Source organism: Oncorhynchus gorbuscha, linkage group LG03 (assembly GCF_021184085.1).
Source record: "Oncorhynchus gorbuscha isolate QuinsamMale2020 ecotype Even-year linkage group LG03, OgorEven_v1.0, whole genome shotgun sequence".
NCBI classification, from domain to species: Eukaryota; Metazoa; Chordata; class Actinopteri; order Salmoniformes; family Salmonidae; genus Oncorhynchus; species Oncorhynchus gorbuscha.
The window spans coordinates 47,990,895-48,062,983 of NC_060175.1; the positions used below are offsets into that span (position 1 = coordinate 47,990,895).

The 72,089-nt window shown below is 43.5% G+C and overlaps 2 protein-coding genes and 1 pseudogene across 9 annotated transcripts; 1 reads left to right on the forward strand and 2 right to left on the reverse strand.

Moving 5' to 3' along the window:
- The first annotated feature begins 15,051 nt into the window (after window positions 1-15,051).
- On the forward strand, window positions 15,052-43,992 carry LOC124031459 (death-inducer obliterator 1-like). Of its 8 annotated transcripts, none has more exons than XM_046342701.1 (16): window positions 15,052-15,288; window positions 19,389-19,501; window positions 20,371-20,486; window positions 20,765-21,950; window positions 22,208-22,526; window positions 23,000-23,206; window positions 27,853-28,069; window positions 31,083-31,605; window positions 33,576-33,735; window positions 34,464-34,580; window positions 34,800-34,955; window positions 35,365-35,518; window positions 35,685-36,358; window positions 37,554-37,643; window positions 37,750-37,945; window positions 39,523-43,992. In XM_046342701.1, exons 3-16 carry the CDS (start codon window positions 20,405-20,407, stop codon window positions 43,311-43,313), a joined length of 7,872 nt encoding a protein of 2,623 aa, XP_046198657.1. In that variant the 5' UTR covers window positions 15,052-15,288; window positions 19,389-19,501; window positions 20,371-20,404; the 3' UTR covers window positions 43,314-43,992. The 8 variants fall into 8 exon arrangements, with proteins under 8 accessions (XP_046198657.1, XP_046198661.1, XP_046198655.1 ...); XM_046342699.1 differs by lacking the exon at window positions 15,052-15,288 and adding an exon at window positions 16,703-16,859; XM_046342703.1 differs by lacking the exon at window positions 15,052-15,288 and adding an exon at window positions 16,703-16,859 and having other exon boundaries at window positions 34,800-34,907.
- Window positions 43,986-49,879, reverse strand: LOC124031461 (opioid growth factor receptor-like protein 1). Its single transcript, XM_046342707.1, has 8 exons — window positions 49,238-49,879; window positions 46,419-46,484; window positions 46,236-46,274; window positions 46,028-46,082; window positions 45,866-45,944; window positions 45,729-45,795; window positions 45,441-45,589; window positions 43,986-45,277 (listed from the first exon to the last, which is right to left on the reverse strand). The coding sequence occupies exons 1-8, from the start codon at window positions 49,664-49,666 to the stop codon at window positions 44,656-44,658; spliced, it is 1,506 nt and encodes a 501-aa protein (XP_046198663.1). The 5' UTR covers window positions 49,667-49,879; the 3' UTR covers window positions 43,986-44,655.
- A 9,775-nt stretch (window positions 49,880-59,654) lies between these two features.
- Window positions 59,655-61,326, reverse strand: LOC124017066 (annotated as a pseudogene).
- Between the last annotated feature and the right edge of the window lie 10,763 nt (window positions 61,327-72,089).

Here is a 72,089-nt window from a genome sequence, read left to right on the forward strand (position 1 = left end):
ACACATTCTCATTTACAGCAATGACCTAGGGAATAGTTACAGGGGAGAGGAGGGGGATGATTAAGTGACCATGATCGCATGAAGGACAGCTTGGGAATTTAGCCAGGATACCAGGGTTAACACCCCTACTCTTACGATAAGTGCCATGGGATCTTTAATGACCTCAGAGAGTCAGGACACCCATTTAACTTCCCATCAGAAAGACGGCACCCTTCACAGGGCAGTGTCCCCTGGGGCATTTTTTAGACCAGAGGAAAGAGTGCCTCCTACTGGCCCTTCAACACTACTTCCAGCAGCATCTGGTCTCCCATCCAGGGACTGACCAGGACCAACCCTGCTTAGCTTCAGAAGCAAGCCAGCAGTGGGATGCTAGTGGACTAACAAAAGCATGACCATTTGGTTATAAAATATGGCGGGATGGAAATAGAGGGAGAGGGAGAGACAAAGAGAGTGAACTATCGTTGTTACATTTGGAAGCTACACTCATGGAAATATGAATACGTAGCACCCTAATCACCGCTCATTCGGATTAGAAATGCAATATATATTTACACGTAGCTGTCTTTCTCTTGAACTCGATGGGTCCTATGGTGAAGTTGTCGAGGGATGTAAGACTCTGATTTGTTCACCAGAGTTCACAATGTTCTTTGTAGAGCTTCTCTGGTAGTGGAGTGGTTGTTAGACAGATACTTCAGATGTACCAATGGTTGTCTGAGAGGGATCTGTTCTTCCCCTCATGCCTTTGGTCAAATGTCCTAGACTACTTTACATGCCAGCTGCAGACTGGTAAATGCTGCAGTCTAGTGAGTTTCTTCTTCTTGTGTCGAGATTTAGAGTTTCGGAGTTTCACCTTTTCAAACATATGGACTAACGTCTCACGTTTTCTGGTCTGTAGAGTTTAAACCATTTGTCACATTCAGCTCGCGCTGTACGTTCCCTGGTCTCGTAGTGGTCTCAAGGTTGAGATTCAGGCTCCTGACCACTTTACACGCCAGCAGCAACCTGGTATGTTTTGGTCTCATTGTGGGGGTTATCTCCTCATCTAGTGTTGGTTTTCAGAAGTTCCAACAATTTCGTAACGTTCAGCTCACGTGTGTCTTTTTAAGCACTCTGGTCAAAGGAGGCATTCCGTCATGCTTACACAAACACTTGGACATGGCTACTGACTGTGCATAGCTTATGTGAAAAACAATTATCTCATTAGAATACTAAAATCACTTTCTATCTTTTCAAAAATACTCTCATACTTAATAAGGATTCCCTTAATTCCCTTAATTTATTCAGAGCACTTTGAATAGCTGGTAGTTAGAACGCAAAAATACGTATTTTTGTGAGAATGACCTTGAGGGAGAGGGAGAGACGTAGCGCGGCCTTGTTGAAGACCTCCCGGAGGACCATGTACTCGCCGGGAATGGATGAGAGATCCAAGGCTTATCCCAAGCCTGCAAGAATATCTCCCGAGGCAGGCTATGCCGACTTAAGACACTGCTCATGGCAGAACACAGTCCAACCCACGATATAACCAGTAACCCAGTCGATCAGAGGATTGTGCTTCTGGCCATGAATACCCCATAACCGGGGTGGTATGGAGAGGGGTACGAGTAATGGGAGATTGGAAAATCCCCGAAAAGGCTCACCAGAGTACTCGCACCTACACGTGAGCCTGGTCTTTTTAATGGACAGGTAGAAATAAAATGTTGTGTAGTCCCGCAATACAGACAGCTCCTGGTGCTCAACCTGTATAAACATTAATCCGGAGACAATCTAGCCCTTCCCAGTAGCTTGGGTTCTGGAGGAGGCGAGTCGACCACCCTCTGTGATTCCTGTGGGCACTGGGGTGACCTCGGATTCTCTCAGGAAGGTAGACATCAGGAACTTCCGGGATTCCTCGGAGGGGAGGTGGGAGCAGTGGACGGGTGAGTGTGACCGGGAACAGACCTCCTCTCCCTCCTACGTTCCTGTAGCCGCCAATCGATCCATATGGTCAAGGCATTGAGGTCCTTGGGAAGCTCCCGGGCTGCGAGCTCATCTAATCCGTGAAGGAACATGTTGAAAAGGGCTTCTGGGTGTCAGGTACTCTCAGCCGCCAACGTGCGAAAATCCACTGCGTAGTCTGCCACACTATGGGAGTATTGATGTAGTTGGAGCAGTTTACGAGCAGCCTCTCTCCCGGACAAAGAAGAATCTAACACTTTCCGTACCTGTGCCTCCAGACTGAGGCAAACGGTGGACTGTTACTCCCACATCGCCATAGCCCAGGCATGTGCCCTCCCAGACATCATCATTATGAGGTACGCTATCTTCGAGTGGTACGAGGGGAATGAAGAAGGCTGCAGCTCGAAGATGAGGGAGCACTGGGAGAGAATTGCCCGGCAGGTTCCAGAATCCCCAGCGTAGCTCTCTGGAGGAAGTAAACGAGGTTCTTGGGACACCGGGGTAGGCTGGGAAGAAGCACTGCTTGTTTGGCGGGGTTGCTGAGAGTCTGGGGGATTACTGTTGTGGCTTGCTGCCTAGTAGGGAGTCCACAGAATTGCTCAAGCAATGTATTGAATGCATGGTCATGGAGTTCTGCCAGGGTATGGAGTCCCTCCATAAGGCTTTACAATAACTCCTCGTCTTCCAATGATGGCTCCTTGGGAGGAGACAGCGTTGTGGAGCTGGTCGAGTCTGCTGGGCCAGTTCATACTGGTAGTCTCAGAGTTTATTATAGTACACGGGGCAGGAAAAAGGTAAGTCAAGCCAAGAAAAGAGTGATCGTTTTTTCTTAAGTACACAATCTGGATCCCTGCACATTGAAGATCTTGATCACTTTTCTAGCCTCTTTGGACTAAAACCTAATTATGACAAGTATACCATATTACGTATTGAATGATTAAAAAACAGTGTTTACACTACCTTGTAGTTTACCAATAAAATGGGCGGATGGTGAAGTAGACATGATTCCAAATCAAATCAGACTTTATTTGTCACATGTGCAGAATACAACAAGTGTAGACCTTACCTTGAAATACTTACTTGCAAGCCCTTAACCAAGAAGGGTTAAGAAGATATTTAACAAATAAACTAAAGTAAAAAATAAGAAGAAGTAACACAATAAAATAACAATAACAAGGCTATATACAGGGGGTACCGGTACCGAGTCAGTGTGCAGGGTACAGGTTAGTTAAGGTAATTTGTACATGTAGGTAGGAGTGAAGTGACTCTACATAGATAATAAACAGCGAGTAGCAACAGTGCACAAAACAAATGGAGGGGGGTGTCAATGTAAATAGGTGGCCATTTGATGAATTGTTCAGCAGTCTTATGGCTTGGGGGTAGTAGCTGTTATGGTACCTTTTGTTCCTAGACTTGGCGCTCCGGTACCATTTGCCGTGCGGTAGCAAAGAAAACAGTCTATGACTTGGGTGACTGGAGTCTCTGACAGTTTTGAGGGCTTTCCTCTGTCACCGCCTATTATATAGGTCCTGGAAGGCAGGAAGCTTGGTCCCAGTGATGTACTGGGCTGTACACACTACCCTCTGTAGCAACTTATGGTCAGATGCCGAGCATTTGCCATACCAGGCGGTGATGCAACCGGTCAGGATGCTCTCGATGGTGCAGCTGTATAACTTTTTGAGGATCTAGGGATCCATGCCAAATCTTTTCAGTCTCCTAAGGGGGAAAAGGTTTTGTCGTGCTCTCTTTACGAATGTCTTGGTTGGTGTGTTTGGACCATGATAGTACCTTGGTGATGTGGACACCAAGGAACTTGAAACTCTCAACCCGTTCCACTACAGCCCCGTCGATGTTAATGAGGGCTTGTTCGGCCCGCAGTTTCATGTAGTCCACGATCAGCTCCTTTGTCTTGCTCACATTGAGGGAGAGGTTGTTGTCCTGGCACCACACTGCCAGTTCTCTGACCTCCTTGTAGGCTGTCTCATCGTTGTTGGTGATCAGTCCTACCACTGTTGTGTCGTCAGCAATGTTAATGATGGTGTTGGAGTCGTGTTTGGCCATGCAGTCATGGGTGAACAGGGAGTACAGAAGGGGACTAAGTGCCCACCCCTGAGGGGCCAATGCTTGGTGTTCACATCTCAAAAAATATAAATGAACTTACCACAATCAATTTCAAAAGAAACTTAGCAAAAATACATAAGATTCTGCAACCATGGAGAGGTAAAATCTTGTCTATTTATAGAAAAAACACATTGATTAACTTTTTGATCCTATTACAGTTGATTTACTTTCTAATGGCACTGCCTACTCAAGACGACTCATTTAAATAAATAATATGAGCAAAAAATATTTCATTCAATATTTGGAATGCTAACCAGTAAAAATTAAATGTGTCTATTTATATAATGAATATGAGTTTGGGGGGCAAAAATGATCAAATATTAAAGCATTAAACCTCTCACTAAAAGCTTCACTCATACATAAATTATAGTTAAACCCGAAATGGCTCTCCAAGTAGATTATTAATAAAGGTTCATCCTTTGTTCAAAAATTGCATTTTTGCCTTTATACAGATTACAACTTCTCATTTCCGACTAATTGAAAAATAAATGTTGTTTAAAGTATCGCCCTTTCTTAAACAAGCCATACAAAGCTGGATACAATTTCAGTTTTATCCTCCAGAAAAGATAGAACAAATATTACAACAAATGTTATGGTTAAACTCAAATATACTGATTAATTAAAAAAACATTCTTTATGTATTAAAAAAATGGTATTATATGTATTAATGATATTATGAATAGAAACGTAGGAGCAACTTGTCATGTTTTGTCATAGATTGTCATGTCTTGTCCCTGTGCTTTCTCTTCTATTCGTTTCCCCCTGCTGGTCTTATTAGGTTCTTTCCCTCTCTCTATCTCTCTCTCTCTCTCTCTATCGTTCCGTTCCTGCTCCCAGCTGTTCCTCATTCTCCTAACTACCTTGTTTACTCTTTCACACCTGTTCCCTATTTTGCCCTCTGATTAGAGTCCCTATTTCTCCCTCTGTTTCCGCTTCTGTCCTTGTCGGATCCTTGTTTGATGTTTGCTGTTCGCTGTGTACTTGTTCCGTTCTGTCGTGTTTTTGCCTTCATCAGATGCTGCGTGTGAGCAGGTGTCTCTATCAGCTACGGCCTGCGCCAACCCGAAGCGACCTGCAGTCTGTGGCCGCTTCTCCTGTTGTTCCCCTCTACAGACTAGAGGATTTCTGTTATTCCTGTTTGGACATTACCTGTGAAAGATTTCAGGATTAGTCGTTTTCTGTTAAGACTGGAATAAACTCTGTTTCTGTTAAGTCGCTTTTGGGTCCTCATTCACCTGCATAACACAACTATTGAAAATATATGTGAATATCTGCTCAATCCAAACTTACAACCAACTGATTGCAGCATTACCACGAAATTGGAGGAGGCAAGCGGAAAAAAGGAGAAGGTATGGATCTTGTTTTCCTGCCACATAATAAAGATACAAATTGGCTGTAAGGAATTGGCAAATATACCAGTTTCATTTGAGGACAAAAATGTTGACAGCTGCGCCATAGAGGTTGCAAAATAAATGGGAAGAGATTTTCGATGTACCGATTCCATGGCACATGGTTTATGAACTGGTACAGAAAAACAACACTTGATTCAATACATATAGTTTTTTTATTTAAATTATTATATACAATTCTTGCCACCAACAGAATTCTATATATATGAGGCATACAACAAAATCAGTTCTGTATATTTTACTGTGGAGACAGGATCAACAGATAATATATTCTGGTATTGCCCCTATGTAGCTTGTTTCTAGTCACAGGTTCAGGAAAGGTTAAAAAAATCACAACTTACGCTTAAAATTAACCTTACAAATAGCAATATTGGGCGAATTGGAAAGCCATAGTCAGTCAATGAATACTATAATAATAATGGTAGGAAATGTTTTCATCTTTAATCAAATCAAATTGAAATCACATTTTATTGGTCACATACACATGGTTAACAGATGTTAATGCGAGTGTAGCGAAATGCTTGTGCTTCTAATCCGTCAGTGCAGTAATATCTAAGAAGTAAACTAACAAATTCACAATGACTACCTTATACACACAAAATAAGTGGATGGAATAAGAATTTGTACATATAAATATATGGATGCGTGATGGCCGTGCAGCATAGGCAAGATGCAATAGATGGTATAAAATACAGTATATACTTATGAGATGAGTAATGTAGGATGTGTAAACATTTTTAAAGTGCCATTATTTAAAGTGACTAGGGATACCATTATTAAATCCATTAATTAAAGTGGCCAGTGATTTGCGTCTGTATGTTGTCAGCAGCCTCTCTGTGTTAGTGATTGCTGTTTAACAGTCTGATGGCTGTTTTTCAGTCTCTCAGTCCCAGCTTTGATGCACCTGTACTAACCTCGCCTTCTGGATGATAGCGGGGTGAACAGGCAGTGGCTCGGGTGGTTGTTGTCCTTGATGATCTTTTTGGCCTTCATGTGATATCGAGTGCTGTACGTGTCCTGGAGGGCAGGTACTTTGCCCCCGGTGATACGTTGTGCAGACCGCACTACCCTCTGGTTGCCGTACCAGGCGGTTATACAGCCCGACAGGATGCTCTCGGTTGTGCATCTGTAGAAGTTTGTGAGGGTTATAGGTGACAAGCAACATTTCTTCAGCCTCCTGAGGTTGAGTAGGAACTGTTGTGCCTTCTTCACCATGATGTCTGTGTGGTTGGACCATTTCAGTTTGTCCGTGATGTGTACACCGAGGAACTTAAAACTTTCCACCTTCTCCTCTACTGTCCTGTCAATGTGGATAGGGGGGTGCTCCCTCTGCTATTTCCTGAAGTCCACAATCATCTCCTTTGTTCTGTTGATGAGAGGTTATTTTCCTGACACCACACTCCGAGGGCCCTCACCTCCTCCCTGTAGGCTGTCTCGTCGTTGTTGGTAATCAAGCCTACCACTGTAGTGTTGTCTGCAAACTTGATGATTGAGTTTGGATGAACAGGGAGTACAGGAGAGGGCTGAGAATGCACCCTTGTGGGGCCCCATTGTTGAGGATCAGTGGGTGGGGATGTTGTTTCCTACCTTCTCCACCTGGGGGTGGCCCGTCAGAAAGTCCAGGATCCAGTTGCACAGGGCGGGGTAGAGACCCAGGGTCTCAAGCTTAATGATGAGTTTGGAGGGTACTATGATGTTGAATGCTGTTGTCAATGAACAGCATTCTTACATAGGGATTCCTCTTATCCAGATGGGATAGGGCAGTGTGCAGTGTGATGGCAATTGCATCGTCTGTGGACCTATTTGGGCGGTAAGCAAATTGGAGTGGGTCTAGGGTGTCAGGTAGGGTGGAGGTGATATGGTCCTTGACTAGTCTCTCAAAGCACTTCATGATGACAGAAGTGAGTGCTACGGGGCGATAGTCATTTAGTTCAGTTACCTTAGCTTTCTTGGGAACAGGAACAATGGTGGCCATCTTGAAGTATGTGGGGACAGCAGACTGGGATATGGATTGATTCAATATGTCCGTAAACACACCAGCCAGCTGGTAAGCGCATGCTCTGAGGACGCGGTTAGGGATGCCTTGAGAGGGTATAAATTGTCTAGGAGCGAGACTTCGATGTCCGCGACAGGGCTGGTTTTCTTTTTGTAATCTGTGATTGTCTGTAGACCCTGCCACATACGTCTCGTGTTTGAGCCATTGAATTGTGACTCTACTTTATCTCTATACTGACACTTTGCTTGTTTGATTGCCTTGCAGAGGGAACAGCTACACTTTTTGTATTCGGTCATGTTTCCAGTCGCCTTGCCATGGTTAAATGCGGTGGTTAAATGCGGTGGTTCGCATTTTCAGTTTTGCAAGAGTGCTGCCATCAATCCACAGTTTCTGTTTAGGGAAGGTTTTAATAGTCACAGTAGGTGCAATATCTCCAATGGACTTCCTAATAAACTCACTCACCAAGTCAATGTATACGTCAATGTTATTGTCTGAGGCTACCCGGAACATATCCCAGTTCAAGTGATCAAAGCAATCTTGAAGCATGGAATCTGATTGGTCAGACCAGTGTTGGATAGACCTAAGCATTGTTTTTGGTTTAATGGTCACAGTGGGTGTAACATCTCCAATGCACTTCCTAATAAACTCACTCACTGAGTCAATGTATACGTCGATGTTATTGTCTGAGGCTACCCGGAACATATCCCAGTTCACGTGATCGAAGCAATCTTGAAGCATGGAATCCGATTGGTCAGACCAGCGTTGGATACACCTAAGCAGGGTTTTTGATTCTGCCTATAGGAGGGGAGCAACAAGATGGAGTCATGGTCAGATTTGCCGAAGGGAGGGCGGGGGAGGACCTTGTATGCATTGTGGAAGTTAGAGTAGCAGTGGTCCAATGTTTTGCCAGAGCGGGTGCAACAATAAATGTGCTGGTAGAATTTGGGTAACCTTGTTCTCAAATTAGCTTTGTTAAAATCCCCAGCTACAATAAATGCAGCCTCAGGATCTATGGTTTCCAGTTTGCATAAAGTCCAGTGAAGTTCTTTGAGGGCCGTCATGGTATAACCGAAGAGAATTACAACTACAAGTCCACTCCAAATATCTCTTCTCCGCCGGCGGTGTTTTGGATCAGCCTCTGGAATCAATTCAATTGCCCTGGGGGGTACGAACAAAGGATCCAATTCAGGAAAGTCGTATTCCCGGTCGTAATGCTGGTGAGTTACCACAGCTCTGATATCCAAAACTTTCCGGCTGTATGTAATAACACAAAAAAAATCCTGGGCTAATAATGTAATAAATAACACAGAAAAAAATACTACAAAGTTGCTTAGAAGCAGAGCTGCCATATCTGTCAGCGCCATCTTGCTTTGTGACAACAGTTTGGGGAAGGCCATTGCCTGTTTCAGTTTGACAATGCCCGCGTGCACAAAGCAAAGTCCATACAGAAATGGTTTGTTGAGGTTGGTGTGGAATAACTTGACAGGCCTGCACAGAGCCTGGACCTCAACCCCATCGAAACACCTTCGGGATGAATTGGAACGCCTACTGCGAGCCAGGCCTAATCACCTAACATCAGTGCCTGACCTCACTAATTCTCTAGTGTCTGAATGGAATCAAGTCCCCGAAGCAATGTTCCAAGATATATTGGAAAGCCGTGCCAGAAGAGTGGGGTTGTTATAGCACCAACTCCATATTAATGCCCATGATTTTGGAATGAGATGTTTGACAAACAGGTTTCCACATTCTCATATATGGCCATATATTACTTTTCCGTATAGGTGGCAAAAAACCAAATTGGTCTTAATTTAAGTTTAGAGTTAGCAGTGTGGTTAAGTTTAGGGATAGGTTTAAGTTTCAAATAAAATGTATGAGTAACTTTCATGAAAAATAAAAGTTCATTAAAAAATGGTGTTTTAAGATTAGTTATACTGAAACATGTAAATTCTGGTCTTAATTTTGACAGTCCGTTGCAAAAGTGATATACACTGAGTGTACGAAACATTAGGAACACCTTCCTAATATTTAGTTGCACCCCTTTTGCCTTAAAAACAGCCTACATTTGTCGGGGCATGGACTCTTCAAGGTGTCGAAAGCGTTCCACAGGGATGCTGGTCCATGTTGACTCCAATGCTTCTCACAGTTGTGTCAAGTTGGCTGGATGTCCTTTGGGCAGTGGACCATTCTTGATACACACGGGAAACTGTTGAGTGTCTTGCCCATTCACCTTCTGAATGGCACACATACACAATTAATGTCTCAATTGTCTCAAGGCATAAAAATCCTTCTTTAACCTGTTTCCTTCCTTTCCTCTAAACCAGTGGTTCCCAAACGTTTTATATTCCGTACCCCTTCAAACATTCAACCTCCAGCTGCGTAACCCCTCTAACACCAGGGTCAGCGCACTCTCAAATGTTTTTTCCCCACCCTTGTAAGACTGCCACGCACACACTATACAATACATTTATTGAACATAAGAATTAGTGTGAGTTTTTGTCACAACCCGACCTGTGGGAAGTGACAAAGAGCTCTTATAGGACCAGGGCACAAATAATAAAACTGAAGGACTTCTGCATTACTCTGGACCCTGATCTCTCTTTTGAAGAACATATCAAGACTGTTTCAATGACAGCTTTTTTCCATCTACGTAACATTGCAAAAATCAGAAATGTTCTGTGCAAAAATGATGCAGAAAAATTCATCCATACTATTGTCACTTCTAGGTTAGACTACTGCAATGCTCTACTTTCCGGCTACCTGGATAAAGCACTAAATAAACTTCAGTTTCTGCTAAATACGGCTGCTAGAATCCTGACTAGAACCAAAAACTTTGATCATATTACTCCAGTGCTAGCCTCCCTACACTGGCTTCCTGTCAAGGCTAGGGCTGATTTCAAGGTTTTACTGCTAACCTACAAAGCATTACATGGGCTTGCTCCTACCTATCTCTCTGATTTGGTCCTGCCGTAAATACCTACACATACGCTACGGTCACAAGACGCAGGCCTCCTAATTGTCCCTAGAATTTCTAAGCAAATAGCTGGAGGCAGGGGCTTTCTCCTATAGAGCTCCATTTTTATGGAATGGTCTGCCTACCAATGTGAGAGACGCAAACTCGGTCTCAACCTTTAAGTCTTTACTGAAGACTAATCTCTTCAGTGGGTCATATGATTGAGTGTAGTCTGGCCCAGGAGTGTGAAGGTGAACGGAAAGGCTCTGGAGCAACAAACCGCCCTTGCTGTCTCTGCCTGGCCGGTTCCCCTCTTTCCACTGGGATTCTCTGCCTCTAACCCTTTTACAGGGGCTGAGTCACTGGCTTACTAGGGCTCTTTCATACCGTCCCTAGGAGGGGTGCGTCACTTGAGTGGGTTGAGTCACTGATGTGATCTTCCTGTCTGGGTTGGCGGCCCCCCTTGGGTTGTGGCGGAGATCTTTGTGGGCTATACTCGGCCTTGTCTCAGGATGGTAAGATGGTGGTTGAAGATATCCCTCTAGTGGTGTGGGGGCTGTACTTTGGCAAAGTGGGTTGGGTTATATCCTTCCTGTTTGGCCCTGTCCGGGGGTGTCCTCGGATGGGGCCACAGTGTCTCCTGACCCCTCCTGTCTCAGCCTCCAGTATTTATGCTGCAGTAGTTTATGTGTCGGGGGGCTAGGGTCAGTTTGTTATATCTGGAATACTTCTCCTGTCCTATTCGGTGTCCTGTGTGAATTTAAGTGTGCTCTCTCTAATTCTCTCTTTCTTTCTCTCTCTGAGGACCTGAGCCCTAGGACCATGCCTCAGGACTACCTGACATGATGACTCCTTGCTGTCCCCAGTCCACCTGGCCGTGCTGCTGCTCCAGATTCAACTGTTCTGCCTCATTATTATTGGACCATGCTGGTCATTTATGAACATTTGAACATCTTGCCCATGTTCTGTTATAATCTCCACCCGGCACAGCCAGAAGAGGACTTGCCACCCCAAGTAGCCTGGTTCCTCTCTAGGTTTCTTCCTAGGTTTTGGCCTTTCTAGGGAGTTTTTCCTAGCCACCGTGCTTCTACACCTGCATTGCTTGCTGTTTGGGGTTTAGGCTGGGTTTCTGTACAGCACTTTGAGATATCAGCTTATGTACGAAGGGCTATATAAATACATTTGATTTGATTTGATTTTGATGAGCAGCAGCAACTTTTGGCTCCAATACGGACCGCCAGTGGTATTCCCGTGAGAGAGTAACGGTTAATGTGATTGGATGTTAATTATTTGACTAGGTTACCTTTATTTGACATTGCGTTGTTATTTCGCTGAACACTATTATTATTATTATTATATTAGATTCATTTTAGGCGGTGAAACGAGGCTACTCAGACGAGAAAAAAAACTCACCCAAATGTATAGCCCCATTGGAAAATATAAATGGACTGTTTGAAAATATGAAGAAAAGTTCATTTGGCGTACCCCCGACGGCATTGTGTGTACCCCTGGGGGAATTACGTACCCCAGTTTGGGAATACCTGCTCTACACTGATTGAAGTGGATTTAACAGGTGACATCAATAAGGGATCATAGCTTTCACCTGGATTTACCTGGGCAGTTTATGTATGTCATGGAAAGAGCAGATGTTCTCAGTGTATTTTGGTCTTTTAGTAGTAAATCTAGCTCTTTTTGCCACTAACGGTTCAACACTACCATTGAAATTGTGATGGAGAAGCACCTTGAAAAAGTGCCTCTATGTCATCTCAAGAGAGGGGTTCTGTATGAAATACACTACCTTCTAGATGTGCTAAATGGTAACACCTCAATGCCTTATCACGGAGTTTGTTAACCCAGAGGTGCAACACAAGACTTCTGGGAATTTTTGTGAAACAGACCAGACCGGGGTTTGGGTTTGAGAAGTCAACGGGAGAAGTGAAAAATGCATCCCTAAATGTTCCTTTTCTCGAAATCCAAAGGCACAACCTAGATTTGAAGCGAATGTCTTAAGTAGTTGAACATGTTATTACTCCAATCTCGTGAAAGTGGATAAGCTGACACATTTTCATTTTACTAAAAAACAACACAGTGCATTCGGAAAGTATTCAGAACCGTTGAATTTTTCCACATTTTGTTACGTTACAACCTTATTCTAAAATGGATTAAATAGATTTCTTCCCTCATCAATCTACACACAATTTCCCATAATGACTAAACAAAAACAGGTTTGTAGAATTTTTAGCTAATTTATTTTAAAAAATGTAAAAATGAAACCACATTCACTTACGTATTCAGACCCTTTACTCAAGACTTTGATGAAACATCTTTGACAGCGATAACAGCCTCAAGTCTTCTTGGGTATGACGCTACAAGTTTGGCACACCTGTATTTGGGGAGTTTCTCCCATTCTTCTCTGCAGATCCGTTCAAGCTCTGTCAGGATTGAATGGGGAGCGTCGCTGCACAGCTATTTTCAGGTATCTCCAGAGATGTCCGATCGGGTTCAAGTCTGGGCTCTGGCTGGGCCACTCAAGGACATTCAGAGATTTGTCCCGAAGCCACTCCTGTGTTGTCCTGGCTGTGTGCTTATGGTTGATTGACAGGTTACTGATCCAATCAGAGGGCCAAGTGTGCGTTTCACTAGCCCAATCTGTTGCACGTTTTTTTACAAGTTGATTCTGCATCTAGTGTCTGGCTGCGTGGAGAATAATCATGGAGACTGTTCCACAAAATGAGTGACAATGTTACAAAACCTAGCCAGATCATTTAAAGTAATCTTAAATCTTAAGTTAAAGTCGAGTCCCAAGTTTTGAGGCTCCAATTTCAAGTCAAGTCTCAAGTTATTTAATTTTCTATCAAGTTAAGTCTTCATGAATATACATAGACATCTTTTTTTATTTAACTAGGCAAGTCAGTTAAGAACGAATTCTTACTTACAATGACGGCCTACCCCCGGGCAAAAATCTCGAGACAACTCCTTTATTTTTTTCTCAAAGTTACCTGGATAGACAGTATATCCATACATGAATAACAACTAAGGTATTACAAAACTTCTATTTGATCAATAACCCATTTTTGGTTGACCACTTTCATTGACCTCCATACAAAAAGTGCAAAACAAGGAAAACACTTCTTCCTGCTGGAAGGAGACAGATTTTCCTGCGAGTTGGGCTTCTCTCTTCCTCTTTGTCCACACCTCTGCCATTCAGTGCTTTCAGAGTGTTCATTGTCATAATGACAACTGCAAATAATACTTAAATGTAGGCTACATGTAGGCCTAATGAAAAATAATATAATAACTGATATTTAAAGGTAGCAATTAAACAACAAACACTGTTTAGTCTGCGCATCTATTACAACATGTCATTGTCTCCTTGCTCAAGTGGTTAACAAGTGATTTCCATTTTTGTAATGGTTGCCAATTCCTATGGGTATTTTTTTCACTGTGCTCATCTTTCTGTCTGTCCTGTGCAACTATTTGCAATGCATCAGTGCAATAATGTGATCATAACCGGCCAAAAGTGATTACACCAATGCACTTTTTTCTCCACAACATTACCGGACATGCATTTTCTATGCTTCTTTCCTTGAATAGGCTATTAGGCCTACATTTTTAGACAAGAAAATGATTATCCATCAGCTACAACAATGCAGTGCAATGAGGAATGTATTATTGTTATCAAGTGAGGTCACCATTATTGTTCATTGGCTGTAAACTGTAATGATGTAGGGTAATTTGAACATGGGTGCAACTTTCTATTTATTTTTTGTCCTCCCCGTCCCCAGTATTATCATTGTACTGTGATACAAAATGTGGCATCTGGGGGCCGAGGGGTTCGCACTGATTGTATGGAGATTGTGCAGCAGTGTGTAAGAGGAAGGTTACTAGGTGTGAGAAGTGTGCAGAATGGCATGAGACAAAATAATGTGTAGCATTGGGGAAAGAAGTGGTATGTGTTAATTGTAGGGGTGCTCATGGGGCTGGGGATCAGAAATGTCCCGTAAGAGAGTGGCAGGTTGAGGTTTCCTGGGTTAGAGTAGTGCAGTAGTTGTTATATGCTGAGGCAGTGAAGAAAGTAGAGGAAGATGGGTCAAGGGGGAGGAATCCTGAGGGGAATGGTGTGAGTAGTAGATCTGTACCAGTACAGAGATAAAACAGCAAGTGATATATGTTTCAGTAAGATTGGACTGTACTGCAGGGATGGAACGTAAAGTCACAAAAAATGAGATTGTGGATGGCAGTTGCAGAGAGGTATTTGGGTGTGAGACTTTATGTCAGAAGAGTAGCAGGGTGTGTTAAGTGGTGGTGTCCCATCCTTTCAAGTTGTTGGCCTGCGGTAGGACTAAATAGAGGAGTAGGGTGATGTTTATTTATTATTATATATATAATATATATATATATATTATATATATATATATAATATATATATATATTGTGAGTGTAGTGTTAAATGGTAGGGTATTTGTATATTTATTTTTCAAGCAAAGTATAAGGAAGTTATACTCCAGTCTAGTAGGTGGCGGTAATGCAAAATGTATTGGATGTCAATAGCCGATAACTCATCGAATAATACAATTTAGCGTCGGTGTGTTTTAGGACCATGCAGACCCCTCGGGTAGGCTGTTTGGTGGTTTCAGCAGGCTGAATTACAGTGCACTCGGAATCATGAGCCCCACCGTCTGCACAGTTGAAACATGGACACGTATTTTACATTTCTTACAGTGGTTTGCGGACAAACGCGCTTAAAGTGTATCTTACATAACCAAGTTTCACATGCGTAGGTAGTTTCTTTAAAACAGGACAGACATACTTGTATTTTTCTCCATTCACCCTGCGGGTCAGACGCCGGCCACAAACACACCAGGAATTCTCTTCAGGTAGGCTACTCAACCTGAACATACATTTTACATTACATTTAAGTCATTTAGCAGACGCTCTTATCCATAGCGACTTACAAATTGAACATCCGTCTTCACCTTGGAGATGACTCCTTTGACGACTGCTCTACTCCTAGATGCAAAGCACGAAACTTGACTACACTTTTCCCAGCTCATCGGCAGCTTCACAATTTGACAACTCAAAATGGGTCTCCCAAATATGCATGCATACTCAGCCAACACATCCCAACACAAAACAATTATCATTCATACACGTATCCTCCATTCAAGTTTTAGGCAACTTCCTTTTTGATCCAGTTTTTGACAATACTGTTATCCATTCAGGACGTTCATCTAAACCAACTTTGCTCGACGCACTGCTTAATTCGAACTCATCATCCACTTCCACCATCTCTCCCCCGGAAAATGTTGCTATTGCTGCTTTCAAAACAAACTGGCAACTCGGAAAGATACAGGTCAAATCATTACGTCAGCGACCTTCAGGTCGGCGCTCTAAAAAGAGGCCCGATTCAGAACAAACTCGTATTTACAATGACTGCCAAAACCGGACGACGCTGAGCCAATTGTGCGCCGCCCTATGGGACTCTCAATCATGGCCGGATGTCATACCGCCTGGATTCGAACCAGGGGCTGCAGTTACGCCTCTTGCAATGAAATTCAGTGCCTTTGACCGCTGCTCCACTCAGTTCTCGAGTTGTAATGACCGTTCAAATAGATTATTCCCAGTCACCTCGTTTTATTTCGAGTTCCAAATTGTTTGTACTTGTGTTTTTAACGAGGATGAGTCGGTTAGTTGACAACTACTTGTACACTTTTTTTAGTTATAAAACCAAGACTGTCATGCTGATATTGGCTACCTAGAGGTAGCTACTTCCCACGCCATTGCTGGACAGTTGTCAACATATTTTGGTATTACTTGTCAAGCGGGAGCTAAGGGCACTTTGTCCTCGTTGTTGCCGTTCATGCTCTCTCCATTGAGTGGTAGACACCTGAAACCCCACCTCTTTAAGGAATACCTAGGATAGGATAAGTAATCCTTCTCACCCCCCCCCCCTTTAAGATTTAGATGCACTATTGTAAAGTGACTGTTCCACTGGATGTCATAAGGTGAATGCACCAATTTATAAGTCGCTCTGGATAAGAGCGTCTGCTAAATGACTTAAATGTAATGTGTAGGCTGCTATCTTGAAATAAAGTAATGTGAGAGGAAAATGGCCACGTAACTACCATCGCCGACACCACCATGATACACAGTACGAAGCACTTCAAATCCGTAGGCACAACACCAGAGGTAATGGTCGTTTTACTATCGACCAATAGTGAAGCCCAATCAGTCAAGCGAAACGGTCTTGAGTGGCAAGAAACATACCCAATTAGCGGATTCACTTTACATACACCCATTCTTTTCGACACACCCACTCCCCGGTCGCCATTGGGCTGCAGTTACCCATACTTGAACTAGCGCGAGTCAACCAACACTACATGAAAATGGAGGACTGAACGTGGACCGTGCAAGAATATAACGTCGAGGTTTACAAGTGGGTCGAATTGTACGTTATTTATCCAAACGATACTTGATTAGCATTATTTGTAAATTACAAGCTATGTTTCAATAATGTTTGTTTGAAAGTATTGGATAGCAAACTAGTTGAAAGCTAGCGTCAGTTATCTAGGCGAAGCGCATGGTTGTGGCCTAGCTTGTTCGCGTACGTTACGCGTTTTGTAGTGACGTCAGTTACGGGTGATACAGCACGCTAATTAGTAAACTATATGTTCGTAAATTATTTAGCTTTAAACGAGACCTTGTCTGTGTGTATTAATAACGCATGTTGTCTTGTTGCACGAGTTAATGTTGAGGTCACTGTGGTGATAGTTAGCTAATCCCAGCAAATGTCTACTAACGCTAACGTTAGGTTAATTTACCGTGTGACTGACTAGTTGCGCCATCCAACACGAATCTCGTCGTTAGCTAACATGGTAGCATGCCGTTTGATTTACCCACCGCGACCTAGCTATAGTAGCTCGCAATGTATGGTTTCGGAGTTCTCAGTGCACGCAGACTCCTTGCGACGTGTTGGTGTTTCTTCCGTGTGGCAGCCACATTACGACGATCAGGATTCTGTGCGGCCTGAGGAGCTATCCGGCATCTAGTTAGCACAGTCGGAATGAAATGACGTTGGGTATTTGTTTAAATAACAATTCCCTACGCTTTAGAATAACATTGGTCACCGAACGTTAACTAGTTAATTAACAATGTTGCATTGACCACCCCTCCCCCACACGACAACTGGGGTGGGTCTGGGAGTGTTTCCCCTCTTTCTCACGTGGCTGCGTGCGGTGACCATAGTCGGGGAACAATCTGTGGTGAACCTCTCTTTCTCTCACCCCAACATCGTAGTTCTTAAATAGTTTATGTTGAGTCACTGCTTCTTCAAATCCAGACCTTTCAAATTCCATCTTGTTTTTTTTTATGACGATGTTTCCAAATGGTATGGACGGTAGGAATGATAAAAAGGCCTGAAGTTACCACTCTGCCTTTTGTTTGCGCCCCATCTATTGGTGAGTTGTAATAATGTGGTGGGCCATTTTGCATTGCGTTTGCAAACCATCAATGTAGTGCTTTGGAGAAAAAGATACCGTTTCAGAGATGAGCAGTGAATATGAAAAAGATCAGACCAATTATTGAATGTTCAGTGAAAGTAAATGTCAATGTTTCCCTGCATGTGTGTTTGTCTGTCATTGAAACATGGATCAGGGTACACATTTAAAACTGAAGAACTCTTGTGTATTGGGCTACTTCGATAGAATCAAAAGCCATCCCCAGAGCTGTACTAATGTAATCAAGTGGATTTTGACTTGACGTTTTTGGTGTGAAGTGTTTATTTGGTGTGGAAAGCGTTCACTGTGTCATTGTGCACATTATGGTGCAATGTTTCTTAATGTACCAATTCACACAATAAAAATATGACCTACTTGTATTCCAAACAACCCCAACAAAAACGGCATAAATGGTGTCTCCATTTCTTGCTATATTTGTATATCCCCAATCCCCCTTTTTCATTGGGATATTATCATGCTGCATTGATTTATTTGAATCACTCTTGCTGTAGAAGGATAGTACCCATGTTTTGATTATGTTTGTAAAAATCCATGCTCTTACCACAATTCTACAATTGCAACATAGTTGGTTCTATTTATTCTTAGACATGTTTTCAAGATTGTGGTGTTGTCAGTGGGATTCAGGCCAGACTGCTCTTCTGAAAGTTGTACATGTATAGCAAGCTGCTTTGATCATGGGGACCATGTTCCACTTTGTTGATTTGAATAGGTAAAAAACAAAACAAATGTTACTTTAGATACACTACTAGGAATGTTATATTGAGCTGTGGATTGATACTTTAGCTAATTGTTTATCATGCTACAGAGTTATTGCTCAATATAATGATTGAAATACTACCGTTCGCTGTTTTCATTTCAACTGCTCTGATTTTTAAGCAGGCCAGAATTATATTAATTTTGGGCAACATTTGTCACATACTGCATTCTGTTGCTCAGGGGAAAGAGCATGCATGGTTTGTAACATGTAGGTCTACTTGTGTTTTGTGTGATTTGATAGTGTAAACTACAATGTGGGATTTATGTTAGTTGGGATTGGGACACATTTTTTGCTACTCTGAATGAAGTTAAGTGGGGCTGATAATGATTACCTAGCCTCTTTCTTGAGTACTCCCAAAATCTTTTCTGACAAGTTGACTTTGTCTACCTTACATTGAACATAATTTGCAGTTGCAACTATTATTTTGCAACCCATTTATTTAAATATATCTGATTGAAGTGAACTATCATGAGACTAAAGGAAGTCAATCTGATAATGGCAAATTGTCAGTGATGACATACTGTTTCAGCAGCGTCTTGAATTTTTAATCGGTGAACTATGATCTGAAGTCTCTGACATTGAACAAAGTTAGGAGTTGGCTGGGTGCCAATATGTTGTGATGTATTGTGCTTTTCAAGGCTGCATACTGTTGCGATTTCCAAACCCTCAAATACTTAACAGTTTTATTCTGACTTGTCTACAGGTCCAAGATCCCACTACCAGGCCTGTGATGATTACTGATCAGAACCTGCTGTGTGTGGAATCTGAAATCATCAGATAAGCCCTGTTCAGTGTCCCACCACTACAGATCAGCAGGTTGGCTCTTTTTTTATTCTGTGAAAGGACAACTGCCATGTACTCATTTGACTTTTGTAAACAGTATTTCTAGTGTAGATGTTTCAACAGACTTGTCCCAGTAGGTGTTCTATTTTGTTTTTGTAATAATTTGATGACATTTGAGTACTTTGTCTAATTAGTGAACTTCCTCAGATTTTCTGAGCTTCCAAAATTATTTCCAATAGTAGATATCTTTTGTTTGTGAGTTAAGATGTATCATTGAGCAGCAAAGTCCCAAAATATGGCTTTGTAAAACCTGTGCATTTACAAATATTGTTCTGTGGAGGGGTTTTAGAACATTCATAACTTTGTTACATGAAAATGCTCCTGCTGTGGTTTGGTCATCTGGGGTGGGCAAACTACGGGCCATATCCTGCCCACCAGCTGATTTGAAATGTGTCTTGCGGGGGATTGAATTTTTTTTTTTTTATGTGGAAATGGTAATGACCCCATTTATAAAGAACTGCCCTTCTCTGACCCGCAAATCGATTTTGACGAACAAATCGATTTAAAAAAAATCTAAATGTCAAAATCCAGATGTGGCCCCAAGCCAAAATGTATTGCCCACCCTGATATAGACTAACAACTGGAGCGTTATCATAACTACAGCAACCAGCCTGCTGTAGCTTGTTTGTGGAAAGGAAGAAATTTGGTATGAGAGGACTGCACTCGCTGTCACAAATCTGGGATTTTTTTTTGAAAGGGTTGTCTGTGGATATAAAGAAAGTAGTTGATCATGACAGTGCTGCTCCAACCCCCCTCCCCAAAACAACCACGCACTTCAGTTAAATGGAGTTGAAGAGTAGCTGTCTCACAGTTTGTCTCTTGTGCTCTTCTCTTAACTGTAGATATTCTGTTTGAAAGTAGTGAGTGACTCCATCTATGGAGGAGAATGTGAGTCCTGAGCTCTCTCTAGCTCCTGAGCCAGAGCAGAGCCAGGACCCTATGGATAGCAGCTCTCAAGGTACCTTGGACTAGCTTCTTTTCCCCTTTTCAGTGAGGGGGGGGTGTCATGATTGTCTCACTTTAAAAAGGCACTGCACTGCTGGATCCTCTGCAAATCATTTGTAGGTTGTTAATTAGGGTATAGGGTCAGGATTGCTAGAATCATGACCAGCACAAGGGATTTCACTATCCCCTTATACGCTTTGAATACCTAATTAGCTTTCTAGTCTTTTGATTGGCAAAATCTGCTACTTTACCTAAATGTATTGTCCATTAATGTGTCATTTACATCAACAGCTATTCTTGAGGACTATAAAGCCGAGAAGGAGGACGGAGAAGATAAAGAAGACCAAGAGCATGGTAACAATGATACGGAGGAAAAGCTAGAGAACGCAGAGCAATCTGCTAAGACCACCAACGAGTTCAAGAAAACCTGGGGATTCCGACGGACCACCATAGCCAAGAGAGAAATGCCCGGAGACACTGCTGCTGAGAGCCAGGATGGCCATGCAGGGCCTGTACGTCGCAGTGGGAGGCAGGCAAAACGCACTGACAAGCTGGAGGAGTTCCTGCTCACCACCAAGAGAGTGCGCACAGTAGGGAGGAGGAGTGCACCTGGCAGCATAGAGGCTGGGGATCCTCCCTCCCAGACCCCTACAGATGCAGAGACGGCCTCCGAGGCCAGTTTTGACGGCAACGCAGAGGCCAAGTCTGTGGACGATAAGCCAGATTCTCCAGTGAGGAAGTCGAGGAGCAGGAAGAAGATCACTCGGAAGGCTAAAGGCCGTGGCAGAAGCAGAGTTGGCTCTGTCAGTGATGATGGAAGCTCTGACAATGAGAAGTTTAGTGGCGATGCACTCAAAGAGCTCCAGGAGGAGGAGGAGGAGAAGGGTAGTGGGGATACACCCAAAGAGCTCCACGAGGAAGAGGGTAGCGGAGATGCACCCAAAGAGCTCCAGGAAGAGGAGGGCAGCACAGATGTACCCAAAGAGCTCCAGGAAGAGGGTAGTGGAGATGCACCCAAAGAGCTCCAGGAAGAGGAGGGCAGCGGAGATGCACCCAATGAGCTCCAGGAGAAGGGTAATGGAGATGCACCCAAAGAGCCACAGCCCGAGGAGAAGGAGCAGCAGGACAAGACAACCAGCCCTGGGGAGGAAGAGAAGGATGACACAGTGCAGCCAGAGCAGGACTCTGTGAAGAAAGAAAAAGAGGAAGAGCAGGAGAAGGGAAAAAAGGGGTGCGTGGAGAAGCCCATAGACGCCAGTGGCGAGCGTGCCTCCAGGTCCAGGAGTCCTGCTAAGGCTAGTAGGGGAACCACCCCCAACAAGAGAGACACCAAGTCCAGAGGAGGGATAAAGACCCACAATGACCAGGAGGAATATGAATCCCCATCGTCATCTTCATCATCCAGTGACTCCGGTGACGATGAAGGATACGACCCTAATGCACTGTACTGCATCTGTCGACAGAAACACAACAAAAGGTATGCATTTGGATGTCTTTCAATTGGAAATCCAATGCCTCTAGTTCTTACAAATGCTCTGTCTGATCCTTCATGGATTACCTCCATTGCACACCTACAAGGGATGAGTCGTTAGTGATTAGTTGGCTGGAGTGATGTGCTTGACTTGTATTCTATGCTTTAGCAGCGATTTTGTTCCATATTGTTAACCCACTTTCGGACTAGCTGTTTTTTCATATCTGTCTCTGTGCTCTGCTAAGTGTTCTGTGTGCACCCAGGTTCATGATCTGCTGCGACCGCTGTGAGGAGTGGTTCCATGGAGACTGTGTGGGCATCACTGAGGCTCGTGGACGTCTAATGGAGAGGAACGGGGAGGACTACGTCTGCCCCAACTGCACCACCAAGAAGAGCCAGACGACCAAGCCCAATGGCAAACCCAAAGCAGCTGCCCCCGGGGCCCTCAAGGCCGAGCAGAGCCCATCTGTGGCGGCTCCCTCAGCTGGGATGGAAGAAAAGGGTGACGACTTGGGGATCAAAGGGAGGATAGAGAAGACCACCAACCCCAGTGGGAAAAAGAAGATCAAGATCTTTCAGGCGGTAGGTTTCTGTTACTTTTCTCACAGCCCCGGTGGATGAAATCAACAAATGATCTATTCAGGCTTATAATGTCATGCCAATAATGACTTACTTAAAGATGTCTGAGAGCACCATATTAGGGATGGGCGTGAGTACTCGATTCAAGGTCTGTATTTGATAATTAATAATTCAGTACAAGCACTCAATGTATATGCACAGATGTAGAGAATGTCAAGTGTAGTGAAAAAAAAAACATTTTCAGTTGTGTATCAGAACAACCAGTAATTGGAACAACCAATGGTGTACCGCAAACTGTATTTCCATCAGCTTCTTAAATAATTGAGTATACGAACATACTTTCTTTGAAATGACCATCCCTACTCCATATGACAATTTGTATATTGTAATCCCTGACACTTTTGCCTGTACAAGAATCAGTCTGTGGCATTGTCTGTTGCACTGTGCACCTGTGTGACCTGTTTGAATTTCATCAGGCGGCAGAGGAGTCTAAGCTGCCCAAATGCATAGGGCCAGGCTGTGAGAAGACCGCCCTGAAGGACTCTGTCTACTGCGGCAGCGAGTGCATCCTGAGACACGCCGCTGCAGCCATGGCAGCCAAGTCGATTTCTGAACCCAAGCAGAAAGATCAAGACAAGGCTAAGGGACAGAAAAAAACACCTGGTGCCAGGGCAACGACCAAGGTAAACAAAGGGTTCATAAGATGACAACGATGTTCATATTTTCACCTATTGTTCTGGAGAGTTGAGAAACCTTTCACTGATCTTATTGGAACCAGTGCACTGGTTATTAATATAATGAGTGGAGCATAAATTAAGCGCAATATGTATTCCAATTTTTTTGAAATAAGTTTTCTAAATCTGCCCCAAAAATGTACACCAATTTCTTATATGAAATTCTATATTTCTTTCTGTGAAATTGTGACTCTCATTACCAATGACTAACAAGGCCAGGCTAGATTTTTTTCCTGAAATATCTGAGTAATTATAGTGAAATTACAAAATGTCTGTTTACTTGCTAGATAATTTTTTCCTGAGTCATTGTTAACATTCATGGGAAGGTTGGCAATTGATTGCATCAGCAGGAACTACAAAACAGAATTCTGTTATGAGGAACATCTTGCCGAGGAGGGATGGGGTGACGTTGCCCCAGGAGAAATGGTGCCGTCAGAAAGTTTTCATGCCTTTTGACTTATTCTACATTCTGTTGTAGCCTGAATTTTAAAAAACAAAAAATTTAATTAAAAAAAAAACATCCAAACCCATCTACACGCGATACCCCATAATGACGAAGTGAACATGTTTTTAGACATTTTGGCTAATTTATTGAAAATTAAATGGAGCTATCTAAGTATTCACACCCCTTTGCTATCACCAACATTTTGCTCAGTTTAAAGATCTACACTGGTCCAAAAAGTTGCACTCCTTCCAAAATGGCCCGGGGGCTTTCCCATCCCTACCCGATATGCATTTTAATTTTTTTTATTTAGAGATCCAGACCCTAGGACAACTAGACCCATTCGATATAGACCTGGTCTGATCTAAGTGAGGGAAGCAACAGAAAAGTCCATTTTTAAGCTACCTTATTAGCCGGAGCTGATTAAGCTTGAGGTAGGAAGTGGTGACACGAGCAGGGGCCTTGCTGTGTGTGTGTAGGCTACTGTGAGAGTGAGCAAGGGACACTGAGTGCAGGGAGGAGGGAGAGATGGCAACCACCAAGCCGACTTGAGCTATAGTAGACTAATAGCTGCCATATCTAGGTTATTTCATTCAATATGATTACGTAGTACCTGTCTTGACTGCATCAAACTGTGAGAGGCTACTCTATTCAGAATATTTAAGTAGCAGCCTACATGTTGGCTCTTGGTTGTTGTAGCCTATCCTTCAACTTTTAATTCCATCTTCCATTGATTTTAGGTATCTCATAACTTTTGCCACACAGGGAGGCTCTGACTAGCTTATTTTCATGACTTATGATTGGCCAACAACAAGCTACACTCTCCACTCTTGTGAAAAGCAAGACCCGCAGCAGCATAAATTATACAATATCGCTCTCTACTGCAGTGGTCACGTTTGGATATGTATGGGTCCCTCCTGAACAGCCAGTTAAAGTTACACTGACTTGTGACATTTATTTAGAATTCTGGCTCCGGACCCCCTCAGGTATTTGGGTAGAGGTAGATCTGTGACGACCTCTAGCACAGGTGCATCCAATTTCCATTGATCAACTTGATTGGAGTCCATCTGTGGCCAATTAAGTTCTTTGGACATGATTTAGAAAGAAACACACCGGTCTATAGAAGATCCCACAGTTGACTGCATGTCAGAGCAGAAGCCATACCATGAAGTCCAAGGAACTCTCTGAAGATCTCCAAGTTGGAATTGTGATGAGGCATATAGTATCTGGGGAAGGGTATAAAACAATTTCTAGATTGTTGAACGTTTCCAAGAGTAGTGGTCTCCATCGTTAGGAAATGGGAAAAATCTGGAACTACCAAACTCTGCCTAGAGTTGGCCATCTGACCAAAATGTGCAACCGGGCAATAAGGACCTTGGTCAGGGAGGTGACCAAGAACCCAATGAACACTCTGACAGAAATAGAGAGTGCCTTGGCTGAGATGGGATAACCTGGCCGAAGGACAACAGTCTCTGGTGAAGTGCTGTAATCTGGGCTCTATAGGTTAATGGCCAGACGGAAGCCACTCCTGAGAAATAGGCACATGACTGCATGCCTGGAGTTTGCAGAAAGACTTGTAATTTAAGGCAAACGAGTCTGGTGTGATGACACATTTTACTCTGAATGCAAAGGGCTATATCTGGAGAGGAGCAGGCACAGCTCATCACCCGTCTAACACAATCTATACTGTGAAGTATGGTGGTGGCAGCTTAGTTACAGTTCATGTAAGGAAATCTCTCAATTCATAAACTCATTAGGCCCAAATCCATGGATTACACATCACCTGGGAATACGGAAATGCATTGGTTGGTCACACAGTGCATTTGGAAAGTATTCAGACCCCTTGACTTTTTCCACATTTTGTTACTTTAGTCTTATTCTACAATGGATCAAATATTTTCCCCCCCTCGATTTACACACAATACCCCCACAATGACGAAGCAGGTTTTTTTTTATTTTTTTAGCAAATGTATTACAAATAAACTGATCACCTTTTACATTGGTATTCAGACCCTGTACTCAGTACTTTGTTGAAGAACCGTTGGCAGCGATTACAGCCTCGTCTTTGGTATGACGTTACAAGCTTGGTACACCTGTATTTGGGGAGTTTTTTCTATTCTCTACAGATCCTCTAGCTCTGTCAGGTTGGATGGGGAGTGTCGCTGCACAGCAATTTTCAGGTCTCTCCAGAGATGTTCGATCGAGTTAAAGTCTGGGTTCTGGCTGGGCCACTCAAGGACATTCAGAGATTTGTCCCGAAGCCGCTCCTGCTCCGTTAATCTTTGCCTCGGTCCTGACTAGTCTCCCAGTCCCTGCTGCTGAAAAACGGGCCTTTCATCTTGCCACTCAACCATAAAGGCCCTGACTAAGACCCTTCTCCCCCTGATTGCTCCGTTTGGCCGGGCGGCCAACTCTAGGAAGGGTCTTGGCGGTTCCAAATGATAGAAGCCGCGGTGTTCTTTAGGGACCTTCGATGCATCGACACAATCCTGTCTCTGAGCTTTACGGACAGTTCATTCGACCTAATGGCTTGGTTTTTGCTCTGACATGCACTGTCAACTGTGGAACCTTTATTTAGACAGGTGTGCCTTTCCAAATGATGTCCAATCATTTGTATTTACAGCAGGTGGACTCCAATCAAGTTGTAGAAATATCTCACGGATAATCAATGGAAACAGGATGCACCTGAGCTCAATTGTGAGTCTCATAGCAAAGGGCCTGAATACTTATGTAATTAAGGTATTTTATTTTTATAAATTTGCAAACATTTCTAAACATGTTTTTGCTTTGTCATAATGGGGTAGTGTGTGTGTATTGAGGAAACATTTAGTTAATCCAGTTTAGAATAAGGCTGTAATGTAACAATGTGGAAATGTCTAGGAATCAGAATACTTTCTGTTATGCACTGTGCCTTAAGAAAAAGGGCCGTGGATCAGAACCTGTCAGTATCTGGTGTGACCACCATTTTTATCATGCAGCCTGACACATCTCCTTTGCATTGAGTTTATCAGGCTGCTGATTGTGTTCTGTGGAATGTTTTCCCACTCTTCAATGGCTGTGCGAAGTTGCTGGTAATTGGCGGCAACTTGAATACGCTGTTGTACATGTCAATCCAGAGCGTCGCAAACATGCTCCATGTCTGGTGAGTATGCAGGCCATGGAAGAACTGGGACATTGAGCTTCCAGGAATTGTGTACAGATCCTTGGGGGCCGTACATTATCATGCTGAAGCGTGAGGTGATGGCAGCAGAGGAATGGCATGACAATGGTCTCAGGATCTCGTCACGGTATCTCTGCTTTCAAATTGCCATCGATAAAATGTTGTTTGTTCGTTGTCTGTAGCTTATGCCTGCCCGTAACATAAACCCACCGCCACCATGGGGTACTCTTTACGGAGTCTTCCATCATCTTGGTGAAGTTTTAACTGGGATTCGTCCTTGAAGAGCACACTACTCCAGCGCACCGGTGAGCATTTGCACTCTGAATTCAGATCAAAACCTTGGTGAGGACGACGAGCACACAGATGCACTTCCCTGAGATGATTTCTGACAGTTTTTGCAGAAATTCGTTGTTTGTGCAAACCTATAGTTTCATCAGCTCTCCGTCTTGCTAATCTCTGACCATCCCTCAGGTGAAGAAGCCGGATGTGGAGGTCCTGGGCTGGCATGGTTACACGTGGTCTACTGTTGTGAGGCCGGTTGGATGTACTACCAAAGTCTAAGAACAATAACGTTGGAGGTGGCTCTGGCGGACATTCCTGCAGTCAGCATGTCAATTGCACGCTCCCTCAATTTGAGACATCTGTGGCATTGTGTTGTGTGACAGAACTGCCCATTTTAGCGTGGCCTTTTTTGTCCCCCAGTACAAGGTGCACCTATGTAACAATCATGCTGATATGCCACACCCGTCAGGTGGATGGAATATCTTGGCAAATGAGAAATGTTCACTAATAGGGATGTAAACCAATTTGTCCAATATTTGAGATTTTTTTTTTGCGTATGGGACATTTCTAGGATCTTTTGTTTCAGCTGATTGGACCAACAGTTTAGATAATTTTGTTCAGTATACATCCTGCATTACACAAATCAAGTTTTGCTATGGAACCTTTCCTGTGCCCTGTTACTGATTTTTGACTGAATGTCTCTTCATGCAGAAGAGTTCCACCACCGGAAGGAAGACCAGCAAGAAGTCTACAGAGGAGGAGTCGTCTGACAGTGAGGATGACAAGAAGGATGGTGATGAAGAGCAGAATGCAGAGCAGCAGCCACCACCACCCACCATGTCGTCCTGGTCCAGCGACCATAATTACAATGCAGTAACGCCAGAAAAGACTACACCCATAGCACCACCAACAGTGTTAAACAAAACGTGTATGTATCTCTTTGAAGGTCTTAATAATCCACTTTTAAACATTTTGTCGTCTCTCACTATAGGGGTTGTCAAGTGAGCCATCTGAATGTATTTGCATCGCTCTATTACGAGTTCTTAAACAAAACCACATTATTTTCCCATTGATAAATGTGGTTGCTGTTATGGCAACGTGTAATGCCTTCGATCAGTGGTGTCACGTTTATTTCCTGGAGTGCCTAGCTTTAGTTCATCAATCAAGTACAAGGGAGGAGCGAAAACCCACAGACACTTGGGCCTCTTTGGAATGAGATTGACACACGTGCCTTAGATTAATTGCCCAGATCTTTGGGGAAAGCACTAATGAGAATGGGTCCCCAAATGTATTTGGAGTTTGAAAGTGTGTTTCATGGTTACTGAGTGGGTAAGTACACATTTCTATGAAAGGATACAAACGTGACTATTTATTTCTAAAGCTGTGTTTTAAAAAAAATAATTAGAAAACACACAAACGGTAACCATGAACAAAGCAATGAATGGGGGGTTATTTATGATAAATGAATCAAAGGTTACTGTATGCAGTGCGAATGTGTGTTGGCACTCGTGTGGTGCGTGTGAGAATCTCCACGTGCTCCTCCAAACTGCTGTTCGTCTAGAGGCAGTCCCTCTCGAGCAGGTAGGTCTCAGCGTTTTTTAAAAGTTTTTAATCCTGGATTTATACAGGGAACTATACAGAAATACAGCTCACACTGTTGATGAATTGAGCTATAAGTATTCGGTGCAACCAAGGAAGTATTCACGATTATCATTGTGAATGGTGTGCTGTTTCTTTATTGAATGTCATGCATCCAAACTCCCTCTGGGGCACTGGCGATAAAATAAAAGGTGTTAAGACAGATTTTTTTTGGAAGCCTTGATTGATTATATGAGGGGTCTCGGATTACTTAGGATGTCCTGGCCAGTTTCTTTCGGACAGCATGTGACACAGCTCTACACGCCACGAGAGGAAGTGAAAGTCTGAAGCGGACTGACTCGGACAGCTGGAACAGGAAATCTATTGTTTCTTCTACTGAGACAAGACCTGCTGAAGACACTGCCCAGAAGTCTTCAGCACAGAAGTATTAGATGACCAGAAGAAGAGTGGAACACCAGAGTCGTCATCAACTAAACATAAAGAGCAGGGTGGCAGACCATTATTACCTAAGTTCTACCACACTTCTGTTTTACTGATATGAAATTACTGAGACTTAGGGACGATTTAGTATTTTTTTTGCTATGAACTCAGCTGTGTTTCAAAGCTTTAGCCAGGTTTCTAATTTTGAGGGAAGTAATTATAGACAGGTTATGGATAGTTTGGAATGCAAGTATTTTAAATTTGTGTATTTGCATTGGTAGGTCATGACTTCAGGAATCTGTTTAGCCATGTAATTACAGCTGCCTGTTCTTCAGATGTATGGGAGAGATGCCATATGTTATTAACTCATGACCTGCTTGCATGTCTATACACTCAGATCTCCAATATATTATTTTGCGCACATACATTTTGATAGTTTGCCAAGTGTTTTTGTGAGCAAATCAGTCGCATTGAAATTCCTATTGTGGCCTGTTTGTCTAAAAGGGTCTTGTTTGAAATCTGTGTATATGAACATATTGGTGATTTTTAAAAGAATGCAAGTGATAATTGTACAGGTAAGAACAGGTTTAGTAGTTAGGGCTGGAGGTGAATGATGTGTGCCTTTGGCTCAATGAGCAATTGTGTAATTGGACATGGTAGTCACATTTTCTGCTGATGGCACACAGGTATTTCTGTTTTTAATGTACAGACAATTTCTCATACTTTGGTAATGAGAAACACTGACGTGGCAGAAAATATCTGCTTTAACAAAGCTATGACTAACATCGATGTCCAAATTTTTACTTATCAAGTCATACAAAAGCAATTGGTACTAGTATACTTGTCACGCACAACCAGTGCCCATGGGGAAAGATGTTGCATTGATCTTGAATTGTTCAGCTTAATATTCCTTGACAAATATTGTCTTTATTGAACGCTCATTAGATGTGTGTACAGCTGAAGGTAGATGGTATTGTTAGAACAACCCTCGCTCTGTGCTGGCCTCACAGCAATATGAATTTTCAGTGGTGAAAATATCAGATTTGGTGTGGGATGTATGAAGATATGTAGAAGGAGATGAACGTTCAGACATTCTTTGCCCAAACATGGTAAGTTGGACTATTGGTTGTTTTCTGGCCACTTGATACAGTGGGTCAACTAGTGGGATCTTCAAAGGGAGAGTTGCATCCTAATGATATCTAATTTTAGTTTTGTGTAAACCCCTGTACCCAGTGACATTCCAGACAAGTGTTTTTTTTAGGGCTTGATATCTGATGGGTTGTTGATCGGGTCTAGTGCTGTAGTTCAGGAACTAATGTAAAATGGTATGCATTCATACTGTGTTGCTTTTTTTGTGCTAATTTAGTACACAGTTGGGCCTAGGAGCGTTTAGTACGTCGGTCCCTTCTGATAACACTGTGGTGTCTCACCTACATTCTTCATGAAGAGGATCACCACCATTTGAACTAATGTTGAGAAGATTGGAATTGCAGCACCCCAAAAATGGGTCCTTTTTATCCAAATTCATTTTACATCAATTTTAGCCAGAGAATAAAATATTTCCAAATTCTGTTTTATGTGCATGCTTATGGTTGGCTTTCTCTGTGTGTGGAAAGATGTATTTTAACCAAGTTTATTTTGTGTTTGTCGAGGTATTTATCATTAGATCCAAAAGGGGGAGGTCCCATCATCAATATTTTGTTCTTTGGATGCATTCTGGTGTTTTTTTCTGGCAGTCTGTCAATAAGTGAATCTAAGATCACATTACATATGCCATTGTAAATAATTATGTGTTCTTAACTGATTTGCTATTTAAATGTTTTGAAATTTTCTCCCTGAATTCAATTGATTTGTCATTTTTTCATGGTGGGTCATAAACTGTTTCTAGTTGTGTTTAATGCTAGCTGTTTTATGCTCCACAGCTCCTGTAGAGAAGGAGAGTGAAGAGGACCAGAGTGAGAAGGAATCAACCCCTTCTGAGAAGAAGTCACCTGCTTCTACAGCGCCGCTCAAAGGAGGAAAGAAGTCCCCTGGCCCCAAATTATTAAAGACCTACACCAGACGCAATAAACCAGCAACTCCAGGCAGCAGTGCTAAGGCACCAAAGAAACAACCACCCCCCCCTCCTAACAAAACCAAATCCAAGAAACCACCGCCTGCTGTCCTGACCCCTTCTGCCCCTGGTTCTTTAGATGCCCCACGACATCACGTCACAGGAGCCCTGAGGGTTGGCAAGTCCAGCTTTACCATCCCTAAGAAGCAGGCCCAGCCACAGCAAAGGGACTCCTCAGGTCGTAGTCCGTCCAGAGTCGCATCCTCAGCCCCTTCTACCCGACACCATGAGCCAGGCGCTTCTGCACCTTCCATGATGTGCCCGACAGCTCCGCCCAACAACCAGATGAGACAGAACATCCGCCGCTCGCTCACAGACATCCTCTACAAGAGGTGAGTATCCCAGAAGTCCTAGACCTAGACTGATCCACGTTTCGAGAGAATGGCTTACATTGTCTCTTGAACTCCATGCAAGGTCATTCATCTGATTTATGGTTTTAATGTAAAAAAAAAAAAAAAAACATAGGAGAATACTAAGTTGTTGTAGGCCAATGGAAAATACATTTGAAGTCGGAAGTTTACATGCACTTAGGTTGGAGTCATTAATACTCATTTTTCAACCACTCCACAAATTTCTTGTTAACAAACTATAGTTTTGCCAAATCGGTTAGGACGTCTACTTTGTGCATGACACAAGTTATTTTTCCAGCAATTGTTTACAGACAGATTATTTCACTTATAACTGTCACAATTCCAGTTGGTCTGAAGTTTACATACACTAAGTTGACTGTGCCCTTAAACAGCTTGGAAAATTCCAGAAAATTATGTCATGGCTTTAGAAGCTTCTGATAGGCTATAATTTGAGTCATTTGGTGGTGTACCTGTGGATGTATTTCAAGGCCTACCTTCAAACTCAGTGCCTCTTTGCTTGACATGGGAAAGTCAACTTCAAAAAAGCAATTGTAGACCGTCACAAGTCTGGTTCATCCTTGGGAGAAATTTCCAAATGCCTGAAGGTGCCACGTTCATCTGTACAAACATTAGTATGCAAGTATAAACACCATGGGACCACACAGCCGTCATACCGCTCAGGAAGGAGATGCCTTCTGTCTCCTAGAGATGAAAGTACTTTGGTGCGAAAAGTGAAAATCAATCCCAGAACAACAACAAAGGACCTTGTGAAGATGCTGGAGGAAACGGGTACAAAAGTATCTCTATCCACAGTAAGTCAAGTCCTATATCGACATAACCTGAAAGGCCGCTCAGCAAGGAAGAAGCCACTGCTCCAACCGCCATAAAAAAGCCAGACTACGGTTTGCAACTGCACACTTTTGGACAAAGATCGTACTTTTTGGAGAAATGTCCTCTGGTCTGATGAAACAAAAACAGAACTGTTTGGTCATAATGACCATCGTTATGTTTGGAGGGAAAAGGGGGATGCTTGCAAGCCAAAGAACACTATCCCAACCGTGAAGCACGGGGGTGGCAGCATCATGTTGTGGGGGTGCTTTGCTGCAGGAGGGACTGGTGCACTTCACAAAATAGATGGCATGAAAAAGCAGGAGAATTGTGGCTATATTGAAGCAACATCTCAATACATCTTTCAGGAAGTTAAAGCTTTGTCATAAATGGGTCTTCCAAATGGACAATGACCCCAGGCATACTTCCAAAGTTGTGGCAAAATGGCTTAACGACAACAAAGTCAAGGTATTGGGAGTGGCCATCACAAAGCCCTGACCTCAATCCTATTGTAAATTTGTGGGCAGAACTGAAAAGGCGTGTGTGAGCAAGGAGGCCTACAAACCTGACTCTGTTACACCAGCTCTGTCAGGAGGAATGGGCCAAAATTCACCCAACTTATTGTGGGAAGCTTGTGGAAGGCTACCCAAAATGTTTGACCCAAGTTAAACAATTTTAAAAGCTTTGCTACCAAATATTTATTGATTGTATGTAAACTTCTGACCCACTGGGAATGTGATGCTGAAATAAATCACTCTACTATTATTCTGACATTTCACATTCTTAAAAGTAAAGTGGTGATCATAACTGACTTATGACGGGGAATTTTTACTAGGATTAAATGTCAGGAATTGTGAAACTTAGTTTAAATGTATTTGGCTAAGGTGTATGTAAACTTCTGACTTACAACTGTACATGTTCCCCACATCTTTGACGTGCCTCTACACCTGCATTGCTTGCTGTTTGGGGTTTTAGGCTGGGTTTCTGTACAGCACTTTGAGATATCAGCTGATGTACGAAGGGCTATATAAATAAATTTGATTTGATCTTTACAACTACATTTTCTAGAATGTATAGCTCTAAAATGTGTGTGACCAATGCGATTTGATTTATTGTCCCACCAGGGTGAGTGACAGTGATGATTTGAACATGTCTGAGAACGACGTGGGAAAACTGGCAGTCAGCATTGAGAAGGAGATGTTCAACCTGTGCCTTTGCACAGACAGCAAGTACAAGAACAAGTACAGATCCCTCATGTTTAACCTGAAGGACCCCAAAAACAAGGTGAGTCCACAGGTGTCTGTAGAAGTGACTAGTCAAGTGATAAGTTGCGTAGGCTAAACCAAATATGGTAAATGTTGGAAATCCATGTACATGTAACTGCCAAAACAACGTAAATACCAACATAAAGTGTCTTAATAGGGCGTTGGGCCACCATGAACCAGAACCTCTTCAATGTGCATAGATTCTACAAGCATCTGGAACTCTATTGGTGGGATGCGACACCATTATTTGTTCTACAGGAAATTCCTTTGTGTTTTGTTGTTGTTGGTGGAGAACGCAGTCTCAGGCGCCACTCTAGAGTCTCCTATAAGTGTTCAATTGGGTTGAGATCTGGTAAATGAGATGGCATATGGTTTACATCATTTTCGTGCCCTGTGGATGGGGGCATTGTCATCCTGTGTAACCATGGTAGACAAAATAACTGGGCCTGCCCAACATTTATACATGACCCTAAGCATGATGGGACATTTAATTGCTTAGGAATAGCTCAGGAACCATAACTGTGGAAGCACCTGCTTTCAATATATCCCTCATTCACTCAATTGGTTCCTTTTATTTAGGCAGTAACCTGTACATTTGAATGAGTTTTTCTATATTATAGTATTGCGTTGTTGGTATGTGGGTTAATTGATCGTGAGTCATGAATTCAATTTAAATATTACTGAAATGTTTTATATTCACAAGCCATATGTGCCAGGTGAGTAAACGGTATGTTGTGCTTGTCTCAGGGCTTGTTCTACCGCGTGGTCTGGGGAGAGGTCAGTCCCTTCAGGCTGGTGAGGCTGAGTGCAGATGAGCTACTCTCCAAAGAGATCTCAGAGTGGAGGAAGCCTGACACCACTGAGGTAAGAAGGAACTCCTCTGTTGACCTATTAGAGATCATGATAATGAAACCAATAATTCTATAGACAGAGCAGTACTAGGAATGGTATTTATTGTGCAACTAAATATCACTACTAAAGAGACCACATAATTAGCCTAATCTTCGCATATTGTATATTGTTAGACACTATATGTTCAAGAAGGCCTACATCCAAGTTGATGACCTCTGTTGTATCCCATAGGCTCCCAGTGCTAGATCCCAGACAGGGCAGTCCAAATCGGGCCGTAGGCTTGATTCTGGCCCCCTTGATGTGGACATGGAGGACGCTCCTCCAATGTCTGATGGAGACGTATGTAACTCTGGCACCTCTCCATCTCCTCGCATGGCTTTTTCTGCAGTAAGTGGTGGCTTTCTCACCCTTTCTTTCACTTCCGCTGGTCTTTCATCTTCATTTTCCTTGCATAAGACAATTAACCATGTTGTCCTGGGTGTTAACGTGTGGGTAACATATTGTGCTTTTACAGTTTAATTCTCTTGCCGACCTGTCCCATACCTCTTTAAACTGTCTCTTTGTCCTACTGAAGCTCACTGCCACCCGCCCCGTGCATCACTCAAATCATGTTTCACACCCACTGTGCGTCAATGTAGCTATTGTTTTAGAGATGATCTAATGATTCATGTGCTCAGAATATTTCTTCCATTCAGGACCACATCATATTTGGCTATGGTTTGATGTGCTATTTGAGATTCCATTGTCAGTTTGTAGTGTTGACTGTCTCTCTGTTTTCATTTTACAATGTGTTCAGGAACTAGAGGAAGCTAGCTCCGCTCCCTCTTCTGGCTCTGTTCAGGTGGGGGTGAAAAGTGGCAGTTCCCTACCAGACATCTTCAGCATGATGCGGGACACCACACCCGAACACAGGGCCCACCTCTTTGACCTCAACTGCAAAATCTGCACAGGTAAAAATAAATGATGCAAGAAACGGTGGCATAAAAACTTTACGCGTACCTGAATTCCCCTCGCATATGTCCCTCATATCTTCATTCTTATTACTCCATGCTTAACTTTGATTAGTGGATTTGAAGGTTTAGGAGGTTTAAGTAACATTTGTCTCCCCTCTTCCAGGCCAGAAGTCTGCAGACGATGAACCAGCCGCTAAGAAGGCCAAACTCTCCAAGAAGCCTGAAATGAGGCAAGAGGTGAGGCGCTTGTCCAGGTCCTCCTCAGGTGAAGGTGCCCCGGTCTCTTATTCCGGCAGTGAGACGCCAGTCCCTGAGCCCCTGCCCTACCAGGAGGACACAAGCATCCATTTTCCTCCGCCCCAGACCCCAGCCCCTATCACCGCACCAGCCGTCTCCTCTGTCAGCATCACCCGCAGAGATCCCCGCATGGCAAGACACAGCTCTGGAGTGACGGTCACCCACTCTGCCCCAGACGCATCCATGGTAGCATCCATCTCAACAGATACCTATTCAAGACCCATTCCAACAGAGTCCTATTCAAGACCTTTCCCAGCAGATACTTATTCAAGACCAGCCGTCTCAGTAGAGCCCGCTCCTGTTGCAGTGATGGAGGTGGTGCCCAAGGGGCCTCTGCCCATGCCCCCGGCTCCTCCACCTTCCATCCCCAGGCCCATCGTGCAGAAAGCTGCCTCGTCAGAGACTCCTCCAGAGGGCGAGACCGCCATCTTCCTCCATGGCCAGGAGATGATGTGGAAAGGATTAGTCAACATGCACACCGTGGCCAAGTTTGTCACTAAAGCATACCTAGTCTCAGGATCCTTTGAGCACCTGAAAGAGGTTGGTTATTAATTTGTTAGAAAAGATTACATCACTGGTAGTTGTAGTTTTTTTATGTGAGCTAAGAAAAACCACAACGAAGACAACAACTGCTAAGATAACTGTTATATTTGATAATAGTGAAAGTCTCACTACATTTTGGCCTTCAGTGCCTTCAGAACGTATTCACACCCCTTGACTTTTCAAAATTGTGTTGTGTTACAGCCTCAATTTAAAATGGATTAATTTGAGATTGCGTCACTGGCCTACACACAATACCCCATAGTGTCATAGTGGAATTATGTTTTTAGACATTTTTACAAACTAATTAAAAATGAAGAGCTGAAATGTTTTGAGTAAGTATTCAACCCCTTTGTTATTTGAAGTCTAAGTTCAGGAGTCACATAAATTGCATGGACTCACTCTATATTCAATAATAGTGTTTAACTAGGTTTTTGAATGACTACCTCACACATTTAAACCTTTATTTAACTAGGCAAATTATTTTTTACAATGATGGCCTAGGAACAGTGGGTTAACTGCCTTGTGACAGATTTTGAAGTAAAACTGCAAGAAATGTGACAAAGAAATTAACTTTATTTCCTGAATACAACGTATTATGAGTACCACCCTTCATATTTTCAACCATGGCGGTGGCAGCATCATGTTATGGGTATGCTTGTCATTGTTAAGGACTAGGGAGAATAGAATAGAGCTAAGCACAGGCAAATCATAGAGGAAAACCTGGTTCAATTTGCTTTCCAACAGACACTAGGTGACAAATTCACCTTTCAGCAGGACAGTAACTTTAAACACAAGGCCAAATATACACATTTGCTTACCAAGATGTCATTGAATGTTCCTGAGTGGCCTAGTTACAGTTTTGTCTTAAATCTATGGCAAGACTTAAATGTCTATCTAGCAATGATCAACAACCAACTTGACAGCTTGATGAATTTTGCAAGGAAGCTCATAGACTTATTTTCATTAAATTAGCTACAATTTCTACACGTTTTCACTTTGGCATATGGGATATTGTGTGTAGATGAAAATAAAGATTTAATCCATTTTGAATTAAGGCTGTAATAACAAAATGTGGAATAAGTCTAGGGTTATGAATACTTTCCGAAGGCACTGTACTTGTTTGAATTGTTTGTGAATATATGGTAATATCATCTGAGTTTAACACAAAGGTGACATTGTTAATCCTGTACAGGATCTGCCTGACACCATCCACATTGGAGGCCGAATCTCTCCCAGCACTGTGTGGGACTATGTGGGAAAACTGAAGACATCTCTGTCCAAGGTAAAGCTTCGGCCACAATCTAATAATGTGCGGTATTTATACACAACCTACTTCCTGGTTGAGGACCCTAAAGTTACACCCCTCTTTGTTTTTGCCTCATCTCCAGGACCTGTGTCTGATCCGGTTCCATCCAGCCACAGAGGAAGAGGAGGTTGCCTACGTCTCTCTCTTCTCTTATTTCAGCAGTAGGAAGCGTTTTGGAGTGGTCGCCAACAACAACCGCCGGATCAAAGACCTGTACCTCATCCCCCTGAGCTCCAAGGATCCCCTGCCCTCCAAACTGTTACCTTTTGATGGGCCAGGTAAGCATCTGCAGGGAGACGCACAGAGGCCTCTGATAACCCTAACATCCAAACACTGGATTGAATATGATGTGCCGAAGTCTCTATACCTCAAGACAATTAAGTTAGGCATAATGTCAGTCTATAGTTTTGTCCAGAGTGGTCACTATGTTCAGGATTTTATTCATTTACTTAGTTTTCCTCTGTGTGAAAGGAGAGCTTGTTTCATGAAGTTGATTTATGATATACATAGTAGAGGGCGAGCATGTACTTCTGCTGTTGCCTTCCTCCATAAACATCCCTCTGTACTTGTTCTATGCCCCCAGTGTACTCTCTGTGTGTATGTCACCTTGTATCACACGTCGGTCTTAAATAAAGGATGTTGTGCATCACAGGTTGGTGTGGCCTTAGACGTCAGTCTCAGCCTGTTGTTTTTAAGGCTCAGCTTTTATTCTGTAGATACTCGTGTGAAATGTTTGGGTAATGATGGTGTTTCTGAAAATGCCACGGTGTGTTACATTTAAATGACTCCTCACTGCAACTTGGTGTACTGTGTTAGTGGATCTGCCTGCATCTCCAGTACCCACACGTCATAACTGAATGGGCAGCACCTGACCTACACCTAGTCCATCCCATACCACCAACAATGCCTGGAAAGCCATGGTAAGTTATTATGAGAGGTCCAGCTTGGAGAGCCTTGGACAGAGATGGTTCTACTCATGTTGGGGTTTTAAAGAAGATGAAGGACAAGAGAAGAATCTATGGATCTCAAACATTTACTGAATTGAAGAAACAAACACTTAGCCATCCATATAATTAGTTGTCAGCAGAGGTTGGATAAGTAGCGTCATAATTAAAAACATTGCATATAAGTTCAGTGGAACTGTACAACACATATTGTCTGTTTTTATATAGAATAGTAAAGAATATGGAGATGTCCACTAATATTGACATGTGACTTCATGAGAATGCATGCTAATGACAATCTAGCAAGATGAGAAGCTTCGTGAAAGTGGCGAATGTTGCGTTTTTGTGTACCTGCAAAGTGTGATGTTAGATCAACAACAGAAACATGCAGTCTAATGCAGAGCACCGACAGTCAGTTCTCAAAGTATCATGGGGAGTTTAAGACTGCTCAGCAGTGTGATGACTAAGCACTCTTATAAAGGTTGTCTGTAGCTTACAATTCTTGTTTGTATTCTTTTGACACATTAATATTTTTAATTTAATGGTTATACTTGAAGCTGATTATACATGTGGCGTTTTGTGCTCATATTTTCTTCGTTAGAACAATTCGAAATGGAGAGTGAAGACCACAGCTTGTGGCTTTAAATCAACAGACCTTTTTGAGATCCGTTTTGGTTTGTTGTGATCTGTGTGATTCCCGGTCTGTGAAATCCTGTTGTCCATAGCATCTGGCATTTGAAACAAGCTCTCATTTCAGTTTCACTTCAAACAAATTATCTCTGGAAATGTTAGTCATTTAGCAGACAAATCTATCGGAGATATACAGTATACAAGTATGTAAGTGGATAAACGATATGTTCTGGAATGCTTTTTATTCAATTTTCACTAATTGTTTTAACTTTGCCTTGTAGGACTTGAACCAGCGCGCCCTAACCTCCTGCTTGGGTTGGTGATTTGCCAGAAGGACAAGAAGCGTGCTGGAGCCATTTTGGAGACTGAGGAGAAGCGTTCCAAGATCCAAATCAGAGACCTAGATGATACTGGCCTTCCAAAACCAACCACCACCATCAAAGCTGAGAAAGCCTTGCGGTACACCCAGGATCTTCCCTTTAGCACAACCCCCCCAGGTACACCTCCCCCTCTCAGCTCCTCAGAGACCTCCACGTCCATGGCAGCCTTATCAGTGCTGTCCTTCCTGTCCTCTGTCAAAGCCCCTGCTTCAGACAAAGAGTCACCTGCCTCAAGCTCTACTGCATCATCTGCTGCCAATGCCACTCCCCTTCAGACCATCCTGAAGACTTTGTTTGGGAACAAGAGGCAAGACTCTGAGGCCTCCATGTCTCCCTCAGAGCATGGTGCTGTTGACATCTCAGCCGTGCCTGCTACTCTGCTAGATCCCATTGTTCAGCAATTTGGACAGATTTCTAAGGAGAAGCAGTTGGAGGAAGATGAGGATGACAGACCATACGACCCAGAGGAGGAATATGACCCAGGCATGGGCTATGGAGCAACCCAGAAGTCAGTTAAAGAACCTGAGGTCATCAAGCAGCTAGAGGCTACAGATGTGGATGATGTGGCTTATGACCCAGAGGATGACACCATCTTTGAGGAGGTCAAGACTGAGGGCCCTGGTCAAGCCAAGGCCACCGGGGATCTGACCAAACAGCAGAAAATGGTGGAGGATCTCAACAAACAGATTGAGCAGAAACAGCAGCTGGAGGAGCAGGAGGATTCCATCCACGAAAAGAAGTTGACCACAGAGACATCAGCTGCCTCGTTCTCAGTCACAGACGGTTTGATCTCACCATCCCTACTGGCCAACAGTCGGCTCCTGCAGCTGGGCAAAAAAGTTGAAGAGTTTGTGAAATCTTCTGCTGCTGCTCCTTTGATTAACCAGAGAAGGGACCCAAGGCAGAGTAGGGATCCCAGGAGGCTAACCTCAGACTCAATAGAAAAGGTGGAGATGCCTCCTGCCAAAGACACCACGCCACCACCACAGACTGATGTCCAAGAACCAGAAACACCACTGCCCAAAGAAGAGGTTATAACAGATTCTCTTCCCTTTCTAGAATCAGACGCAACAGAGGTTTCCATTCCCCTGTTAGGTGAGCATGTAGAACCTGCTACGGAGGTCAATTACATGGAGGAACAAAGTATTGAATCTGAGGAAGTCGACCCAACCAAGAGTGACTTGGACAAATACAGTATTTGGCCAAATGCAGACAGCATTTTAAAAACAGGGGAGATTTCTAGTTTTGAGAAGAACCATCAAGAGCCTACCTCATCTGGCTACTTCAACATGTCCACAAACAAAAACTCCTTAGCTTCACCTACAATTAATGTACTGTCTCAGAATGTCACCCAGGATAGCTCCACCCTGGTGAACACTCAATCCTCCCACATGTCACATATGGGAACATCAAGCTACATGGACTACGGCGCTCCTCCTGACATTCTCCCAACAACCACCTTCCCACCCCAGCTTGTACCACCACCAATGCAGGGTCCACCCCCAATGCTTGGGCCACCACCCATGCAGAGTATTCCTTCCTTGTCAGGTCCTCTACCTATGCAGAGACCTCCTCCACCCATTCAAGTTCCTCCGCCCATGCAAGTGGAGAGCAACCAGTCTCCGTACTCCCAATATGGGCCGCCTCCTGCTGCTTATCCTCCCTATCAGAAACAATGGGGAGGCTCTCAGCAGCAGTATGAGGTCCCCCCCGGTCCTCCACCCCAGACCATGATGCCACCCAGGGGACCCCCTCCATTCCAGCCAATGGGCCCAAGAGCCCCACCTCCCCAGATGTTCAATGCCCCCATGGGCTCCATGCCTCCCCAGCACATGGGGCAGCAAGGCCCCCCTCCAGGCCAGTTCATGGAGAGCCATGGCCTGCCCAGACCCAATTTTGACGGGCAAAACGGTTTAGCTCCACCAAGGATCAGTGGACTCCCTCCTCCATTCAACTTCCCTGGACCCAGAGCACCCCCTCCACCCTTCACAGGGCCTCCCCCTGGCCACTTTGACAACAGAGGACCTCCTCCATCCCACTTTCCTGGGCCCAGAGGTCCACCTTCTCATTTTGGGGATCATGGGTCCCAAGCCCACATGATTGACCCACCAAGAGGCCCTGTAGATCAGTACAACAATGTCAGTATTGGGTCCTACCAGCAGGGCATGGACCATCACCAGGGTCAGACCCCTCCACACATGTACAAAGACAACCAGGCTCCCCCACAAGGCCCCTCTTACAGAGGACCTCCACACAACCAGTATGAGGGGCGGAGAGGCCCGCCTCCCAGTGGAGATATGGGTGGACAGCGCTTCCAGCCACCTAACCAGTTTCGGAGCTCTATAGCACCCTCCCCACCACCACACAGGGGGTCTTATGATGACCAGGGACCCCCTCAGGACCACCGTGGGGCCCCACCACAGCATTTTGGAGGACCTGACCAGTATCGCCATGACAGTCCAGGGGACTTAAGACCAGTTCGCCACAGTGGACCTCTGCTCCCGACCCCACCAGAGGGCCCCATACCTCTACCAAACCGCATGGGGGGTCACAGCCCAGAGTCCCACAGGGATGACCACTGGCGACGACACTCTCCTGATATGAGGAGAAGGAGCAGCTCCACCAGAGAGGGCTCAGAACCTTGCGGTGGAGACAGGCCCAGTCGGTTTGAGGGGGGCCACAGAGACCGGGAGCCAATCCCTGGCTCCTCTCAGTTGTCTGAGGAAAGGCAAAGGGACCTGTCTGAGGACCGCAGGAGGGAGCGGGACAGAGAGGGGCCCCATGGAGCCAGGCCATGGGACAGGGGCCAGGACAAGCCCTGGAGCCGGGAGAGAGAGTGGGACAGAGGCAGGGAGAGAGACAGGGGAGAGCGAGAACGAAGCCGGGAGAGGGAGCGCAGCAGAGGGAGGGAGGGAGAGCGACATGGGGAACCAGAGGGTGACAAACGCAGGGAACCCGAGGGTGACAAACGCAGGGCGCCGGAGGGTGACAAACGCAGGGCGCCTGAAGGTGACAGACGCAGGGCGCCGGAAGGTGACAGACGCAGGGCGCCGGAGGGGGACAGACACAGGGCGCCGGAGGGGGACAGACACAGGGCGCCGGATGGGGACAGACACAGGGCGCCGGAGGGGGACAGACACAGGGCGCCGGAGGGGGACAGACACAGGGCGCCGGAGGGGGACAGACACAGGGCGCCGGAGGGGGACAGACACAGGGCGCCGGAGGGGGACAGACACAGGGCGCCGGAGGGGGACAGACACAGGGCGCCGGAGGGGGACAGACACAGGGCGCCGGAGGGGGACAGACACAGGGCGCCGGAGGGGGACAGACACAGGGCGCCCGAAGGGGACAAGAGAAGGGACAGGGAGAGAGACAGGGGCAGGGAGAAAGAGCCTGACAGGAGAGACTACGACCGAGACAGACCCAGGATCAGAGACCGGGAGAGAGACCGCGACAGGAGAAGGGACAGGTCCAGGAGCAGAGACCGGGACAGAGGCAAGGAAAGAGAGTCTGACAGGAGAGACAACGACCGAGACAGAGCACGAGACCGAGAGAGGGATAAAGACCGGGACCGGCGCGACAGGAGCAAGAGCAAAGAAAAGAGAGAAGACAAAAAAGAAACAAACAAATCTGATGTCCCAAAGGAGAGCGATAAACCTGCAGAGGTTGAAACTGATAAAAACACATCGTAATGTCTTACTTTTGAGGACAATTCACTGTAGTAAATCAATCATCCTCCAACTTTTACTTTCAGCACCATAACTAAATGTAAATAGACATTGGGAATGTGTTTCTACATGACAAATGATTTCATGGTACAATACTCTTGTCGTTCGAAAGGTCGGAACATTTTTTGCCACTTCATATTTTATGAATGTTATCACATTTGAAACTAATATTGAGGTCATTTAAGTTCATCTGACTATGATACCATGTCATTTACATACCAAGTACCTTTCTCCTGTCAAAGTACCTTTTCTAAGAAACACATGAAAGTAACTGATTAACTCCCTGACCTTTAATGTAAATATGAATGTATTTGTGTATATACCGGTATGTTTTTAATCACATTTTTCTAAGTAGAGAAATTATAAGCCATATATCTGGAATGGATAATGTGAGAATTTAGGAAACATTGATTGCTATAGTCTGAAGTCATTGGACAGTATGTGCTATATGTTCAGCAGTTACCACTGAATGGATGTACCTATAGTATTGCTATTTACAGTTGACATTAATTTTGTTTAAACTTGGCCAATTAAACCTTCTTTATGGCAATCTTTGTCATTAATGGGTTCTGTCTTTCCATTACATCTGACTTTTAAAAAAATGTCATGTTCAAAGATTGTAATAAACACCACATAGACTGTTTATCTATTTGTTTTATTAAAATCAAATGTATACACATCATTAGGCACCCCTGGTGGTACATGGTTAGGCACTAAAGATATTTTAAGCAGTAGAAAGCATATAACAAATTCCCCAAACTAAAAATATGCTATTACAAAATAAACCACTAACATAATCGTTGCGGGTTTGAAAACCGTAATCAATAGTATAACATTTGTGTTGTTTTGAAAAATGTGGTTAACATTCCACTGATATTATACATGAAATCAGATATAATAAATTGATTCACTAACATTTGTTCATATAAATGGAAATGATTTGCATACATAATGTAAGGAACATATTAGTGCATGACATGGTTGAATACTCTAATCAATCGTCACTATTACGTCAAACACTGAATATTTCTTCATTTTCTTCATATTTCTTCATTTTCATTTGCTGGGCTCAGCAGTACCTCTTCGGTAGGTTTCTTATTCAATTAACTATCCCGGGATGTGCTAATATTGCCCTCTGAAATGTCAGTGCATGGTTCGCTCTCTAAATTCTTTACTTGCAGCTCCCTTATTCTCCCCATCACCATAATTTTCATATTTTCTGTCTGTTTCCCTCAATCTCCAATGTCCCTCTCTGGTTGCTCATCTGTACTCATGACCATTGGTGTTAGTCATTCCCTCTGAAACGTCATTGATCTGCTCCCTTATTTTTTCTTTCATCATGATCAGCGTTAGTCGTTCCCTCTGAAACGTTGATACGTTTGGGAAGTTCATGCTCTGTTGACTTATCTGCACCTCTCTTTCTCCAATTATTAGTATTTCCCTCTGGATGTCCACTGCTAGTTTGATAATCTGATTGCTTCAGAGAATCGATGGTGGGGTGCTGACTAGTGTTGGGGGTAGTTATAGAGCTACCTCTATCAGAAGCTTCATAACTGGATTGAGCCGTATCAATTTGCCGATAACTGGCAGTGTTGTCGTCAATGTCATCCTGTTTCAGATCAATTGGGTTATTATCATCTGGGAATGTCTCTCCCCTGAATATACTCTGGATTGTCTTGGGGCACCACACAAACTCATGTTTGGGCTCATAGTGTGCGTAGGCATACTTAACTAAATTCCTGCGCTCTTGCTTATCAATGACAGCAAAGATGAAGTAGTTGAGGGCACTTTCCTTCACATTGTACAGCTTGTCTTTGACAAGAGTCTGCTCTAGGAAGAAGCGGACCAGTGGGGCCTGGTAGTGGGTGAACCCCAGAGTGCCCAGGCACTTCAGGATGCGGGTGATGCGCAGGTTGTTGTGTGTGTTTCTGCCATGAACAAAAACACAAGAACAACAAACATACAAGGGTACTGTTAACCTCAAAAGCACTTATTCTCAGATGTTTAATTTGAAAGCTGAAATCTTAGCTATTATGTATTGCAATCACTAAAATAATAACAGTTAAATGACCAAAGGAAGTCATTTCTAACCTTTCCAGGTTGTCAAATCTCTCACGCCAGTTGTTCGCAAGTTTCACTTCCCCTGTTATGTCATTTGACAGCTCTATGCCGTAGAAGTCCAGCATGAGCTTGTAGGATGCAACCAGCCTCTGCTTTGCTGTGCCATCTTCAAGGAAAGCCTGAGGAGGAAGCGGATTGTCATTCAGAACGATTATGAACACATTTTAATTTGTCTCTAAGTCAATAGATAATGTATGACATATGTAAATGCAGTATGCAGAGAACACTTTCCTTGCTCAAAGAAACTACTAGAAGTACCTCAATTTCCTTCTTGGTGAGTTCCTTGGCTTGATAATTCATTCCTGGTTCTTGAAGTGGGAACAACCTAAATAAAAAGTTTGTGTATTAAGCAAATATTTTAAACAATTTAACTTAGACATGTAAAGGAAACTGACCATTGGATGTATGAGTGAACTTCTTCCAGTTTTGAATATTTCCTGTGCCATTTATTGTGAAAGTCCTCAATGAAGACACCTAATCAGAGCAAAGTTTACAGTTAAACATGTCCAGGTCTTGTCAAATTGAAACTGCGCTGAAAGAAATAGTAAATAGTTCACCATCAGGGGAGGAGGGTATTTGTCCACGGTAGAACTGTAAATTAGGCATTTCATCCTGGGGGGGGGGTAATGCAAATTCAGAAATTAGGATATTTCAGAGAGCTGTATTAAAACAGTAGAATAATCTCAGAGGAATTGGCCAGTAAAATTATGACTCAAATCATCCCGCTTTTCCATGTACTACATAAAGAGATGAGTACTTGCTTACTTGTTGTTGCCCACCAAAGTACAAATTTGATTCTTGCCCCTGTGGAAACAAGAACAAAGGTCTAAAGACTATGTACAAACTATTGACTGATTGATAGTCAGCAGCAGCAACATACCATGATTGAGGTGGATATATTTTATAGCATAAAGTGTGTAAGATTGTGTGAAGAGAATAATGACTTACTGGATAATCATGCCTGTACTTCTGCATGTCCCTTGCTGCACTTCTGAACCTGTTAAACTTGTTTGACTGAAAACACATTCACTCCATGAGTTCACAAAATGGCAGGTACTGGAAACACCTGACCAATACTGATACACCCACGTGTCTGATCTATATAAAGTAAAACAAACTTGGAGGAAAACTTTTACTAGCTGCAAAGGCCGGCTTGTATTCTACTTGGCTACTGATGAGCCTAGCAGACTTTATGAGTCATATCCATTTTATGTATCTGGAAGTTATTAGATCACATAGACAGATGTAATAAAACATCATTAGACTTAAACCCTTGACTAAAGCTTTGCATGGTGAACAGACGCACCGCACCACAAGTCCTCAACGGGCATTAAATAATACCCGCAAAACCACAGTCTCAATATCAACAGTGAATCCGGGATGCTGGCCTTCTAGGCAGAGTTGCTCTCAGACTGGCCAATAAAAAGAAAAGTTTAAGATGGGCAAAAAAACACAGACCCTGGACAGAGGAACTCTGCCTAGAAGGCCAGCATCCTGGAGTCGCTTCTTCACTGTTGACATTGAGACTGGTGACTTGCGGGTACTATTTAATGAAGCTGCCAGCTGAGGACTTGTGAGGCGTCTGTTTCTCAAACTAGACACTAATGTACTTGTCCTCTTGCTCAGTTGTGCACCAGGGCCTCCCACTCCTCTTTCTATTCTGGTTAGAGTCAGTTTGGGCTATTCTGTGAAGGTAGTAGTACACAGTGTTGTACGGGATCTTCAGTTTCTTGGCAATTTCTAGCATGGAATAGCCTTCCTTTCTCAGAATAAGAATAGTCTGATGAGTTTCAGAAGAAAGTTCTTTGTTTCTGGACATTTTTGAGCCTGTAATCGAACCCACAAATGCTGATGCTCCAGATACTCAACTAGTCTAAAGAAGGCCCATTTTATTGCTTATTTAATCAGAGCAACAGCTTTCAACTGTGCTAACATAACTGCAAAAGGGTTTTCTAATGATCACTTAGCCTTACAAAATGATAAACTTGGATTAGCTAACACAACGTGCCACTGGAACACAGATGGTTGCGGATAATGGACCTCTGTACACCTATGTAGATATTCCATTAAAAATATATCTGCCGTTTTTAGCTACAATAGTCATTTACAACATTAACAATGTCTACACTGTATTTCTGATCAATTGTATGTTATTTTAATGGACAAAAAAATATATATTTTCTTTCAAAAACAAGGACATTTCTATGTGACCCCAAACAAATTGCACATTATTCTTGAAAAAAAATATTCAAGCCCTGTCATGTTTATCATTGCTAGTAAGTCCTTTTTAAGTCTTGCCATTGATTTTGAAGACAATTTAATGCACAACTGTAACTAGGCCACTCAGGAACATTCAATGTCATCTTGGTAAGCATTTCCAGTATATTTGGCCTTGAGGTTTTAGGTTATTGTCCTGCTGAAAGATTCATTTGTCTCCCAGTTTCTGTTGGAAAGCAGACTGAACCAGGTTTTCCTCTAGGATTTTGTCTGTGGATAGCTCTATTCTGTTTCTTTTCATCCTAAAACTCCCTAGTCTTAGCCGATGACAAGCATACCCATAACATGATGCAGCCACCACCATGGTTGAAAATATGAAGAGTGGTACTCAGTGATGTGTTGTGTTGGATTTGCCCCAAACACAAAGCTTTGTATTCAGAACTTAAAGTTCATTTCTCTGGCACATATTTTTTCTCAGTTTTACATTAGTCCCTTATTGCAAACAGGATGCATATTTTGTAATATTTTTATGTACAAGCTTCCTTCTTTTCACTCTGTAATTTACTTTCATTCTTTGGAGTAACTACAATGTTGTTGATCCACCCTCAGTTTTCTCCTATCACAGCCATTAACTAACTGTTTTAAAGTAACCATTGGCCTCAGTGTGAGATCCCTGAGCAGTTTCCTTCCTCTCCGGAAACTGAGTTAGGAATGACGCCTGTGTCTTTGTAGTGGCTGGGTGTATTGATACACCATCCAAAGTGTAATTAATAACTTCACCATGCTCAAAGCAATATTCAGTGTCTGCTTCTTTTTTTTTGTTTACACATCTACCAATATGTGCCCCTCTTTGAAAGGCACTGGAAAACCTCCCTGGTTGTTGTGATCCAATCTGTGTTTGAAATCCACTGCTCGACTGAGGGACATTACAGATAATTGTATGTGTGGGGTACAGAGATGAACTTGTCATTAAACAAATCATGTTAAACACTATTATTGTACACATAATGACTCCATGCAACTTATGTGACTTGTTAAGCAAATGTTGACTCCTGAACTTATTTAGGCTTGGTATATCAAAGGGATTAAATACTTATTGACACAAGATTTATTTTTTCATTTGTAATTAATTTATAAAAATGTCTAAAAACATAATTCCACTTGGACATTATGGGGGTATTGTGTGTAAGTCAGTGACACAAAATCTAAATGTAATCTATTTTAACTTCAGGCTGTAACCCAACAGAATGTGGAAAAAGTTAAGGGGTATGAATACTTTCTGAAGGCACTGTATGAGAGAGCACATGTATGAGCCATTGAAGCAAGCATTTTATGTAATACATATCTATCTGAAAATTCTGAAAGATTGAGTTATAGATTGGGGAATTTTGTTTTAAATGTAAATGTTTTGGGGGGAAATTAAATATGGCAGTTGTATTTTATGGTGCCAATAAGAGACGTTTGATGATGAGCTACAGTATTCTGAAACTCATCTTACTGAGAGACCTCACCAAAAAACATTATCAGGGCCCAAGGGCCTGCATACGTACATGTTTGGTCCTTCTTTCACTTGTTTCTTCGCTTGGATGATCCTCCCATGTCGAGTCGTACATGCAGGAGTATTCATCGGTATCTTTAATATCAAATGACCTGAGAACCGGAACCTCCACTTTCCCACTGGGAATGGATTCAGGCTCCACTACTGCACTTACTTGAGAGTCTTGACTCTCCACTTCATCTCTGGGAAGGGAATTCGGACTAGGATAACTTGGCATGATAAATCTCCAGATGCGTTCCAGCCAAGGCCAACAAGTTGGTATGAACGACTTCCAGCGCAGGCCCATGTAGGCGAGAACTGGAACCAGTAATAAAGTGCGTTTCTGCCTAAACCGTTCAATCCCCAGAAACATCCCAGACATGTGTCGTCTCAATTTAGTAGACAATTTCAGCGCTGCTCGCAGACCTGTTCCAATTATCATTAGAAGGCCACTAACTCCGGAGCGGCGCACAAGATAATGATGTAGGACTCCGCCGTAGCCTATACAAAATGTTCCAAGGTAACAAATATTCGTTTTATCACTAACTAAATGACGAGAGTCACCAGGATATATTGCATTCGGATTCGAATAATATGTTCACATTTTCACTTTCGTTTCTTCCTGTCACTATGTTCTATACTTAACGTAAATCGAAACACTGGCGCAATATCGCGAGACTTCCGGGAACGCTTGCGAAACAGACGAAGCAGACCGGGATTTGAATGAGAAGTCAATGAGAGAATCGAAAAATTCTTCCTTAGTAGTTCATTTTCTCGAAATCTAAAGGCATAATCTAGATTTGAGTTCATGGGTCCGTATAATTTTTGTCCAATTAATATTTCCTATCAGATGACAAGATAAAAAACGAATAAAAAATGTAAGTGCTCGTTTATTTAATTTGAATCAGAAATCAAACAACAGCATAAACGGTTTTGTTGTTTGTTTTTATTGTCTAAAGGAAATATTAAAAAACGAGAAAATGAATAATTATTTGATTATTTATATCTTGTGTTTTTAAATTAACGGTTCTGGTTCGACCCCTGCACCATAGGTTTTGGTCAATGAATAGTCGTGGTTTCTTGACAACACAGAAAATGATGAATGAGTCTTTCTTCATGTTTTTGATCTGCATATGTAATCGAATAAACAATTAAACGTTATATTTGTTTAATGTATCATTCCAATGATTTGATGATTGACAGTCAACTGTAGTGGGTCATGTGACATGTCCTGAGTCTATTTTTTTTCCTATCTTTTTTCATTGTTCCGCTCTAATGAGGGACTGATTTAGACCTGGGACACCAGGTGTGTGCAATCAATTATCAGATAGAACAGAAAACCAGCAGGCCCCGGACCTCGTAGGATAAGAGTTAAGTACCCCTGCTCTATAACATGCCACCGATCACTACAAAGATTCAGTGCAGATGAGAATAGACATAACCACATGGGCAGTCAGCCTTAAACACAGGCAGTCAGCTTTAAACATATAGGCAGTCAGTCTGATGAAAGTTGCCTGTCATGACTGATGGAAAACAGTTTTTAGTGTTGCCTATATCAGGATCTGGCCATTTGTGATGAGCCTATAAGGTACACCAATAACAAGGTATATTTTTTTAAAGATCTGTCAATTGACCTATAGCATATGACAGGTCTTTTGAAACTCGCTGATGCACAACCATGGGTAAAGACCAAGGGCCTGTTTCCCAAAATCATATTTGGTTCGGTTCATCGTTAGAACCATATGATCCGATGGTTCTTACGATGAACTTCGCCTTAAGATGCTTTTGGAAAATCGAGCACTAGGCCTCGTTTCCCGGAGCCTTCGTATAGTGTTAAAATCATCGTTAGAACCATTTTACGATGTATCTATGTATCTTTAGTAGTCGAGGTGTTTCCCATAACCTTCGTTACTAACGTGGCTCTGAAATCCTTGTACATCTACGACTGATCCAGACCACTCATAGAGCAGCCAAAGTGCACCGTTAGGCTTATTGTCTGCCTTACCTCACAAGATATAATTATAAAACCAGTTATAAGAGTTTTGTGTAAATGGGCATGGTCATAAAACGATACATGTTTTATTTGGGCAATATATAGGATCAAATGTAATATTTTAAAAAATGTAGTTGTAACATCCCAAGCTGAATCTTATCCGGTACAAATTGGGAACACTGGAAACGCCAAACCATTGCCAGATGTCAGCGGAACAACCAAAATACAGCATATGGGTGCTATTCAGCAGATTGTTGCTCTGCGTTTACGCATTAGGGAGTTTTCCCCAAGTCCCTGGGGATGGACACATCCTCAGATTTAAAAAAATTATTTTAAAAAACAAGTGTGCTGTAAAGGTTCAGTTAGGCTACTGTATATAGCTGTGGGCTAAAACCAAACTGAGACAGATATTTATTTAAATATTAATTTATTTGTCCGAGACACTGCGCAACAGAAACAAAGACTAAGTCTCAGCTGACTGAGAAAACATGTTACAACAGATTTAGCTAATAGCTCATTTCCATATGTAACCCCTAAAACATCAAGACACAGGGTGACATCTAGACATGGAATCATTATATACAAAACAGAAACCCATCATACAGTTAAACAAAACAACAACAAAAACAGATAAGGACGTTGTGATGCAGTGTGCAAATCAAATCAACATGACATGACAAATGGTTGGTTTGGAGATTATGGTGTTATTTTCGTTAATAAAACCGAGTCTGCGAAATATATAGGCCTAGACTGCGTTTAACGTGAAATGTGGTCTATTAAAGGCTCTGCAGAGGCAGAGCAGAGCTGTTGCAAAGAAAGTTTTCGAGGAAGTGAGGTTGTGTTTATACTGGATCTCCCGCCCTTACCTACCGTCAACAAATCATGTCAATGGGGAACTATATGGAGCCCCCGCATTGATACAAAATTTGGGCAGCGCAGTGATGCGAAACAGAGCTCAATTTGGCCCCTGCGTGCCTCCAGAGGCTCCGCGATTGCGTCACAACGCATCTGACCACATTTTCAGATCAAGCATAAAATTACTTTTAGTGGTGTTTGATTATGACGCAGGCTGCATCGATTTCAACACCAGGGAACTGGACAGCTCCCCCAAAGGAATCGTGAAAAAGCAAACCTTGCCCAAACAACAACGCTCTTAGCTGACACTCTTACAGGTTAACTCAACGTGCTTGATTGGGAAAATATTAAAAAGTTTAATTGTAAATAACGCATCTTCTACGACCATGAAATGCTTAATGCGGTAATCAGCAGTATAGCTACAATAACAAAGTGGAATCCTCACCCTTGGTTTGGTAAAAAGTCGAGGGATGGGGCTGGAAAAATGATACCATTCTCAAATTCATAGACGGCTATGGACGCCACGACCATCCATGATATAAAAATTGTTTTTGTGACTATATACGTTTGTTCATTTTTTTCGTTTTCTAACGTTGGAGTAAAACAAGCTTATATTTTGGTTTCTGATGGGGTATGACAGTTGAACTAAGCTTATGATGATATATAAGTTATATTATTAAAGAATCAATGGGTACATATCTTTAAATTATACATCCAAAAAATGTATGTAGCAACTACTGATTTCCCCTTGAAGTTACATCGCAGCTGCCAAACTAGGCCCTGATCTATCCGTCGGTCTCTCTTGGACTGTCACCTTCAGTGTTCTCCAGACAGTCCCGCGGAAAATTGCCAATTTTTTTTTTTTTCACCTTTATTTAACCAGGTAGGCAAGTTGAGAACAAGTTCTCATTTACAATTGCGACCTGGCCAAGATAAAGCAAAGCAGTTCGACAGATACAACGACACAGAGTTACACATGGAGTAAAACAAACATACAGTCAATAAAACAGTATAAACAAGTCTATATACAATGTGAGCAAATGAGGTAAGAAGGGAGGTAAAGGCAAAAATGGCCATGGTGGCAAAGTAAATACAATATAGCAAGTAAAACACTGGAATGGTAGTTTTGCAATGGAAGAATGTGCAAAGTAGACATAAAAATAATGGGGTGCAAAGGAGCAAAATACATAAATAAATAAAATACAGTTGGGAAAGAGGTAGTTGTTTGGGCTAAATTATAGGTGGGCTATGTACAGGTTTTCAAAGTGTGAGGCAATGACATAGGCTACGCTATGGTTTACAATGGTTATTTGTCCAATTATGTAGGCTATATGCCGTGGTTCGCCATATAAGATGGATAAAAGTAGCCTATGCCTACAAGTGGATATCGATCAACTTGAAATGCACTTTACTCTGCCTCTATCTGAGCTGCTATTTCACTGACGACAGCAACTATTTTCTAGAATTCCTAGCTTCCCAAATTTCCAGCGAATTTACTATTGCCCCTATTCTGGGCGCAAGCCTAGGCCTATATGATCAAATGCGTCGGATAAATTACTTCAACGATTTCACAAGTTACGTTATTTTTTCAGTAGCCTATTGTGAGGGAAATGGTTCATAGAAATATGCCCATAGGCGACTGTGATTGGACAATAGCCCACGATTTGATTACGCTACAAATGAACAGGCCTACGATAGCATATATTTTATAATCGAGGACGGGGTTTATGCAGTATTCCATGGCGTCCGTCTCTATAGCCTACCAGTATTGTCGGCCAATCTGTAGGGCTACCAGTATTGTCGGCCAATCTGTAGGGCTAGATACTGCATCTGTCTCAAAGGCTTACATAATCTCACTCACGCCAAATTGAAACATCGTCCATTTTAGCGGGGCTAGAAACTCTTGTCTACAAGGCTGTTGTCACTGGTAGCAGTGGAATACTGAGATTCGACGTGAAGATCCGTGTCTGGGTGTTAAGCAGGCAATGCGGAGGCTGGAGGGACAACGAAAAGTCAACAGCCTAACATACAAGTCAACAGCCTAAATAACTCACGCTGTATTCGTAGGTAGTTCGAAAATACCATGTCTCAACAGCAGAGCTGGAGAGCTTTGTAAAATCATGTAGCCTTCCGTCTGGGCTTGGAAGAGCGGTCATGTTTCTCCTCAGACAGTATGTGCTTGTATGTTCAGCAGTTAAGCACTGAATGGATGCATCTATAGTATTGCTAATTACAGTTGACAGTCATTTTGTTTAAACTTGGTCAATTAAACCTACTGTATGGCAATCTTTCTGTCATTTATGGATTGTCTTTCCATTACATCTCAAACAAAAAAATTGTAATGTTTCAGAGACTGTAATAAACACCACATAGACTCCGTTTATCTAAACTTTATTAAAATTACATTTCGAAGTCATATTTATGCAAATCATTAGGCTCCCTGGTGGTACACATGGTTAGGCACTAAAGATATTTTAAATATTTTAAACAGTAGAAAGTATTTTGAAATACCTTTTTAGGCAAGCATTCAAAGCTGAACATTTACCCCCAAATCAAAATAACAAATTCCCCAAACTAAAAATATGCTATTACAAAATAAACCAATAACATAATCGTTGCAGGTTTGAAAAAAAATATCAATAGTATAACATTTGTATTGTTTTGAAACATGTGGATAACAACCCACTGATATATTATACATGTGATCAGAAATCAGATGTAATAATTTGATTAACTTTAAATAGCTTCTACACCCAATCCATAACACTCCTGAACAGCTAATCAAATGGCTACCCAGACCACTGCCACTCTCTGCTTTCCTGTCTGTAGCTACCCCACTCTTATGATCATTGGTATTATTCTTTCCTTTTCAAAACAATACCGCTTGGTTCACGATCTGCTCCCTTCTTTTTTCTTTCATCATGATCAGCGTTAGTCATTCCCTCTGAAACGTTGATACGTTCGGGAAGTTCATGCTCTGTTGACTTATCTTTCTCTGATCATCAGTATGAATGATTGTCAGTAATTCTCTCTGAATGATTGTCTGTAATTCTCTCTGAATGTCCACTGCTAGGTCGACAATCTGTTTGCTTCGGAGAATCAATGGTGCGGTGCTGACTAGTGTTGGGGGTCGTTATAAAGTTACCTCTATCAGAAGCTTCATAACTGGATTGAGCAGTATCGTTTTGCCTAATTGATAGATCCTCATGGGATGAATCAGCATTGGTGTTTTGATTCCTTCCGCCAGTAGACTTTGTGCCCTGACTAGTCCCTTTGTTTCTCAGAGTGTACCTCGTCGACAGATCAGGCACGTTATCACGAGGTATGGATAAATTTTTATTTATTTCACCTTTGTTTAACCAAGTTCTCATTTACAATTGCGACCTGGCCAAGATAAAGCAAAGCAGTTCGACACATACAACAACACAGAGTTACACATGGAGTAAAACAAACATACAGTCAATAATACAGTAGAAAAATAAGTCTATATACAATGTGAGCAAATGAGGTGAGATAAGGGAGGTAAAGACAAAAAAAGGACATGGTGGCAAAGTAAATACAATATAGCAAGTAAAACACTGGAATGGTTGATTTTCAGTGGAAGAATGTGCAAAGTAGAGATAAATAATGGGGTGCAAAATAAATAAATACAGCAGGGAAAGAGGTAGTTGTTTGGGCTAAATTATAGATGGGCTATGTACAGGTGCAGTAATCTGTGAGCTGGTGCTTAAAGCTAGTGAGGGAGATAAGTGTGTCCAGTTTCAGAGATTTTTGTAGTTCATTCCAGTCATTGGCAGCAGAGAACTGGAAGGAGAGGCGGCCAAAGGAAAAATTGGTTTTGGGGGTGACCAGAGAGATATACCTGCTGGAGCCTGTGCTACAGGTGGGTGCTGCTATGGTGACCAGCGAGCTGAGATAAGGGGGGACTTTACCTAGCAGGGTCTTGTAGATGACCTGGAGCCAGTGGGTTTGGCGACGAGTATGAAGCGAGGAGCCAGCCAACGAGAGCATACAGGTCGCAGTGGTGGGTAGTATATGGGGCTTTGGTGACAAAACGGATGGCACTGTGATAGGCTGCATCCAATTTATTGAGTAGGGTATTGGAGGCTATTTTGTAAATGACATCGCCGAAGTCGAGGATTGGTAGGATGGTCAGTTTTACACGGGTATGTTTGGCAGCATGAGTGAATGATGCTTTGTTGCAAAATAGGAAGCCAATTCTAGATTTAACTTTGGATTGGAGATGTTTGATGTGAGTCTGGAAGGAGAGTTTACAGTCTAACCAGACACCTACGTATTTGAAGTTGTCCACATATTCTAAGTCAGAGCTGTCCAGAGTAGTGATGTTGGACAGGCGGGCAGGTGCAGGCAGCGATCGGTTGAAGAGCATGCATTTAGTTTTACTTGCATTTAAGAGCAATTGGAGGCCACGGAAGGAGAGTTGTATGGCATTGAAGCTTGTTTGGAGGGTTGTTAACACAGTGTCCAAAGAAGGGCCAGAAGTATATAGAATGGTGTCATCTGCGTAGAGGTGGATCAGAGACTCACCAGCAGCAAGAGCGACATCATTGATGTATACAGAGAAGAGAGTCGGTCCAAGAATTGAACCCTGTGGCACCCCCATAGACTGCCAGAGGCCCGGACAACAAACGCTCCGATTTGACACACTGAACTTGATCAGAGAAGTAGTTGGTGAACCAGGCGAGGCAACCATTTGAGAAACCAAGGCTGTCGAGTCTGCCGATGAGGATGTGGTGATTGACAGAGTCAAAAACCTTGGACAGGTCAATGAATACGGCTGCACAGTATTGTTTCTTATCGATGTCGGTTAAGATATCATTTACGACCTTGAGCGTGGCTGAGGTGCACCCATGACCAGCTCTGAAACCAGATTGCATAGCGGAGAAAGTATGGTGGGATTCGAAATGGTCGGCAATCTGTTTGTTGACTTGGCTTTCGAAGACCTTAGAAAGGCAGGCAATACGCTCGACCTCATCTTTACTAGATGCTGTTCTTCCACTAACCTCATTGCAACTCCCCTCCAAGTCTCCGACCACTACCTTGTATCCTTTTCCCTCTCGCTCTCATCCAACACTTCCCACACTGCCCCTACTCGGATGGTATCGCGCCGTCCCAACCTTCGCTCTCTCTCCCCCGCTACTCTCTCCTCTTCCATCCTATCATCTCTTCCCTCTGCTCAAACCTTCTCCAACCTATCTCCTGATTCTGCCTCCTCAACCCTCCTCTCCTCCCTTTCTGCATCCTTTGACTCTCTATGTCCCCTATCTTCCAGGCCGGCTCGGTCCTCCCCTCCCGCTCCGTGGCTTGACGACTCACTGCGAGCTCACAGAACAGGGCTCCGGAAGGCCGAGCGGAAATGGAGGAAAACTCGCCTCCCTGCAGACCTGGCATCCTTTCACTCCCTCCTCTCTACATTTTCCTCCTCTGTCTCTGCTGCTAAAGCCACTTTCTACCACTCTAAATTCCAAGCATCTGCCTCTAACCCTAGGAAGCTCTTTGCCACATTCTCCTCCCTCCTGAATCCTCCTCCCCCTCCCCCCTCCTCCCTCTCTGCAGATGACTTCGTCAACCATTTTGAAAAGAAGATCGACGACATCCGATCCTCGTTTGCTAAGTCAAACAACACCGCTGGTTCTGCTCACACTGCCCTACCCTGTGCTCTGACCTCTTTCTCCCCTCTCTCTCCAGATGAAATCTCGCGTCTTGTGACGGCCGGCCGCCCAACAACCTGCCCGCTCGACCCTATCCCCTCCTCTCTTCTCCAGACCATTTCCGGAGACCTTCTCCCTTACCTCACCTCGCTCATCAACTTATCCCTGACCGCTGGCTACGTCCCTTCCGTCTTCAAGAGAGCGAGAGTTGCACCCCTTCTGAAAAAACCTACACTCGATCCCTCCGATGTCAACAACTACAGACCAGTATCCCTTCTTTCTTTTCTCTCCAAAACTCTTGAACGTGCCGTCCTTGGTCAGCTCTCCCGCTATCTCTCTCAGAATGACCTTCTTGATCCAAATCAGTCAGGTTTCAAGACTAGTCATTCAACTGAGACTGCTCTTCTCTGTATCACGGAGGCGCTCCGCACCGCTAAAGCTAACTCTCTCTCCTCTGCTCTCATCCTTCTAGACCTATCGGCTGCCTTCGATACTGTGAACCATCAGATCCTCCTCTCCACCCTCTCCGAGTTGGGCATCTCCGGCGCGGCCCACGCTTGATTGCGTCCTACCTGACAGGTCGCTCCTACCAGGTGGCGTGGCGAGAATCTGTCTCCTCACCACGCGCTCTCACCACTGGTGTCCCCCAGGGCTCTGTTCTAGGCCCTCTCCTATTCTCGCTATACACCAAGTCACTTGGCTCTGTCATAACCTCACATGGTCTCTCCTATCATTGCTATGCAGACGACACACAATTAATCTTCTCCTTTCCCCCTTCTGATGACCAGGTGGCGAATCGCATCTCTGCATGTCTGGCAGACATATCAGTGTGGATGACGGATCACCACCTCAAGCTGAACTTCGGCAAGACGGAGCTGCTCTTCCTCCCGGGGAAGGACTGCCCGTTCCATGATCTCGCCATCACGGTTGACAACTCCATTGTGTCCTCCTCCCAGAGCGCTAAGAACCTTGGCGTGATCCTGGACAACAAACTGTCGTTCTCAACTAACATCAAGGCGGTGGCCCGTTCCTGTAGGTTCATGCTCTACAACATCCGCAGAGTACGACCCTGCCTCACACAGGAAGCGGCGCAGGTCCTAATCCAGGCACTTGTCATCTCCCGTCTGGATTACTGCAACTCGCTGTTGGCTGGGCTCCCTGCCTGTGCCATTAAACCCCTACAACTCATCCAGAACGCCGCAGCCCGTCTAGTGTTCAACCTTCCCAAGTTCTCTCACGTCACCCCGCTCCTCCGCTCTCTCCACTGGCTTCCAGTTGAAGCTCGCATCCGCTACAAGACCATGGTGCTTGCCTACGGAGCTGTGAGGGGAACGGCACCTCAGTACCTCCAGGCTCTGATCAGGCCCTACACCCAAATAAGGGCACTGCGTTCATCCACCTCTGGCCTGCTCGCCTCCCTACCACTGAGGAAGTACAGTTCCCGCTCAGCTCAGTCAAAACTGTTCGCTGCTCTGGCTCCCCAATGGTGGAACAAACTCCCTCACGACGCCAGGACAGCGGAGTCAATCACCACCTTCCGGAGACACCTGAAACCCCACCTCTTTAAGGAATACCTAGGATAGGATAAAGTAATCCTTCTCACCCCCCTTAAAATATTTAGATGCACTATTGTAAAGTGGTTGTTCCACTGGATGTCATAAGGTGAATGCACCAATTTGTAAGTCGCTCTGGATAAGAGCGTCTGCTAAATGACTTAAATGTAATGTAAATGTAGATATAGGTCTGTAGCAGTTTGGGTCAAGAGTGTCCTCCCCCTTTGAAGAGGGGGATGACAGCAGCTGCTTTCCAATCTTTGGGACCAATCTTAGCCACTGTAACAGTACTCTTCCTGTGTTGTGTTCAATCAATCATCGACACGAGCTCCAACTTGTAGCACCAGTAATGGAGCTTTATTCTGATAGAAACAGCACAAAATTGCACGTCATGCAATGCACAGCTCACCATCCAACTCTGCCCTCACACAAGCTGGTTTGGTGCTTGTTCACTACATGTCTCAACCATGCATCGTTTGGCGACCCTAATCACATTACGTCACTAACCTCACCTGCCATTCCACTCCTATCCATTGGCTCATTCTTGTTAACATTGTGAGAGACAGACTGATAACTGGCAGTGTTGTCGTCAATGTCATCGTGTTTCAGATCAATTGGGTTATTATCATCTGGGAATGTCTCTCCCCTGAATATACTCTGGATTGTCTTGGGGCACCACACAAACTCATGTTTGGGCTCATAGTGTGCGTAGGCATACTTAACTAAATTCCTGCGCTCTTGCTTATCAATGACAGCGAAGATGAAGTAGTTGAGGGCACTTTCCTTCACATTGTACAGCTTGTCTTTGACAAGAGTCTGCTCTAGGAAGAAGCGGACCAGTGGGGCCTGGTAGTGGGTGAACCCCAGAGTGCCCAGGCACTTCAGGATGCGGGTGATGCGCAGGTTGTTGTGTGTGTTTCTGCCATGAACAAAAACACAAGAACAACAAACATACAAGGGTACTGTTAACCTCAAAAGCACTTATTCTCAGATGTTTAATTTGAAAGCTGAAATCTTAGCTATTATGTATTGCAATCACTATATAATAATAACAGTTAAATGACCAAAGGAAGACATTTCTAACCTTTCCAGGTTGTCAAATCTCTCACGCCAGTTATTCGCAAGTTTCACTTCCCCTGTTATGTCATTTGACAGCTCTATGCCGTAGAAGTCCAGCATGAGCTTGTAGGATGCAACCAGCCTCTGCTTTGCTGTGCCATCTTCAAGGAAATTCTGAAGACGCGGATTGTCATTCAGAACGATTATGAAAACATTTCCATTTGTCTCTAAGTCAATAGATAATGTATGACATATGTAAATGCAGTATGCAGAGAACACTTTCCTTGCTCAAAGAAACTACTAGAAGTACCTCAATTTCCTTCTTGGTGAGTTCCTTGGCTTGATAATTCATTCCTGGTTGTTAAAGTGGGAACAACCTAAATAAAATGTTTGTGTATTAAACAAATATTTTAAACAATTTAACTTAGAAATGTAAAGGAAACTGACCATTGGATGTATGAGTGAACTTCTTCCAGTTTTGAATATTTCCTGTGCCATTTATTGTGAAAGTCCTCAATGAAGACACCTAATCAGAGCAAAGTTTACAGTTAAACATGTCCATGTCTTGTCAAATTGAAACTGCGCTGAAAGAAACAGTCAATAGTTTACCATCAGGGGAGGAGGGTATTTGTCCACGGTAGAACTGTAAATTAGGCATTTCATCCTGGGGGGGAAAGTAATGCAAATTCAGAAATGAGGATATTTCAGAGAGCTGTATTAAAACAGTACAATAATCTCAGAGGAATTGGCCAGTAAAATTATGACTCAAATCATCCCGCTTTTCCATGTACTACATAAAGAGATGAGTACTTGCTTACTTGTTGTTGCCCGCCAAAGTACAAATTTGATTCTTGCCCCTGTGGAAACATGAACAAAGGTCTAAAGACTATGTACAAACTATTGACTGATTGATAGTCAGCAGCAGCAACATACTATGATTGAGGTGGATATATTTTATAGCATAAAGTGTGTAAGATTGTGTGAAGAGAATAACTTACTGGATAATGATGCCTGTACATTTGCATATCTCTTGCTGCACTTCTGAACATGTTAAACTTGTTTGACTGAAAACACATTCACTCCATGAGTTCACAAAATGGCAAATATGCCACGACTTCCACCGAAGTCGGTTCCTCTCCTTGTTTGGCGGCGTAACAAAGCCTACCATCAGTAACACACTACGCCGCCAGGGACTCAAATCCTGCAGTGCCAGACGTGTCCCCCTGCTTAAGCCAGTACATGTCCAGGCCCGTCTGAAGTTTGCTAGAGAGCATTTGGATGATCCAGAAGAAGATTGGGAGAATGTCATATGGTCAGATGAAACCAAAATATAACTTTTTGGTAAAAACTCAACTCGTCGTGTTTGGAGGACAAAGAATGCTGAGTTGCATCCAAAGAACACCATACCTACTGTGAAGCATGGGGGTGGAAACATCATGCTTTGGGGCTGTTTTTCTGCAAAGGGACCAGGACGACTGATCCGTGTAAAGGAAAGAATTAATGGAGCCATGTATCGTGAGATTTTGAGTGAAAACCTCCTTCCATCAGCAAGGGCATTGAAGGTGAAACGTGGCTGGGTCTTTCAGCATGACAATGATCCCAAACACACCGCCCGGGCAACGAAGGAGTGGCTTCGTAAGAAGCATTTCAAGGTTCTGGAGTGGCCTAGCCAGCCTAGCAAGTCCGTGTTACCCAGCAACAGCCCCAAAGCATCACTGCTCTAGAGTTGATCTCCATGGAGGAATGGGCCAAAATACCAGCAACAGTGTGTGAAAACCTCGTGAAGACGTACAGAAAACGTTTGACCCCTGTCATTGCCAACAAAGGGTATATAACAAAGTATTGAGATAAACTTTTGTTATTGACCAAATACTTATTTTCCACCATAATTTGCAAATACATTTGATTAAAAATCCTACAATGTGATTTTCTGGATTTTTTTCAGTCATTTTGTCTGTTGTAGTTTAAGTGTACCTATGATGAAAATTACAGGCCTCTCTCATCTTTTTAAGTGGGAGAACTTGCACAATTGGTGGCTGACTAAATACCTTTTTGCCCCACTGTATCTAAGTATTCAAATCCCTGAGTCAATTCATGTTAGAATCACCTTTGGCAGCAATTACAGCTGTGTCTTTCTGGGTACGTAAGAGCTTTGCACACCTGGATTGAACAATATTTGCACAATATTCTTTAAAAATGATTCAAGCGCTGTCATGTTGATCATTGCTAAACAGACATTTTCAAGTCTTGCCATAGATTTTCAAGATGATTTAAATCAAAACTGTTACTAGTCCACTCAACAACATTCAATGTCTCAGGAAAATTAAATGTTGTCTTGGTAAGCAAATCCAGTGTATATTTGGCCATGTATTTTAAGTTATTGTCCCGCTGAAAGATTAATTTGTCTCCCAGTGTCTATTGGAAAGCAGACCATGTTTTCCTGTAGGATTTTGCCTGTGCTGAGCTCTATTCCGTTTCTCATTCTAAAACTCCCTAGTCCTAGCCGATGTCAAGCATACCCATAACATGATGCAGCCACCACCATGCTTGAAAATATGAAGAGTGATGTGTTGTGTTGGATTTATAAAAAAACTTTGTATTCAGAATTTAAAGTAAATTTCATCCCTGCTAGCTAGCTTCTAAAGAGTGGCTATAGTGGCTAACGGCCCTGCCATGAAGCTAGCACCAGTTCGACGCGGGCCAGACGCATCTCCCGGCTAGTAAACAGAATTACTACAGCTAAAATACCTCTTTCGCCATCTGGCCCGGACCCTTTGTTGACACAGCACCCCGCTGTACCACCACGACTGGTCCGCCGACGTAACTCCATCCGCTGTACCCTCCACCGGCCTTTGCCGGACGACGGCGCAAACGTTTCTACTTACGCCGGCCTGCTAACTTAAAACGCTGTGTCTCCAGCGTAGTAACGACTACCCCGCGGCTTCCCTGTTCCATCTATTGCTGTTCACTGGACCCTATGATCACTTGGCTACATAGCTGATAACTGCTGGACAGTTCACTAATCACTCAATTTTGTTTATTTTTTGTTTATCTGTCGGCCCCAGCCTTGAACTCAGGCCCTGTATGTAGTTAACCAACCCTCTCTGCCCATATTCATTGCCAATTTACCTGTTGTTGTCTTAGCCGTTGTTGTCTTAGCTAGCTCTCCCAATCAACACCTGTGATTGCTTTATGCCTCGCTTTATGTCTCTCTCAAATGTCAATATGCCTTGTACACTGCTTAGGATAGTTATAGTTGAGTTTACTGTTTTAGTGTACTGCGGAGCCCCTAGTCCCACTCAACATGCCTCAGATACCTCCTTTGTCCCACCTCCCACACATGCGGTGACCTCAACCAGCATAACAAGCCCGTCCAGGGGTGCAACCTCTCTTATCACTTGGGGCCTTTGTTTACCTCCACTGTACCCGCACACCACCATACCCCTGTCTGTACATTATGCCCTGAATCTATTCTACCACACCCAGAAATCTGCTCCTGTCCCCAACGCACTAGACGACCAGTTTTGATAGCCTTTAGCCGTGCCCTCATCCTACTCCTCCTCTGTTCCTCGGGTGATGTGGAGGTTAACCCAGGCCATTCTGTGTACATCTGGCCCTTCTTTGGACACTGTGTCCCCAGGCACTATTCTTGACTTCTGTAACCAAAAAAGCCTTTTCATGCAAGTTAACATCAGAAGCCTTCTCCCTAAGTTTGTTTTACTCACTGCTTTAGCACACTCCGCCAACCCTGATGTCCTTGCCATGTCTGAATCCTGGCTTAGGAAGGCCATCAAAAATTCTGAGATTTCCATACCCAACTACAACATTTTCCATCAAGATAGAACTGACAAAGGGGGAGGAGTTAGCCTGCAGCGTTCTGTCATACTTTCCAGGTCTGTGCCCAAACAGTTCGAGCTTCTAATTTAAAAAAATAATCTCTCCAGAAATACGCTTCTAGATGTTGCAGCCTGTTATAGACCCCCTCAGCTCCCAGCTGTGCCCTGGACACCATATGTGAATTGATTGCCCCCCATCTATCTTCAGAGTACGTTCTGTTAGGTGACCTAAACTAGGATACGCTTAACAGCCGGGCAGTCCTACAATCTAAGCTAGATGCCCTCAATCTCACACAAATTATCAAAGAACCCACCAGGTACAACCCTAAATCCGTCAACATGGGCACCCTCATAGATATTATCCTGACCAACTCGCCATACAAATACACCTCTGTTGTTTTCAATCAGGATCTTAGCAATCACTGCCTCACTGCCCGCATCCGTAATGGGTCCGTGGTCAAATGACCACCCCTCATCACTGTCAAACGCTCCCTAAAACACTTCTGCGAGCAGACCTTTCTAATTGACCTGGCCCAGGTATCCTGGAAGGATATTGACTTCATCCCATAAGTCGAGGATGCCTGGTCATTCTTTAAAAGTAATTTCCTCACCATGTTAAATAAGCATGCCCCTTTAAAAAAATGTAGGCCTCCCGGGCACTGCACTGCAGCGCTAGCTGTGCCACCAGAGACTCTGGGTTTGCGCCCAGGCTCTGTTGCAACCGGCCGCGACCGGGAGGTCCATGGGGCGTGGCCCAATTGGCCTAGCGTCTTCCGGGTTAGGGAGGGTTTGGCCGGTAGGGATATCCTTGTCTCATCACGCACCAGCAACTCCTGTGGCGGGCCGGGCGCAGTGCACGCTAACCAAGGTCGCCAGGTGCACAGTGTTTCCTCCACACATTGGTGTGGTTGTATGCGCGTTATGTTAAGAAGCAGTGCGGCTTGGTTGGGTTGTGTTTCGGAGGACGCATGACTTTAGACCTTCGTCTCTCCTGAGCCCGTACGGGAGTTGTAGCGGTGAGACAAGATAGTAGCCACTAACAATTGGATACCACGACATTGGGGAGAAAAATGGGGTATTTTTTTCATGTAGAACTAAGAACAGATATAGCCCTTGGTTCACTCCAGACATGACTGCCCTCGACCAGCACAAAATCATACTGTGGCAGACTGCACTAGCATCGAATAGTCCCAGCGATATGCAACTTTTCAAGGAAGTCAGGAACCAATACACGCAGTCAGTCAGAAAAGCAGAGGCTAGCTTTTTCAAACAGAAATCTGCATTTTGTAGCTCTGACTCCCAAAGGTTTTGGGACACTGTAAAGTCCATGGAGAATAAGAGCACCTCCTCCCAGCTGCCCACTGCACTGAGGCTAGGAAACACTGTCACCACCAATAAATCCACGATAATCAAGAATTTCAATAAGCATTTCTCCTTCACCCAAATCCAGATAGCAGATGTTCTGAAAGAGCTGCAAAACCTGGATTCATACAAATCAGCAGGGCTAGACAATCTGGACCCTCTCTTTCTAAAATTATCCGCCGCCACTGTTGCAACCCCTTTTTACCAGTCTGTTCAACCTCTTTTTTTGTATCGTCCAAGATCTCTAAATATTGGAAAGCTGCCGCTGTCCTCCCCTTCTTGTTATAGACCTATATCCATCCTGCCCTGCCTTTCTAAAGTCTTCGAAAGCCAAGTTAATAAACAGATCACTGACCATTTCGAATCCCACGTACCTACTCTGCTGTGCAATCCGGTTTTCGAGCTGGTCATGGGCACACCTCAGCCACGCTCAAGGTACTGAATGATATCATAACCGCCATCGATAAAAGACAGTACTGTGCAGCCGTTTTCATCGACCTGGCCAAGATTTTTGACTCTGTCATTCACCGTATTCTTATCGCCAGACTCAACAGCCTTGGTTTCTCAAATAACTGCCTTGCCTGGTTCACCAACTACTTCTCAGACAGAATTCAGTGTGTCAAATCGGATGGCCTGTTGTCCGGACCTCTGGCAATCTCTATGGGGATAGCACAGGTTTCAATTCTCGGGCCGACTCTTTTCTCTGTATATATCAACGATGTCGCTCTTGCTGCGGGTGATTCCCTGATCCACCTCTACGCAGACAATACCATTCTGTGTACATCTGACCCTTCTTAGGACACTGTTAACTAACCTCCAAACGATCTTCAATGCCATACAACACTCCTTCCGTGGCCTCCAACTGCTCTTAAATGCTAGTAAAACCAAATGTATGCTTTTCAACCCTTCGCTGCCCGCACCAGCCCGCCCGACTAGTCTCACTACTCTGGAAGGTTCTGACTTAGGTATTTGTAATGGTCTACATATTCTAAGTGTCTGGCTAGACTGTAGACTCTCCTTCCAGACTCATATTAAACATTGCAATCCAAAATTAAATTTAGAATTGTCTTCCTGTTTCGCAACAAAGCCTCCTTCACTCACACCTCCAAACACACCCTCGAAAAACTGACTATGCTACCGATCCTCGACTTCGGCGATGTCATTTACAAAATATCTTCCAATACTCTACTCAGCAAACTGGATGCAGTCTGTCACAGTGCCATCCATTTTGTCACCAAAGCCCCAGACCCCCCCCCACTGCGACCTGTGTGCTGTAGTCGGCTGGCCCTCGCTACATATTCATCGCCAGACACACTGGCTCCAGGTCATCTATAAGCCTATGCTAGCTAAAGCTCCGCCTTATCTCAGCTCACTGGTCACGAAAACAACACCCACCCGTAGCACGCGCTCCAGCAGGTATATCTCACTGGTCATCCCCAAAGCCAACACCTCGTTTGGCTGCCTTTCCTTCCAGTTCTCTGCCGCCAATGACTGGAACGAATTACATAAATCGCTGAAGCTGGAGACTTATATTTCCCTCACTAACTTTAAACATCAGCTATCTGAGCAGCTAACCGATCGCTGCAGCTGCACATAGCCCATCTGTAAATAACCCACCCAATCTACCTACCTCATCCCCATATTGTTTTTATTTACTTTCTGCTCTTTTGCACACCAGTATTTCTACTTGCACTTCACCATCTGCTCATCTATTACTCCAGTGTTAATTTGCTAAATTGTAATTACTTCGCTACTATGTCCTATTTATTGCCTTACCTCCTCACACCATTTGCACACACTGTATATAGATGTTATTTTTTTCTATTGTGTTATTGACTGTACGCTTGCTTATTCCATGTGTAACTCTGTGTTGTTTGTGTCGCACTGCTTTGCTTTATCTTGGCCAGGTCGCAGTTGTAAATGAGAACATGTTCTCATCTAGCTTACCTGGTTAAATAAAGGTGAAATATATTTTTTTAAAGTTCGCCTGGGAGAAGAAGGGGAAGGAAATGACGAAGAGACAGGAAACTCAGTGGGGATAAATGGGCCAGAAATGGTGGAAGAGGAGGAACAGGAAGCGCAGAGCGAGGGTCTGGAAAATCTAATGTCAATGCGATTTTTCCTCCTATGTTAACACAGTAAAGGGGACGTTTTTGTACTGCTCAGCTGGAAGGCACCACACTACAGAACGCCAAACAGAATGTCAAGGTAATAGATGGTGTACCTGCAAATCCTGCTAATGTACTCACCTTTCCCCATGTTTCTCATGGGAAAAAATCTGTTATACCAGGTCACGAAGTCCAATGACTTCACAGTGGAGCAGCTGTTGGTTCCAACCCCGTTTCCCGTTTCGGCGGACAGTGCTGAACCTGGCCCATAGCCACATGATGGGAGGACATTTATGGAGAGAAGAAAAACAGGAATGGGTGTTACAATGCTTCTTCTGGCCGGGGGTGTATGCGGATGTGATATGGTATTTCCAAGGGTGTCCTGACTGTCAGAGAACCTCACCCCTTCCTGATTTACGAAATCCCTTATTCCCGTTGCAAGTGATAGACAAACCATTCGATAGAATTGCTATGGATTTAATTGGACCATTACCACGGTCTGCAAAATGTTTTCAACATATACTGGTTGTAGTGGATTATGCCACCAGGTATCCCGAGGCTATTCCCCTGCATAGTGCCTTCACCAAGAGCATCGCGAGAAAGCTGCTACAGATGCTCTCCAAGGTAGGTTTACCCTAGAGCTGCCACTTTCAAGGAGCGGGACACTAATCCAGATGCTTATAAGAAATCACGCTATGGCCTCAGATGAACCATCAAACAGGCAAAGCGTCAATACAAGACTAAGACTGAATCTTACTACACCGGCTCTGATGCTCGTCAGATGTGGCAGGGCTTGAAAACTATTACGAGCTACAAAGGGAAACCCAGCCATGAGCTGCCCAGTGACGCGAGCCTACCAGACGAGCTAAATGTCTTTTATGCTAACTTCAAGACAAGCAACACTGAAGCATGCATGAGAGCACCAGCTATTCTGGGCGACTGTGATCACGCTCTCCGTAGCCAATGTGAGCAAGACCTTTAACCTCTTTGGGGTTGGCGGGGCGCTTGCGTCCCACATGGCCAATATCCAGGGAAAATGCAGAGAGCGACAAATTTCTATAAAAATCTAACTTTGATTAAATTACACATGCAAGATAGCAAATTAAAGCTACACTCGTTCTGAATCCAGCCAACGTGTCAGATTTCAAAAAGGCTTTTCGGCAAAAGCATAAGATGCTATTATCTAATGATAGCACAACAGTAAACAATGAGAGTAGTATATTTCAACTCTGCAGGTGCGACACAAAACGCAATAAAATATAAAACATGCCTTACCTTTGACAAGCTTCTTTTGTTGGCACTCCTATATGTCCCATAAACATCACAAATGGTGCTTTTTATTCTATTAATTCCGTCGATATATATCCAAAATGTCCATTTATTTGGCGAGTTTGATCCAGAAAAACACCACTTCCAACTTACGCAACGTCGCTCTCAAAAGTTACCTGTAAACATTTCAACTACTTTTGTAATACAACTTTAGGTATTTCTAAACGTATATAATCGATCAAATTGAAGACGGGATGATCTGTGTTCAATACAGGAGCAAAACAAACTGATGCTACTTTTCTGGTTACGCGCCTCTATCAAAAGGTACACATGAAGTGACGTTCGTTCTGAGCTATGGTACTTCTTCATTACACAAAGGAAAAACCTCAACCAATTTCTACAAACTGGTGACATCCAGTGGAAACGGTAGAAACTGCAGGAAATTTTATTAGAATTCTGGATTCCTCATGAAAACATTGAAAAGACCGTGACTCAAAAAAAAGTCTGAATGGTTTGTCCTCGGGGTTTCGCCTGCTAAATAAGTTATGTTATACTCACAGACATGATTCAAACAGTTTTAGAAACTTCAGAGTGTTTTCTATCCAATACTAATAATAATATGCATATATTAGGATCTGGGACAGAGTAGGAGGCAGTTAAGTTTGGGCACACTATTTATCCAAAAGTGAAAATGCTGCCCCCTACCCCAAACAGGTTAAGCAGGTCAACATTCACAAGGTTGTGGGGCCAGACTGATTACCAGGATGTGTACTCAAAGCAAGTGTGGGAGGACCAACTGGCAAGTGTCTTCACTGACATTTTCAACCTCTCCCTGGCCGAGTGTGTAATACCTACATGTTTCAAACAGACCATAGTCCTTGTGGTCAAGAAAGCAAAGGTAACCTGCCTAAATGATTACCGCCCCGTAGCACTTACATCAGTAACCATGAAGTGCTTTGACAGGCTGGTAATGGCTCACATTAACACCATCATGCCAGAAACAACAGACCCACTCAAATTCGCATACCGCCACAACAGAACCACAGAGGGTGGTGTGTGTTTAGTCCCTTTCTGTACTCCCTGTTCACCCACAACTGCGTGGCCAAGCACGTCATCAAAACCATCATTAAGTTTGTTGACGACACAACAGTGGTAGGCCTCGTCACTGACAACGATGAGACAGCCTATAGGGAGGAAGTCAGAGACCTCTCTCTGTGTGAGCAAGACTAAGGAGCTGACCGTGGACTATAGGAAAAGGAGTGCCGGAACAGGCCCCCATTAACATCGATGGGACTGTAGTGGAGTGGGTCCAGAGTTTCAAGTTCCTTGGTGTCCACATCACCAACAAACTATCATGGTCCAAACACACCAAGACAACTGTGAAGAAGGCACGACAACACCTTTTCCCCCTTAGGAGACTGAAAAGTTTGGGCATGGGCCTCCAGATCCTCAAAAGATCATGACGATGTTGTCTTCTATTGTTATTTCCCCAGTGGCCTGGCTGTGTTGGGCCGGGCTTTGTGATGGTGGTGGTCTCTTTGGTGCTGGTCTAGGTGAAGTGGCAGAGGCAGAGGTTGGAGGAGTGGCTATGAGTGTTGAGGTGGTGTCCAGGCTATGCCCGGGGGCTGGAGAGGGCTGAGCAGATAGCAGCTGAACTGCTCTGCTCTGCTCTGCTCTGCCCTCCCCTCCCAGACAGACACTGGCAGGAGGCAGCCTTAGCAATGACAACGGACCCAGGAACAGGTGAGGAACGGATGAGGGGAGAAGACACCCAGAGAGATGTCCATACACGGACCTGTTACAGTATTTGTATTTATTATGGATCCCCATTAGCTGCTGCCAAGGTAGCAGCTACTCTTCCTGGGGTCCAGCAAAATGAAGGCAGTTGTAATGTTTTTAAAATTGTATAACATATTCACAGCAGATTCCCAAACACGTTAAGTGTGTACCCTCAGGCCCCTCTCCCCACTCTACTACCACATATCTACAACACATATCTATTGTGTGTATGCATGTGTCTGTGCCTATGTTTGTGTTGCTTCACAGTCCCTGCTGTTCCATAAGGGTTCTTTTTATCTGTTTTTTAAATAAAATGTCTGTGCTTGCATCAGTTACTTGATGTGGAATAGAGTTCAATGTAGTCATGGTTCTATGTAGTACTGTGCACCTCCCATAGTCTGTTCTGGACTTGGGGACTGTGAAGAGGTGAATGGTGGCATGTCTTGTACTGTCCTGTACTACAACAAGCAGGTTTAATATCCCCTCCCCAAATACACCTACATACATACTTTACTTATTTAAACAAAGCACTGTGGGAAATTAAATGTGTAGGCCTATTTGATCCGACTCCCGTTTGAAGTTTACTATCACTCTGCAACTACCATAAAACAGTCATATTTTCTTCATTCCCATCCTGACCGATATTTACATTTTATAAATTTAGCAGACACTCTTATCCAGAGCGACTTACAGGAGCAATTAAGGTTAAGTGCCTTGCTCAAGATTTTCCAACTTGTTGGCTCGGAGATTCAAACCAGCGACTTTTTGGTTACTGGCCTAATGCTCTAACCGGTGATGTATGATACCTGCTTTTTAATATTCTCTCTCATCTTCTCTAACATAGTGAAGGTTGGTCAGATAAATCATTGATGTGACTGAGGGGGGAGTAGAGATTATTTACCTTGTCTGAAATATTTCCCCTGAGGACCAAGAAGGTATGGCAACAGATAGGAGAGATATCTTCCACTGTTCTGTTCTCACCAAAACATGCTCTTCCGCACACTCTCTATCACAGATCCTAGCCTGAGTCCCAGTCTGTTTGTGCCATCATGCCAACTCCCTGTCATTCATGGTGAAGCCAAATGTTTGGCTTGACAATGACAGCAATGGAATTGGCAAGAGCAGGAGCATAAATCTATGACTATGCTATACACCTATGCTTATTCCTGTAGCCAACTCACACTGCACCACAAAAACACACACACTAACCCCACTACCTGTATGTCCCCCTCCGTCTAGGAGCAGTAACTGTGTGGGTCTCTCAGCCCTCATCTCGCCGGAACATTGTACAACAAGGGACCCTTTACGAAGGGTTTATAATTAGCTTAGTAATGGTTAATGAATCATTTGTAAATGCATACGTCTCTGATGGGAATGTG

What these genes read in the sequence shown, in the direction of transcription:
- LOC124031461 (XM_046342707.1), bottom strand. Translation starts at nt 49,666, where the DNA reads ATGATAATTGGAACAGGTCTGCGAGCAGCGCTGAAATTGTCTACTAAA. An exon ending in GTGAAAGAAGGACCAAACAT is followed by an intron (nt 46,485 to 49,237) that starts GTACGTATGCAG and finishes ATGTGTTTTCAG; the next exon opens with TCAAACAAGTTTAACAGGTT. An exon ending in AGTACAGGCATGATTATCCA is followed by an intron (nt 46,275 to 46,418) that starts GTAAGTCATTAT and finishes TTGTTTCCACAG; the next exon opens with GGGCAAGAATCAAATTTGTA.
- LOC124031459 (XM_046342701.1), top strand. Translation starts at nt 20,405, where the DNA reads ATGGAGGAGAATGTGAGTCCTGAGCTCTCTCTAGCTCCTGAGCCAGAG. An exon ending in GTGCCAGGGCAACGACCAAG is followed by an intron (nt 23,207 to 27,852) that starts GTAAACAAAGGG and finishes CTCTTCATGCAG; the next exon opens with AAGAGTTCCACCACCGGAAG. An exon ending in TGAAGACATCTCTGTCCAAG is followed by an intron (nt 37,644 to 37,749) that starts GTAAAGCTTCGG and finishes CCTCATCTCCAG; the next exon opens with GACCTGTGTCTGATCCGGTT.